This window comes from Amblyomma maculatum, chromosome 1, assembly GCF_055883805.1.
Source record: "Amblyomma maculatum isolate TAMU_Amacu chromosome 1, ASM5588380v1, whole genome shotgun sequence".
Taxonomy (NCBI): Eukaryota; Metazoa; Arthropoda; class Arachnida; order Ixodida; family Ixodidae; genus Amblyomma; species Amblyomma maculatum.
The window spans coordinates 377126595-377198683 of NC_139344.1; the positions used below are offsets into that span (position 1 = coordinate 377126595).

The window sequence follows — 72089 nt, forward strand, 5'->3', positions numbered from 1 at the left end:
AAGAGGCTAGACATCTTTTTGGTTATGTTATTCAAATGGTGGTGTCACAGCAGAATCTCCAACCGTTATCTTTCTTTTTGACCAACACGATAGGGGATGCCGAGAAGCTACTGGAAGGCTCGATTATGTCGTTCGCCAACATCTCTTCAACCTCCGCTCAAACAACGTGTACGTCGCTCGGCAAGCGAAACATGATAGGGCCACCTGTGAATAGAACTGGTGTCATCGATGTCAAAGCGGTGGGTGACAACTGTAGTTTGACCCAGTGGACGGGTACTGAAGTCAAAAAGGTCACTATAGGTGTGAAAAAGATTGCATAACTACACGGCGAATTCAGGTTGGGGATTAGCTGCAATCATGCTGTTAACGGCATCAGGGCGCGATGTGGGGGACTAGAGAGGGGCTGCAGTGAGGCCAATTAGATTATCTATAGTCAGAGCTGAAATGGCACAATCGGTCAGCGGGTACCGCGCAGCTTGTGAAATTCATTCGGGGAGAACTTGAGTTGACAAGCTGAAGTTAAGGACAGGGACAGGGGTGCGGTTCTAGGAGGTATACACAATTAGGTGATGAAAGGTGAGGTGTCATTGCAGGATGACATCAGTAACGATACACGCGAGGTAGTCGCCGTCTGCGACGTGTGGGAATGGCGACATAGGGATGTAAACGGTAGCTTCAGGTGGAAGGTGGCAGAACTATGCTGAGGGAAGGCGGAGTGACCAGGCGAGGTCTTCAGAGCAGAGCGGAACTTCCAAGAAAAGGCCTTTATAGCAGTCAATAAGGGCAGCGCGGGCCGTTAAAAAGGGAATCCCAAGGAAATCGCCATGGGGGCATTCGTGTAGAACTGTGAATACTTGGGCATGACGGCCAGCAATGGTAACTCACTCCTTACACATGCCAAACACGGCAGCGCGTCACCATTGACGATGCGAACTGTGGATGAGGCGGCTGGCGCAAGGACTTCATTGAGGCAACGGAGTAATGAGGAGATTGAAAACGGACAGTTAGGCGCCGGCGTCAATAGCAGCACGAACTGGAACTCAATCCACAATGACATCTATGCGGTTATTTTGTAGTGAAGGGATCAGCAGAGTTTTTTTGGTACGTGTCACAAATGCAGCTTCACCTCCGGGAGCTGCATTGGCTGATTTGTCGGTAAATGGGCGAGAAATGACGGTGAAAAAATGCTGCGAGGAAACGGGAATGGTGAGCGTGGGCTTGCGGGGATGGCGAAAAGCTGGCAACACGAAGAGTTGCACCGATGTCAACACGGGTCTGGTCTGGGCGTGAGGAATAGCGAGGGGCACAGTCTCTACGGCGGTGAAAGTAGGTGAACTGACGAGATGGCGTGTACCAATGGCTGCGACAGTGACGGGAGATGTGGCCAGTGTGTGAACAAGTAAAGTAGAAGGGGCGATCCTGAAGGGTATGCCATTCATTTGGATTGCGGTACCGATATCGGGACGAAAAACGGGTGTTGGAGAAGGCAGCAGCAATCACTGGAGGGGCATGTCCAGAAACCACAGTGTCGGAGACGCGGCCGAAAGATAGGCCTAAATTCGCAACCTCTTGGCGAACAACAGCCTGAGTGAGTGATATAGTAGACAAGGTGTTGTCCGGCGTATGCGATAGGGAAGCAGCGGGAGTCATTGCCTCAAGTTCTTGACAGATGATGCGGGTCCAAATACTGTCATTGGCAGGTGGTCGAGGAGTCGGAAGATCGACACACGAAGAGCTAGCAGCCTTGTTCGGCAGCAAGTCAAAAAGGTGAGATATGCGTCCCTCTTTCGCTTGTTAGAAGCGTCGCCGCACCTGCAGCACAGAGTCCTCGGTACAACAATCCTTGCACGATAGGAGGTTGAAGGCATCGTCGACAATGCCGTTTAGTATGTGGCCTACTTTATCCGCCTCAGATAGGGCATGATGGACTTTGCGGCGATGCGACAGGACGTCCTGGATGTGAGATACGACTCTTTAGACATTTGGGCGTGAGAGGCGAGCTCTTTCTTTACTTCAATCAATAGGCTTTCGAACAGGTCGTGGAGCTTCTGCTTGCAGACATCCCATGATTTCAGGTCCTCTTCATGAGTTTCAAACCCCACCCGCGCGGCCCAGTCAAGTAAAAGATGACATTCGCGAGCATAAGTGGGGCATTCCACCTGTTGTGCTTGGTGATGCGTTCTTATAGGGGCAGCCAGTCGTCTACATCAACACCATCGGTCCCGCAGAAGGTTACGGGGTCCCGGGGGTGGACCATGACGAGAGCAGATGCGGCGGCCGTAGAGGGAGTGGCGTCTGTAGACATTGTGGTGGTACGGACGTGGCGGCTACTGCTGAGATCCAGCTTATCACATGGGATCGAATGAATTCACCTGCACAAATAGATGTTAAGCGGAAGATTCACAAGCGATAGCCGTTCGTACAACTGGCGTTGATGGTTATGAGGATGACCTCAATCAAAATGGTACATACTCACGGCGGGGCATTCGCCGGGGTACATTGCAGATAACGAATATGTATGGTCAAAGAGCGGAGTATTTAGATAAATATGGGTGTTTACCAAAATTTGCAAAACAAATAATAAGAAAAAGAAAAAGCAATGAAGTCTCACCTAGCAAAGGAATCTGCCTGATGAAATATATAATCATGAACAGAATCGCACACGGGTTCAAGACATATTCCATGACGCTTGTACAGAAGGAAAACTGGAATAGAAGAAAGCCTAATCTAAAAATTGCAGTCCATAAGTCAGCATCATCATCATCATCAACCTGATTATACCCACTGCAGGGCGAAGGCCTCTCGTATATTTCTCCAATTAACCCGGTTCTGTGCTAGCTGCACCCACTTGACCCCTGCGAACTTCTTAACCTCATCTGCCCACCTAACTTTCTGCCGCCCCCTGCTGCGCTTTCTTTCCCTTGGAATCACGTTTGTCACCCTAAGCGACCATCGGTCATCCTCTCTTTGCACTACATGACCTGCCCATGCCCATTTCTTCTTCTTGATTTCCACTATTATGTCAGTAACGAGTAATTTCTCTGACCCGCTCTGCACGCTTCCTATGCCTTAATGTTACCCCTACCATTTTTCGCTCCATAGCCCTCTGAGTTTTCCTAAACTTAAGTAGAATCCTCTTGGTTAGCCTCCACGTTTCAGCCCCATGGGTGAGTACAGGTAAGAGGCAACTGTTGTATACTTTCCTCTTGAGCGATACCGGTAAGCTGCTAGTCATAATCTGCAAATGCTTGCCAAATGCACTCCATCCCAATCTTATTATTATTTCCTTTTCATGGTCCGGATCTGCGGTTACTATCTGTCCTAAGTAGACATATTCGCCTACTAGTTCCAGTGCTTCGCTACCTAACGTAAACTGCTGTTCCTTCCCGAGGCTGTTGAACATTACCTTAGTCTTCTGCAAATTGATTTTCAAGCTTACTTTTCTACTTTTCCTGTCTAGGTCACCAATCATTCTTTGAAGTTCATGTCCTCAGTTACTTAGCAAGGCAATGTCATCAGCAAATCGCAGAATACTGAGGTATTCTCCATCTACCCATATTCCTAACTGCTCCCATTCCAAGTATATGAATACTTTCGCTAATAAAGCTGTGAATAGTATACTGGGGAGATCGTGTCTTCTTGCCTAACACCTTTCTTCGCTAAGTAAGTTGTCTCAAATTTCCTTGAACTGTACATGCGTCCACGCCAAAACCATTTCAGGTGTTGGTAATCTGCTGCAGAAAGAAGAGGCTCGTGACTCAAGTAAGGGAGAAGTTCGAAGTTTTGAAATCGTGCTAAAGTTAGGTATACGGTATTAGATATGTACGAAACAAGCGGTCCATGAAGGGCGGACTTTGCTAAGAATTCTGGTCTCTCGTTAGATGTAATGCCGCAATGGCCAGGTATCTAGTGAGAACGGACTTCTGTAATACGACAAGAAATAAAATATAAAGGTAATGGCAAAGCCGAGTATTCCTCGAATTTCCAAGCGCTGCCAACACTGGTAGACTGTCAGAAAGAAAGATATCCCTAGAGATATTACAAGCAATCTTTTTAAGGCAAACTTAGTGGCTAGAAACTCAGCAACCAAAAGGCGTAATGAATAACTCCAGTCAAGAGCCCGGGACTGTATGCCAATAGCTGCTTTTTCATTCTGACGGGGGGGCATCTGTAAAGATAGCAATATGGCTAGTAGTATTGTCTCTATGCGGTATTTAATACATTGGCAAAAACATCTTAGCATTTCTTGGGAGGGTGTCATCAACTGAGATTATAATATTTGGCCGCCGATGTTTAACTTGTACTAATGAATTTATTGATACGGGAAGTTTTAGCAGCATGGAATTAGTAAACACAACCTGAAGGAGGTTATACCTAGGCCAAGTATAAAAAATTATGATGGGTTCAAATTAAATATGGGGTTAGCGAATTCAGAGAGAGGCTCCAAAGGCCTTAAAAACGTTTGCACAGTGAACTGCTGAAACCGCGAAAATAGATTAGGTATCCGAGCTTCTAAGTACAGCACACCATTTGCTCACCATTTGCCACTGAGCTCGTCGCTCTAGAACAAACAGGGGTTCAAACTTTCACCTTGGGTACCCAGAAAATAGAACGAACCCGAATTCAAGTATTGGCAGTACGTAGGTCTTATAAAGCAAGAGCAGAGTGTCCCGACGCACACCATATTATTGTTGCTGATTCACAGCAACCAAGAATACGTTCACCTTTAAGCATAAGGCTTCTAATTTGGGGGCTTCCAGTCAATCCGTGGGTTGTAATTATACGCAAATATTTAGTAGAACCAATATTCGGGATTAGGATATAATTATGTAACAAAAATGTTAACAAGGGTTGTTTGTGGGAATGCGAGGGCGGCACATTTTTGACATTTAAACCTAACCTTAGGCTGTCCAGCCATACTTCCAGAGCATTTAGATAATCTTGCAATAAATGATGTAGGTTGTGAATATTTTTTGCAGAAGCGAAAAAAAGCAATATCCTCTGCATACACATTAACTTTGACGGCCAGGTGAATAAGAATATCACGCTTTAATATATTAAACAATTACGGCGAGACGACTAAGCATTGTGGTACACCTGGCCGGGGGTAAGTGTTGGAATTTCCCGTACCCTTTCTGGAAAAGAATGATCTATTCTTTAAACATTCCCTTATCCACGCAAAGATATACAAAGGAGGTTGTAGACCAGCTAGTTTATGAAGCAGAATGCTGTATTCTACGCTGTCGTGCACCTTGGTGATTTGCAAAGTATTTAGAAATGAAACCTCTTGCTGACTCATGGCAACCCTAACATGACTCTCCATGTCTACGTGTGCGCTCCAAATCCAGAATCCCCGTCGGAAGTCAATCAGAGCCTCGCAAAAGCAATGAAAATATAGAGCCTCATCCGGCAGATGGCAGTAGACTAACCGTTCTATTAGCTTAGCTAAATTTGAAGTGATCACAATCGGCCGAATGTTGTCCAGATCAAAACCCTTCCCCTGGCCTTACTGTAGTGACACATTTTCGCTATTTTCCAAGCTTGTGGAATCCAGGCTTTTTCCAGTCTAATTCACAACATGTAATAGGTCCGAGCCAAAGTCTTTCAATAGTATTTTCAGCATGGCAACTGATACTCTGTCAACACCAGGGCAGCCGACTGCAGGCAATTAACAATTAACTACAAACGCTAATTCAGACACAAATACCTTAGTGACGTTTGTACCAAACTTGAATCGAGTTGAATAAAAGGTAGTGCGAGCTTTAAAACGCGCCGCAAGGCCTTGGGCAGTAGATTCGGATTAATTTAAATCTTCTCGCGTGAAAAAAACCTTGGACCGGGTGGTATGAAAGGAGGGCAAAACTTTTGTACGTTCCACGTATCTAGAAGATTTCCGGTTGACTGGGTTAGACAAATAGGTGTTCAGATTCGACGGTTTCACGGACTGGAGCGGCAACGCAAAGCGGAGCATCGGAATCGAGCCGTGCTGTTCCCTCAAGCCAAGTCGATTCACACGGCAGTGGCGACGACGTGAATTCGCATCAGCCTAACCCGCTCTTCTACCTTACTGCAGGTTAGTGCTTGCTGGCTGCTTATTGCTGTTGACTTGCATTTCTTCACGTCGTCTCCACTGCCAAGTTGAAATCTTGTCTTGTTCGAAGATGTCGAAGGAGCTAAGTTGAAGGATGATATGCGAGCAGGGTCTCTAAAGCTGAAAGAGGAGCTCCGGCAAGAAATGAAGACAATGAAGGAGTCAGTTGAGCGGAGTTTAAAGGGACACTAAAGAGAGAAAGAAAGTGGGTTTGCATCGATAGAATGCCAGTTCCTGATTACAAAAAGACCACTCTTACTGAAAACAGAGCTGATGTAATGTAGTAAAGAGGAAGAACTGGAATACAGGTATCGCCGCCACAGCCGAAACGGCCGAGGCTCGCAACTACAAACCACGTGACGCGCTAGGGATCCCGGAGGCTGACAAATGCGAATTACGTTGCATGTTTGAATGCGGTAGTACGTTTTTTTCTCAAACATGATAACACGCTTTTATCATACGTAAACGACGGCGAAAAGACAACGTAAACGTTGCAAGGCAAATACAAAAGTATACTTGGAGGCGCCACAGGCGCCCACTTCAGTTTTGGTTATGTTTCGGCTCAGGCATTTCGTGCGCACTCGGATAGTTTGTTTGAACCTGCAGAGCCTGAATTACGAGCTTGGAGCAGCAGATGCGCCTTGATGGTTCCCATTTGAGCATTCGGAGGCACGAGCGAGCGAAATCCGCTACCGCCGACACGCTCCTTCGTTCACACTTCTGCGCCAACATATCGCCGCCGTTGCCGCTTCGACTGCGACCTGACCGCATGACTGCAGCTACGTACGCCACGAAAAGCATACATATGCTAAGTACCGAAGGAAAAACGCATTATCATTCAATTGTTCACTAAATCATGGCACATCTGACCAACATATACTGCGTCAACAAGACCTTCAACGTGCTATTTGCAGGCGTCGTAAACAAAAGGGGCATACTTGCCGCTCATACCAAGGAGAGCGTCGATATATTGCGCTCGTCACCCGGCAAAAAAAAGGGCCTCGGGTAAAAAGTAAAAACTAAAAATAACGAGGCACCAGAAATACATTACAAAAGGTTAAAAAAAATCGATTTGTAAAAAAAAAAAAAAAAAAAAAAAAACCGCCAGAAGCAGTAAGACTCGAACTCGCTACTACTTGCTCCGTAACGTTCGGCGCTAACCGCTCGGCTACGCCGCTTTTTTTTTTTCTTTATTTCCGAAGTATACATGAACAACAAATTGTCACACTTAATAAAACACTTCAGCTACCCTTGAGCTGACGCGTGTGAGGTTAAAATTTCTTCAATTTTACCAGGTCATCCAGAACTTCTGCCCACTGTGGTGGGTCGGGGAGCGCGCAGATACATTCCCGTAGATAAACAGCACTTTTAACAAAATTATCACGTACACTGCGAATGTTATTATCTTCATGCCTTACTTGCATCCGTGTTTTCCACAAGCTGTGGAGGCCCAGAAGCATTATTAAATCATAGAGTACGTCTTCGTTCTCCACCGGTAAAAACCGGATGCCATAAGGGTTTAGTGGTAGCTCTTTTTTAATTGTTCTTTGTAGCACGTCCCAATGAAATACTGCATCCCAGCAGTCTAAGAATATGTGTTCAATTGTCTCTGGCTTTTTGCAAAGCTGGCAGTTTGTCGTCCAAGGGACATAGATTCCTTTTTCGTGAAGCCAGGTTTTTACGGGTAGAGTGTTCGAGTGCAACTTAAAAAAGAACGTTTTGGCAGCCGGTCGAGCTGGCATCCTCTTCACTCGTTTTAAAATATCCTGCCCTGGGCCTCCACGGTAGGGCTCTCGGTGCCGGCAGCATTATTTCCACTAGGTCCTTATACAGCTTTTTCTTGCCAACACTGTACAAATATTCACGGGAAAAACGCACTTCTAACAACTTGTAAGAGAGAACTCGCCACAAGAACCTTGGAAATATTTCTAGTTTTTATGTCATGGCCCCATTTACAATAAAGTGTTTCTGCTGCCGGTCTAAAAATTACAACTTCTTGATCATAGGCGCATGCTGCCTGCTCTCACGTCTTGCAACTAATGTTCTGGATGCCTATGCGCACTATATTGTGCACTGGATCCATTTTAACATGTGGAATTTCACAGCGCTGGCAAATGTAGTGGCGCCGGCACTTCGGTCATGTTCTGCTACCGTGGACGTAATTTTCGCTGAACACGGAGCTGTAGCACAAACCTTGAAGAAAAAAAGTGCGACGAAGCTTCAAAACTGACAAGCGCAGCAGCGAGGACACTATTTTGCTGGTAACTAAATCTTATTTGTATGTAAACATGTCAGGAAGCGTTGCGATGACCGAGGGCTCGGTTTGTTTATACACAGTGCAAGAAGGAGCGCAAAAGCTTGAGAGACATGTAAAGTATTGTGCATTACAAGCGCTCTATGATTTTTTTTCTTCCTTTATGGGCCCATCGCTCGGTAAATTACTCTCTTCATCGTTTTATTTATTTCGGCTGAGGCCGTCATTGCGAGTACGCTGTTGCCAAGTTGGCCCTTGAGGGATGCGACGCCGCGGGCCGCGCCGGCTCGCTAGCTATCACGGAGTCTCCGCTTACGTCATAGTGTGCGTCACTCAACTCCAACTACGTAGTTGGAGGCCACAGTTTGAATTCGACCGGCGGGAACAAGAAAAAACCTCAACTTCTTATCGCAATATCTCAGTAATTATTCGATTTTTTGCTGCCGGATATGCGGCGACAGTGTCACCAAATGTAGTTTATTAGATTTTCATACCATCTTTGGCTGTCTTTAGTGTCCCTTTAAGGAATAAAATTTGGGAAATACGTTCTGAGCAGGTTGAAACAAACAAAGCTCTCGAATACGCGAACGCGACAATTGAAGAGCTCGAAAAAAAAAAGTCGACAATGAAGTAGAAAAGAACTAAGTTAGAGGAAGAGAATGAAAAACTTCGTTCCAGGTGTGGGAGACTAGAAAGGAACACTGAAGAACTGGATAAACGCCTTATTCATCGGCGTCTCTCATAGCCTTAGTTGCTTTGGTACGTTAAACCCCACAAACCAACCAACCAATCATCTAGATATGTACTCAGGAAAGACGAACATCTAAATCCAGGGTGTAGAGCAGAAAGAAGATGAAAGTGTTCTCGATATAGTTTCCGAACTTGGAAAGGCTCAATGACCCTATTATCGAAGCTGACATAGAGAGCTGCCATCGCTTGCGCGCCCGAGCAGGAAAAACGCCTAACATTCTTGTTCACTTTGTCTCAAGAGAAGCGAGATGTGACGCTCAGAAAAGCCAAGAAAATGCGCCTCACTAACACTGATCAAGGATTTGAAAGCACAGACTCTGTATATGTTAACACATTTGCCCTGCTGTGAAACGTCCGCTTGGCCTGGCTAGCAAAAGGAAACGAGAGCATCAGTGGAAGTCCGTCTGGCCGATGAATGGGAAAATTTTCGCTAAAAGGTATTTTCGCTATTTTATGCTGTGCTGATAAAATACAAAAACGACCTTGAAATGATCTGCTAGGCCACTTAGCGCCTAGCAGATCCGTTTGATCGGTATGTTTGGTGATTGGAGGCGAAATGAGATGTTTCATGTCGATGAGAAAGTTTTAATATTGCTAATCTTGCAAAAAGCAGAGAGGTAGGCTGTAGTGAGATAACCAGCATATAATTTCATTATCTAGGATTTCTCGGCGCGCTTCCATCGTACTGCACCAGACCGTTCTCGCATCGGCCTCCATTAAAAGGGGGACGGCAGGAATTCGACACGGACTCCAACTAAGAAACGGGATTCTGTAGCCACTTAGCGGATGCGAAGGTTGCACTGAGGGGAGCTATGCGGCTCTTAACTAAGTGTTATGAGTAAGTCGTACGTAAACTGACTCAATGAGCACTGCGATTTGTGAAGGAACGTTTATTCGCAAATCGATAACATTACAAGAGACACGCGAAATATGAGCCATAATTATCCACGACAATAACTGCATCAGTTTTCTTGTTATAAATAATTTGAAGCGCAGTTGAGTATTAATAGTTCAAGCGCCTGCCCGGAGCTACAGTGCGCGTGTGGTCATCTTTAGCTAAACCATGGAACCGGAAGCGATTTCAGGCGCTTCCATTGTCTATCCAGATAACCCGACTTATTTGCAGTTTTGAACGAAAATGTTCAGAACTCAAGGGAGTTATCGATGCATAAATGTTTCAAAAAAGTATTTGAAGAAGAACTCTTAGCGAAGCAAAAAGAAGATTTGGCCAAATTGGTCATTTTTCATGCTCAGCACGATGTTGTGCTGCAAATTGCATTGAAAAGGCCCGATCCATTCTTGCCAAAATGCATTCCAATGAGATGGCAGGATAACGAATTAAACGTTGAGTAATCGTCTACGTGGTACTCCATATATATGTGGTAAACAGCGCCCACACCATCCAGCCCCCTGTGTATGTTTCAAAAGTACAAACTAGTTGTTTTTCATATTTTTTATCACGTGACGAGTGCTGCCATTTTCTGAAGGCCTTTCCATTCCCAACTTCGGTGTTGGACGGTTTCTTACCAAGTCACCAATGACGTTGCCGCCATTGACTAAAATATATTGTCTTGCTAGTTCATTTGGCGGCAAGTTATGGCTCGTAGGGAGCTCAATGCATGAAAGTGCTAGCATAGAAATATTAGCCGCTTGACGCGGCAACCAAACCGACGAAAAACGCGATCTAAACCGAGTGAGTAAAATATAAATGAAAAAAAAAAAAAAACTGAATGGCGCGCAAGTATGTTTCAAAGCCACAAGGTATACAGCTTTAAAACTATATGAGAGGCTCCAAAGGACAATGCTTTATGTCAGGAGTGAAAAACATATGATGAGATGGATGTATGGACGTGGTGTCTCTAAACGTCGTCTTCTTTCCACAACCAGGTATCAGACAAAGGCCTAGAACTCGTGCTCGGTGACGTAGATGAAGATTTTTGCGAGCGCACTGCCGCTGTACAGGCCGCGGTGGAAGATGGTGGTCTTCAGCTCCAGCTGGATGTCCTGTGGCCCCTGCAGCGGTCGCACGATGGACACCATGGCCTCGTTGTGACCCACACGGCGCAGGAAGAAGTGCTCTCTGGTCGCCACCTCAATCCCGTGGGCTCTACAGAGACGCAAAAAAGGTTGAATGTTAGCCACTTTACATCAGAAGGGGTGGCTATGCTCCGCGACAACATATCTTAACAATGCAGTATGCTACAGAGCCGAAACAATCATCTCGTTCTATACGCAGCAGGATACAGTGGGTAATTATTTATCAATCATTAACTCAGTTAATAAATAATAATAATTGTTATTTAATTTTATTTTGGTTAATCTATGTCGAAGCACATTGCACCGGTAAAATATGTTATAATAAGGCCTTTCAAACAATCCTGCGCAAATATTTAACGTTAGATGTGGTTGAAGACAAGAATATTTGTTTTAGGACAGGAATATTTGTTTTAGAATACAAATAAGTTTTCGACTACGACGGGTTATTCGAAACTTTCATTGGTGACGCTTCATGCATCTGCGTCGGCAAGGAGTTAATTGCAGTTAATATTTTATCTCAAAACATAGTGTACTGGCAAAGCGAGTATGCAAGGCATTTCAAACATAACTGCATCTTTGCAACTCTGGAAAGGTACGCCGGGAAGATTATTGTTTTAGATTACAACCAATATTTCGGCTACGACCGGTTACACGAAACTTCCATGGGTGACGCACCATCTACATTGATGGAGCCAATTACAGCGAGCAACATTCAAAGTAGAATAACACTCCGCCTTTCATATAATGAAGTTGCTTACGACTGTTGGTAAAGAGTGTGTGTGTGAGATTGGAGGCACAGATTAAAATATTAGCAATTAAATTTGGCTTGCTTTGCGGGGTTTAACGTGCCAAAGCGGCTCAGGCTATGAGAGACGCCGTAGAGGAGGGCTCTGATATCCCACTGGCGTGCACTGCCATTACGCAGCACATGGTCACCTTGATTTTCGCTTCTATCACAAACAGCTGCCGCGGTCAGGATTCCATCCCGCATGTTTAAGTACAGCAGTCGAGTGCCTTAACCCTTGCACCACCGCGCATGCTAATAAATGTAAGTATTGAACTTACAAAATGTGAATACGATAATTACGATCCGTATGGGCAGCCGTTACCGCTGTCGCGGATACTCTTAAAGGCGGAATTTAAATGCCTCGTATTCTTGTAACGAGAGCTACACTGCGGTACGTTTTCAAGCCGTCGGCGTGACACCGTGTTCCCGTAGCACCATCACAGCGTGGAACACAAGCAAGAAGAAGAAGAAGAAGAAGAAGAAGAAGGAGGAGGAGACAGATAACTGAGGAGTTGGTAGAGGTCAATGACAACAGCGACTTGCTGGTACAGACGGTTCGTTCGAACTTTGATGGCGGTGTGCCCTGGAGTTCTTAATAGAAAGGATGGCATACCATTAGAAGTCTTTTATACATCCGAATGAGAATGGTCAACTACAGGCAAGAGGAGCTCATACGTGAAGTGATTCGCCTAAGGCATAAATAAAGCTGGAACCATAGAGTAAACTACTATGTGCAAAAGCCATGTCTTTACTTTCAAGCCGAACCTAAGCGTAGCCATGCATGATTGCTTTCGCTTAACTCCAGGATTAGCCACAAGCTAAGCCACAGCTAATTTTTTAAAACTAGGATGCTATATCAAGTTGTGCATGCACTGGCGTCGTAAGCGCGGCAGCCGTTATCAAAGCCACAAAAGTTGGTAACAGCCACTGCTACCATTAAACAGGCATTAAAAAAATTTATATAAAGAACTGCGTAGGGCCGGAACAATGCACAATTTGTGTTCCATTAAGACACAGTTGGTAAAAACAGAAACGATAGCTTTATGCCGTCTGGTAAGGTAGAGAATTTAAACACAGCGGTATTGCGTTGTAAGACCCCTTTCCCGAGCATTATCACCCAGAAGACCCGAACACCAAGAAGAGGGGAAATCTTGTACCCATTGTAAAACCGATGTGCATCTGACGCCATTGGGTATCGAAACCGGTACATCTCAGCGAATACTCTGGGAGTGCAACGATATTTGGTAGCGCGTACTTCGCTTGTATAAATCAAGTCACCTTGACGAAGCACGGGCCTCGACCAGGTCCAGTTCAAAGTCGACGTGGGAGAAGCTGAAACGCGGCCCCCGCATGGTGAAAAAGTCCTGCTGTCCGGATGCTGGTATTTTCATGTTGTGCGGCAATGTGAAGTAGTTGAAGGAGAGCGAGACTGGTTCCATGCGGCACAGCTGGTCGTCCGGAGGGCACTCACGCTTTTCTCGTTTGCACCGCCTGCAGGGTGGGGCGGGACAGTTATGGGTATCATTATCATTGACGTGGATCTCATCCTCAGTCACGCGCTGAGTGAAGCGGAGGTGCCGTACGTGTTCGTCGTACTCTACAGGATAAAAGCAAAACGCGTGAATTACACCAACTCCAAGGTTCTCCGGCTTAATTGATAAACAAAGATAGTAAGTTACCTTGAAGGGCCCCTATATCCTCATTTGGTTTGTTTGATATATACTGTTTAACGTCTCAAACTTGCCCGGGCTTCGAAGGACGTCTTAATAGACGGATCCGGAAATTTCGACCACATGAAATTCTTTAACATGCACTGCCACAGCATAGTACACAGCCTCCTCGTTTTTCGCCCCTTCATTGAAAAGCAGCCGCCGTGGCCAGGATGCGAAGCCGTGTCTTTATGCTCAGCAGTCGAGCGTCATAACCACTGAAACGCAGCGGCGAGTTTATATATTCATTTGATTCTGGTGAGTTACCACACTGGGCGAATTCGCCCATAACAAAGGATAGGATGTCCGCTAGGATATGATGACCATTGCTGGAGAAGTGCCATGTGTAACTGGAAAACATCACGTCAGCCCTTGGTCCAGCAGTGGACGTGACCTGGATAAAGAACGACTAGCATATCGACGACGCACTAGTGGTGATGTACCAAAAGACTGAAAACCTCCTGCCCAATCGCCAGCTTCCTCAAATCCTGTATAAGTCACCTTTAGTATGTATCTTTGGGAAGCAGTCTCTATAACAATAGCATCATAATCGGACACTCACAAACATAGCGTAATATGGCGTTTATATCAATACCTGCCGCTTCTCTAACACGTCGTGATATCTTTCTACTGCAGCTGTATATAGTTATGTGCGCGGATGGTGGCCAGCACCTGCACTAACCAATGCTGGCATTTAGATGGTGGCAGAAGGTGTGCTGTCATGGGCAAAGCCAGAGAGAGGCAAATGTTTAATGTGGTTGAGGACGAGGACGAATACGTCGGCTGGAGTAAAACGTCTCGGACATAATAATCAAATTATACTAAACTAGGTACAGAATGAAGACTGGAGGTGACGCTAGCAGTGCAGAGTACCGCTTTACGCATGATGCTGGTGGCCACTAAGCGCTCGTTATAGTCATGGTGAGAGGTGCGAGGCTCGTGAATGTTCAAAATCCAGAAAAACCACCAAAAGTCCTACGTTTTGTGGTCGGGATCCCTGAAGTAACCGGACGGGCACTCAAGTACGTTGCACCGATAACCACCCCGCGTGTTCAGGCATACTTCGTTTTCGCCCCGGCAGACGTCACCACGCTCGCACTCGTCAATATCTGCGCAGAAGTGGAGACACGCCATCTCTCCATCACGACTGCACGGTAAAAAGTTAGTCATATGTATGCAGTGCGCACAGCAGAGACCTATATGAAGCGAATTCAGGCCGTACCTTGACAAGTCCTCTTGTCGTTGCCAAGCAGGTAGCCCTCTGGACAGGAACATGAGTAGGAGCCTGGCTCGTTGACGCAAGTGCCGATGCAAAGGCTACCGCGACCTGCCCACATCTCGCATTCGTCGACGTCTGAAGAGGTCACGCAGGAAAATCACCGTATTAACAATCGACATCTAATGGGGAATGAACCCTAGTGCATTATCAAAACTGCCGAAATGAACCAACATTTTTAGTTTCATTTAGTTTCACTTTGCTTTATTTTGCTTTATTTTTGCCGCATTGTGAAAATGTGACAGACGAGAACCATTTCACTATACCCCCTTTGTCGATGCACACAGAAGTCAACGTTTGAAATTTGCCGCGGTCATATAAGCTCTGGTTACTGCTTCAGAATTTGTAAACTGGTACATACAAAGAAAATTTTCATGTAGCTGTCGTGTAGGGTCAAATATAAACAACGGGCATTGCGAAGGACTATGCCTGGGGTCCCGCTGTCACACTTTTCATAAAGGATGTTTTTTTTAATATGACTGGAAGCGAATGAGATGGGTTCCTGCAATATTTTCTTGACGGTAGTGATGCGGTAATTATCCAGGAGTCTTACCCGAGCATGTCCTTTCGTCCGCATCAAGACGGAATCCCTTTCGGCAGATGCACTGATACGAGCCCCACGTGTTAATGCACGAGTGATCGCAAGCGTGCAACCTCTCTTCGCACTCGTTGACGTCTTGAAAGAAAATATGAGAGGAAGACATATGGTCAAAAAGGCTTCGCGATGAAGTGCTAGGTTTTACAGTGCGACAAGGTATTAAAGCAACAAGGAACTGACGTAAAGCATCGTTGTTTATTTTATATACTTTTAAACGGCACAACCGCCACAAGCAACCAAGTCACAAGCTCATGAACAGATGGTAGCGAAAAAGGGACAAGGATCTAGATGAGACGAGAAGGATGGCGCTCTCGGCTAAGTTCCTCCCCCTTTTGCGCTGCCATCTCTCCGTGTCATGTACCAACACGTACAAGTTGCCATATGAATCAAGTCACAAGCACTTGAATCCACATTCCTTCTCGGATTCCAGCTGTGTATTCTTAAAAAGCTGTGCTAGTTCAGGCCAGTTCAAACCTTGGTTCTTCAGCCTCCCTCCAGACGCGGCAGGTGGCGCTACTTGCGTCACAATTTTGTCGCTCTGCACTGAAGGCTACGCATAAAATGGAAGGCAACGGGCCTTTGTCCTTGTGCGATGGGTAGTGGACTGTTCATTGTTCCGTTTAGGGGTGCAGATGTGTTAAATTGGGAACCTGGAGAGACAGCGCAGGGTCGCTAGTGCTGAGGAAGAAAGGGCCAAAGGCCCATTTTCTTCTTTCTTGTGTCGCGCTGGCTGCACACCCAAGGAAAGTTGTCTGCGAGTATAGGACTCGCAAAAAACGGCTGTATTACCTGGACTCGCCAAAGGACAAAAAACGATGCATGGGTGTATTGATAGAATTTGTAATGCAAGGGCATTCCTGGCATTACTTGACTTACTGTGCGAGAACCCCGCGCTACCAGAAGCCCGTGGCAAGTACGCATAGTACAAACACGGCAATCCAGTTACGTCATATCGCATGACCTAGCCGCTGGCATCCCCACTCCGTCACAAATTTCACTGCCGGATAGTGAGTATCCTTCGGCAACGTCAGCCAGCCTTCAGCTGTCGGACAGTGAGGTCGCAGCACTATAAAGTCTCAATAGTCCCAAGATGAATCGGTGAAATCTACATCATAACTGAGCAACAATACTACTCTTGCATTTAGGAATCACAAGAATTGCTTAGGCGCTCCGTAATTCCTTACCAATGCAGGTACGTGCATCATAGCCCCTCTTGAACCCAGGATTGCAGTCACATGTGTACGATCCGGGCGTGTTGATGCAGTTCGAGTTGATGGCGCACACCCGACCGGAGAAGCGTGTGCACTCGTCGATATCTGCGCACAAAACGGCGAATACAACGGCCCAGACTCTTGTACTGCTCGCACGAAAAATATTTCTCCTCTGGATTTTCAGTGCGAGTGACTTACCTTCGCAGTCCCTAAAGGAGTTCATGCGGTACCCGATGGGGCACTCGCACGCGTAACTTCCGGGTTGGTTACTGCACGTCTGGTTCTCTCGGCAGTCGTGGGAGTTCGTAGCGCATTCGTCAATGTCTGCAATAGCGATAAAGAGGAGTAGGCGAAATGCATTATGCATTTTAGTTAAGGCACATTACATCAGACGGGCGGCATAACATCTCACATAAAGAGTAAAAAGAAATTACACACTTAGCGCGCGTTTCTTGCGAAGACATAAATAGTTGATTTTGCGCAGAAAACGTAGCCCAACAACTTTGGACTTTCGCGCACGTGTATAGAATTATACCTTCCGGTTTACCCACTCGCTATGAAGTCTGATCACTAATTTCGTTACTGCAACGTTTCTCACGATGAGTGTTTGACGAACAAGCAACTGCCTTCTTGCATCTACCGGAATCCAAAAGGTGGTTGTGATGAAGTATAGGGTCTTTGAGCATACCTCCCGTCAAGTGACAGTCATGTATAGTCATTTATTATTTAGACTTCCACCGTCTACATTGGAACTGAGCAGGAGGTAATAAGATTTCTGTGATATACTCTGTGCCTATTTATTGCTTCAGATCATAGGGCTATGTACCTCATATTGCATGCTAGTAAACAATGCAATGTTAAACTGGATGACTGCGATGAAATTTCAAGCGGAGGAGTGAACTTTGTTTACGCGTTACACCTTCGTCTAGTACCAGGATGTTCTTTACTAGCGACATTGACATGTCGTTTACACTATGGTTTGTGAATAAAACTCCATTCGGATACAACGCACGCGCTAGCGCGTACGTTAACTACAGAAGTCAACCGGAATTGCAAAAAAGGCACTCCAGTTGTACAAGAGCTGGCTCATCACACCAGTCACTAAATTCCACATATGTCGATGTGTTAAAGTTTGGCGGTGTGACTGGAGGGAAAGTCTCAGGTTAGCTCACTGTCGCCACACTTACGAGAAATCAATCCATCAGTAAATCTACCAATCAGCATTTATTTCTGAGCAAATCACACAAAAAAGTTTTACTGGCTGATCCACACAATGCTTGTTAGTAGACCGGCTAGTAGACACCTTAGAAGTTTAAACTGCGAGAAGAGTTCCCCCACAATGAAACCTATTGAGGTGGGTGCAGTGTAAATGTTAAAGGGCGATGAGTTTATAACGGTAGAGAGGGATCGGCAGTCATTTTCGGTACAGTCATCAGCTTAATAAAAAAAAAAAATATCCGTTATAAGTTTCAAGGGTATTTATACATTTAGCGAAACAAGGAGTTCCTCAGGAAAACCTTAGAAATTGTCTACAAGATCTGCGAAATGTTTCCCACCACTTTATTTATAGGAAATAGATTTAGTGAGAATTCAAAAGAAAAATCGCGCAGATCTAAGAGAGCAAAGACAGATTAAAATATGACAAGCAATATAATTAGCTTCTTTGAAGTCAACGACGGCAAAGAGCTCCTGCTTCAGCTTCTAGTCAACCTCTCTGTGTGCCAACTTCCACAATGTAGCCATAGGCAACAGCATGGAGGAAGTTTTTCCTTCCACCATGGGCAACAGCCAAGTTTCGAAGCAGATTTTCGTTTTCGTAACTATATATTAGCAGCTACTTTTGCTACAGCTCTTTAGTTGCATGATAAAGGCCACATCGTGCTACATACCAAGGCACTGGTTTCCCTGGGGGTTTGGTTCGTAGCCCGGGCTGCAGGAGAGAAGGCTTTCGCAGTGGTACGAGCCAACGGTGTTGATGCACCGATGGTAGCGGCCGCACAGGGTGCGGTTATGCGCGCATTCGTTGATGTCTGTGCAAGAGCAGGGGTAGAGAATGGCGAAATAAACTACGTAAACAAATGTATATGCAAGCCAACTTTACACACAATATAAAGCACTTCTCTTGAAAAGGAGCCTTTCTGCAGCATTTTTAAACAACACCTATGAGATCCCATAAAACTCTAGGGCAATGTTTTCGCAACCCTTTAAAATGGGCATTCAAGTGCAGTTGCAAAATATAGCTACTCGTTACGCCCTACATTGCCACACGCCTAAAGCCATGCTATGCGACTCGATTTTAATGGTCAATTTATGCCCCCCCCCCCCCCCCTTCCCCGCGCTCCATAAAGAAAACAAGGAAAAAGAGCCTGATGCCGTAACTGCGGGATCGGCTTAATTAGAGTTGTCTCTTGTGGTGCATCGGACTAAGAAGTTTTGAATGGTTTCTCGGTTCTGTCATGTCACACCTTTGAATATTTTCCGATACAGTAGAGAAATCGCTCTTTTTCGCTTACTTACTACATCTATAGATATCGAAGCAAGTGAGTAAAATATGTTTGCAAGTTGCAACAGGCACTAATCAAGACCACTACAATTTCAGTTTTCATAGGATACTGCACCACTGCCTGCAGAGCTGCGAAGCTCGCTTGCATGCCATACATAAGAGTATATAAACATATTGACGATTGTTCCCATCATGATTAAGCAATATATCGGTGAGCCAGAATCACGTTTTGAGTACTTTGTTTCTCGGTGGCAGGGTATACCAACCTCGTTTGCCATCGTTTTATAACCTGATATATATCTTCATGCGCGTATGGTACGGTCATATGTGTGCGTTTTGCCCAACCTGCGCAGTGCCCGAAGCTGTCGCTTGTGTGTCCGGGTGGACAGTCGGTAGCCAGGCAGCTGCCATCGTCCAGCCTACGGCTCCCCTGTGGACAGGTGCGCCGCACGCATCGGAAGGAGCCTTCAGTGTTGAGGCATTCGAAATCGCCGAAGCAGTTGTGAATGCCTTGAGCGCATTCGTCGTCGTCTGCAGAGAGACAGGCGCCGAGCACAATTAAAGGACATCTGTGCAAACGTGAACACTTGCTGGTCTCCCGGGAATAAAAAATTAAGGTTTGGGAACTGCACTTTCATGCAAAAGCACAGAGTGTCATAAACGTTTTGTGGTATTTCTATGACAGTGGAGGACATTTGTATGATATTTGCATGACATGGCATGATAAGGCCTGTATGAAGTTATTGCATCATATGCACATTTTTCAGTAGCACCGAAAAGGAACAAGGGTCGAAAGGCAGAATAAGTCGACATGTTGAAGAAAAGGCAGAAAAAAACCGTGACGAGCAAATACCCAGAGACAAAAACCAGCAACAGTAAGTTAAAACAAACGTTGGCGACAGTTTCTTTGCCCGCTTCAGTTCTTCGGCGCATTTAGCAGTGCAGGTTGCAGCGATCCCGGCGGTCTTACTGCAATGATCTGCAACATATCTGCCTAGCGCTGTCAAGGGGTCGTCGATTGGTGACCACATCTGACTTCTTTGCTCAAACCACGATTCAGAGCATAACAGTATTTTTACTCCGTTGACATGTCTTAGAGCAAGGAAAGCAATAAGCACGAGGCTTTCCTCATCGCAAATAACAGAACGGGAGTTTCTGAAGGCACTCTTCAACTTTTATTGTCCAAAGTCAACACTTAGTAATTTAGAAAATTTGCCTTGATTACAACTTAATTAATCTCAAAACAAAAAATTACTTGCTGTACACAAGACGGCTGGCAGCGGTACGTATCTGGTTTTTCTATCCTATCTCCTTTATTTAGCTCATGACTCAGCTTAGATGGCACACCCTTTAATCTATATACCGGGTGTCCCAGCAACATACAGTGAAATATTTAAATATATGGTGCGCCCTAGTCCAATGAAGCCAGCTAATAGCTGTTCAAAGTCGTCTGTTCTGATCTGCAGTATTTTTCACCCATCAAATTTAATTAACAACTAATGACAAATTAGCTATATTTAAATCACTAGCTTGAGGAAAAAAGGTGTAAATATTTGTAACCTGCAAAAACGGCCAGCTACAGTATGTTCATCAAGCTACTATTTACGCAGCCCTATGTATTAGCCTTCAAAGAAAGCGGTCACGTGAGAGCCTGCTGTTTAGATCATTCTCCAAGTGCATACACACAGCTTCATCAGAAAGAGCACTGAGACAAAAACGCATTTTGTGATCTAAGGCGGGTCTCGAGAGTTAAGGTGGCACGCCCGTCACCAAAAAGCATTTTTTATAACTCCTGGTTTCGTTTGAAGCTGGTGAAACATAATTCTACCTGAACGCTATAGATTGATGTGAAGAAAGCAGCTCGCCGTGTTTTGGAGAGATCTACAACTTTTCATTGATGTTTTTTTTTTCTCTGGCCAATAATAAGTCAGGTAGTTAGTACTTACTAATTCAAGAAATGGGCATCGGAAGGGCATGGAAGCGAAGAGAGGATAATCGATGGTCGAAAAGGGTAACAAATTAGATGCCAAAGAAAGGAAAGCGCCACAGGGGGTTGCAGAAAGTCAAGTGGAGGGATGAGGTAAAGGTCACAGGGCACAAGTGGATGCAACTAGCAGAGCACCGATTAATTGAAGGAATATGGAAGAAGTCCTTGGTCGGCAGCAGATATAGCCCGGTTGATGATAATAATAACGATGAAGAATTTATCGACCGACTGACTGAATGATAGAATGACCGACTGAATGATAGAATGACCGACTGAATGATAGAATGACCGACTGAATGATAGAATGACCGACTGAATGATAGAATGACCGACTGAATGATAGAATGACCGACTGAATGATAGAATGACCGACTGAATGATAGAATGACCGACTGAATGATAGAATGACCGACTGAATGATACAATGACCGACTGAATGATACAATGACCGACTGAATGATACAATGACCGACTGAATGATACAATGACCGACTGAATGATACAATGACCGACTGAATGATACAATGACCGACTGAATGATACAATGACCGACTGAATGATACAATGACCGACTGAATGATACAATGACCGACTGAATGATACAATGACCGACTGAATGATACAATGACCGACTGAATGATACAATGACCGACTGAATGATACAATGACCGACTGAATGATACAATGACCGACTGAATGATACAATGACCGACTGAATGATACAATGACCGACTGAATGATACAATGACCGACTGAATGATACAATGACCGACTGAATGATACAATGACCGACTGAATGATACAATGACCGACTGAATGATACAATGACCGACTGAATGATACAATGACCGACTGAATGATACAATGACCGACTGAATGATACAATGACCGACTGAATGATACAATGACCGACTGAATGATACAATGACCGACTGAATGATACAATGACCGACTGAATGATACAATGACCGACTGAATGATAGAATGACCGACTGAATGATAGAATGACCGACTGAATGATAGAATGACCGACTGAATGATAGAATGACCGACTGAATGATAGAATGACCGACTGAATGATAGAATGACCGACTGAATGATAGAATGACCGACTGAATGATAGAATGACCGACTGAATGATAGAATGACCGACTGAATGATAGAATGACCGACTGAATGATAGAATGACCGACTGAATGATAGAATGACCGACTGAATGATAGAATGACCGACTGAATGATAGAATGACCGACTGAATGATAGAATGACCGACTGAATGATAGAATGACCGACTGAATGATAGAATGACCGACTGAATGATAGAATGACCGACTGAATGATAGAATGACCGACTGAATGATAGAATGACCGACTGAATGATAGAATGACCGACCGACAGAATGACCGACCGACAGAATGACCGACCGACAGAATGACCGACCGACAGAATGACCGACCGACAGAATGACCGACCGACAGAATGACCGACCGACAGAATGACCGACCGACAGAATGACCGACCGACAGAATGACCGACAGACAGAATGACCGACAGACAGAATGACCGACCGACAGAATGACCGACCGACAGAATGACCGACCGACAGAATGACCGACCGACAGAATGACCGACCGACAGAATGACCGACCGACAGAATGACCGACCGACAGAATGACCGACCGACAGAATGACCGACCGACAGAATGACCGACCGACAGAATGACCGACCGACAGAATGACCGACCGACAGAATGACCGACCGACCGACCGACCGACCGACCGACCGATTTATCGATTGATTTTCGCAAACAAAAAAACGCTACAAACTAAGCCGAACAACTTTGAACAGAAGTTGGCTAGCTTCCATGGGCTAGGGCTCGAAGCATTTTTTATAATATTCGTTATATTTAGCTGCAACATAACCCAGCCTTCATTTTTTTATTTCTGCAGGATGAGAATAAAACAATAGAAGAAGTGCGCTCATACCTTCACACCCTCCAGTGGCAGCGTTAACAGTGTAGCCGGTGCCACAACCAGAGATGCGGACGCAGGTGAATGACCCCGGCGTGTTGTCGCAGCGGAACCCGATCTGACAGTTGTGTCCGCCGTACTGGCACTCGTTCACATCTGCGCCAGAAGTACGACACAAAAAAAAATGGCAGTTACTTTTTTCCCGCGCCGTCCGTAATCGTGTACTGATTAACTTCGATCCCCGGTATTTCCGAATGCTATGAAGAAGATGCTCTGCAACAAAAATGGTCGATTAATGACCGGTCTGAGATTTAATGAGGTCTTGCCTTTGCAGATTCCCGAGGCTTGATCACGCTTGAATCCATGGTTGCAGGTACAATTGTATCCGCCTTGGAAGTTTCTGCACACTTCGTTGCTGGAGCATGGATGTTCTTCCCGGCACTCGTCGATGTCTGCGTGCACGAGTCAATTACTGAACGCTACACCACTATGCACGGAAAACCTGTGAGTTTCGCTGCCTGAAATGGTCTATGTAAGCGCAGCGTCATCTGAAACGAATGTTAGGAAAAGCTCTTCAGGTAAGCGGTGGGACGGTCACGTAAAGGGCATATAAAAAAGCGATTTCCGAGAGCGTGGGGTGTAAATCTCGGGGAGACCATTGTTCAAGCTTGCTTCATTGTAGTATAATCATACAGGCATTATTTTTGGATGGTAATGAGCGCCTATGATAGAAGCATCAGCGATGAAAACTCGAATTGAAATTGAGAAGCAGGTCAATGCGAAATGCCCACGCGTCAGGACACGTCTGCAGACAGCGAAAGAATGCAGTTTCGTTTTTTTTTCGAGACTTTTCTTTTGAACACTTCTCTGGGAAATAAACTGTAAATGTGTGAGTCAGTAGCAGGAACTATTACCGGCATTATGCAAGGGGAATAAAAGATAGAGACATAGGCAAAACAAACGAAGCCGGTTGTGCTGGTACATTGAGGCTGGCGGCTGTTTGGAAGAGAGATGTAATTAAAGTTGATTAAATAGATCATTGTAATGTAGTGAATTGAACCCAGCCCATGATAATGGATGGCAGAAATAGTTACATTCACATGTATTCGACAACAAAAAGTACCTGCAGAGAAGCCCCATAAACTCACTGTGTTACAAAAAGTACAATTCCAACGCAGAACAGGCGCCGCAATCGAAGTGAGGCTCACCTCTACAGGCTCCCGTAAATGGGTCGGGCCTGTATCCGGAGCCGCAGGTGTTTCCAGCGGCGTCTCCCCCCTTGACCGTGGGTCCAGTGGGGCTAGAGTGCTTGTCGTCTGGGCGCTGCTCGCACAGGTAGCTTCCCCTCGTGTTGATGCACTGCAGGTGGCCGGTGCAGCTGTGCAAGTACTCCTCGCATTCGTCAATGTCTGCAAGTTTCAAGGGTAAGGATTCTTGCTTCGCTACGACCATGATGTACCTCTCCACTCCACCGCGCAATAGTGTCTATATACATAATTCAGTGCCTGGCAGGGTAATGCCCTGAACTAGAACAAGGCATAATGACAAAAAGTTGCATTAATTACTCGGCCCTTCTGAATGTCATTTGATCACAGATTCATTCTCACGCCCTTGTGAGAAGAAATCCGCTTAAAGTACTAAAACTCGCCTTCGCAGCGCCCTGTCTCAGTGTCCCTACGGTATCCGGGAGAGCAGGCCCCATTCGAGGCAGGCACGCAGCTGAAGCTGCCTACTCCGTTGACGCACGTCTCGTCTGGTGCACAGCGACTTGACCCTTCGGCGCATTCGTCGATGTCTGCAAGAGGTAATGCGGTCAAGGTCTCCAATTACTGCCAATGAAAATGCAAAATGATAAGCAGTGAACTGTTGCTTATGACTTAGATTGAAATGTAATCGAATACAATGAGTGTGCAAAAATTATTTATAGGTTTCAAACCTTCAGATCAAAAGTTAGAATGGTTGCTCTGGCTACACGTACTTGGGTACTGAAAATGACATGCGGGTGAAGTCAGCGGAAGGCAATGTTGCCTCTCCTACAAGATGGCACAGTACCTCTGTCTTGGTCGGGGATTTTCGCTACGAGGGAAAGCCTACGAACAACTGATAGCCACCCCGCCTCAATTTGGGTAAGACAAGACACTTCTGCCGGCTATCATGCTTTCTATGCGTCTGAGAAATGGAAATCAAATATTTGTTTCATGAGTTATTGGACGTGAACAGGTAAACAAAAATACTTCCTTGACGCTGTGATGGTCTGCCACTCAAGCAAGCACCAGGGCGTTTTATATGCCTCCTGTCATATTTTCAAGGTACTCCCTGCTATATGGCCACCAATTCAAAGGAAAAAGAATAACGCCTGTGTCTATTGTTTGCAGCGAGTTTAAGACCGGCATAACATTTTGAGGACGATTACCATATTATCTGATGCGAAATTTCGGCACTGCTCTAACGTTTACAAAGCGAAAGAGTGCGAGGGGAGAGTGTGGTATCGGGGAGCTAGAGAGAGACCAATTAAGGCGTTTGTTCACGCCGGCCTCAGAGTGGCCTGCACCCTGCCCAGCGGGCCGTCTCGGGTACCCGATGCGCTTGGAGCTCTTCTTTCTCTTCTGAGAAATACTGGTTGGCTAGTGACCCTCTCACTCGGTTACACCACCGACGGCGACGCGAGTCAACCGCCGAAAGGACGCATATGTGCGCTCTAAAACCGCTATAGCTCGTCAAGCGGCACTTTGGTCCCAAGCAACTTGTTTGCAGGCACCTGCTTTTGCAGGCACCTGCTACGTTAGACATGTTGCCAAGACTCAGAGGAACGAAAGGCGACATTCCTGGAACCTGATGTTCGCATCCTATTCCCACATGCAGTACAACAGTATCCTCACTTTTCCCATAAAACAGTGCATAATGAAACACAAGAAAGAAGGAAAGAGGCGAATGCAAAGGTTATCTATCTAACGTCGTCAACCACCATTATACAGTAACAGTTTCGTCGTCATGAAAGGCGACTTGCTTCTTTATTCGACGCTTTTCGTGCTTTCTAACGTGCTCCTGACAAGGTTAACCGATAAAAGTACAAGAGCCCAGCGTGCAAAAAAACCATTTCGTTTTGAGCATTTCGCTCCCAGAGCTGTGTTCCCTGTGGAGAGGATTACGTCAGGCATGTGTTGGCTTTGAACAGCGCACTTGACAAATAAACCGCAACTGTGCAGCATCTGGAATTCTCTCGTCGGTCACCGCAGCCGTCCACAAGATGACACCTGCTTGCGTGTACAACAGCCGCAGCTGGCACGGTAGGGAGGGCAGCATCCCCAAGCGATGCGACAAAGGGAAAGTCAGGGGTGAATTTGACGTATCGTCAGGACCTGGTCATGCAGGCAATCCCCGCTGTGCAGAGTAGCAGTTCCATGCGATGCTAGAGGGAGCAAAACCCAGATGGCAGTTACGTCTTCTTGGCATGAAACGGCACGCCCGCGTGCTAGAACCCACAAAAAGCAGCTCGTCCAGCACAGGCCCTTCCAGCTAGCGGAACCTCCCATAGCACCAAAAGCTCAGAAGCATCACCAAGCCCGAGTTGCTGCAGCCGCCGTCACCTCCGAGCGCTCGGGAACCACCCGGATGAACCCGCATGACAAGTACTGAGCCTGGGGTCTGGCCACGCCGGGCCGTCGAAACGAAGTGGCACCTGTGCATCCTTTGACGTGAGGGTCGAAACGGTAGCCAGGGGTGCAGGAGCGATAGCGCGACTTCTTGATGCAGCTGTAGCTGCCAGCCGTGTTCACGCACCGCGCATCCCTCTGGGGACACACGTACTGGCCTTCAGAGCACTCGTCGATGTCTGCAATGCAAAAGCGAACACCTCTCATGCAATGGGCGGTCTTCGCTTCACAGTGCTTATGCCGCACTATTTTGGGATTCTTTCTCATTTATTTGATGAAACATTGGGCATTTACGTATGAAGAAATGAGTTCAGCAAGTGATCATTAAGAACGCATGTTAGAGCGGGTCTCTGTCAAGGCAACTGCCTGTGCCAGTTTCAAGGCGCGTGCGCCTAAATGTGTTAGTCACAGCCAGTGTTAGTCACAGTGTTACTCACAGCCAACACAAATATTAGGTGTACGCAAATACAAATGAGCCCGTACTCTATTTTCACCGGACGAAAATTCAACATCCTGCGTCCAGTGGCAAATGAAATCGCTATAAAAGCTTAACCCGCACGCTTTCGAAGATCGCTCCGCATGACGTCAACGACGGGCCGCGTGCAGCAAACGCACCAGTGGACGACGACATCCAATGCGAGCGTGAAGAGCTGCAACGTCACGGTAACGTAACAAAATTCTTTCCGTGCCGCGAAAATGATGCCGATTCGGCCACGCCGGCCTGCGCTTTGAGCCAAGACTGCCTGTGCCAGCCGGCACCAGCGAAAACATGCTTTGGTATTATTTCTTCGCGCGCACAATAAGCCCTTGACCACAGGACGTTCAGTAACGAGTAAATTGTGAACATTTTCGGTCAATGCTAAATTGTTGCTGCGAGTGATAACGGCGATACAAGCGAGCTTTATATAGACACTTAGCTGCAGCTGGACGGTACAATCTCCTGGCGTCTGCTAACTCCACTGCCTGAGGCATCGCGCCAATGCAGCTTATCCTTATTTTATTATTACATGGCCTCCGGAGCATAGCGGTAACGATATTCGAACCCTTATTACAACGTTGGTCAGTCTCGAAGCGCCATCCACTGTCGCTTTGATACGAAACCGGCTTGTCCTAGCGACGACTCGGGCCGCCAGAAAGCAGCATGCCGATGAATCCTGATCAGGTGAAATCTTGAGAGTACAGGCGGTCAAAGTTTTGGGAAGCTTTTGCCCATTTGTAAGTGGGCCCTCAACTGGCCATATTCTTATGGCCAGTTAGGTTAGGCCAGTTTTTTTTTTAGTTAGGTTAGGCCAAGTTTGGTCCAATTCTTAAGAATTAAAAATTTGGGAGTCCAGGGAGTGTAGCATTAAAACTAAGTCACCGTCGTGTTGGCCATACCTGAATTAGTTTGAATACCAAATTTGGTCAAACTACCGTGTCATTCGTGCGAATATAATTTGATCACATTTCAAAGTGTGTCCGCTGCTCAAATTCTTTAATCAATTACTTAACCAATAATTAAACGTTCCACTATTTATTGATTTCACTAATGTTATTACGTGTATGTTACTTATCAACTATTGCTTAATCAACTTTTACACTTGCCTTATTGCTTTGCGATGATAAACACAATAACCAACCAACCAATCTACCAACCATTACATTATTTTTATTACAATACTACGGAGAGCTCGTGTGGGCACTTAGCGGCACGGTCTGTCCACTCCACACATGAGCCAGGAAATGCTTTTTCATTAAAATTCTACTGGAAGTATTACAGAACTGCAGAAAAATGTGTTACGACACAACTACGGAAAATTGTATCGTACTTTTGAGAGTATTCTGCAGGTTCCTTCGACTGGGTATGGTGGAGTGTGGTGGATTAAGAGGATTTTGATGGATTGCAATGGAATAAGAGCAGGTTACATTAGATTAAAATAAAATAACTGCATGCCTATAGCATGCAGTACAATGCAAGCTTTGCAAACAAAATAACTTAAATGTTATGACGAGACGCGCGACTTTCGGCTGTATACTCCTGGTAGGCTTTCCACTGGGACATCCAAAATTACTAAAGACTGTGTACCCTGCTGCGGAAGTAGCTCCAAATGCCACTCGTTGTAACCGCCATCGGGAAGTTCTTGTGGAAGATAAGTGCAGTGGCGATTGAAATGTGTGCTGGGAGTTGTGTTGTGTTTTATGGCACATAGGAAACTAAGGCCATCATGCGCCAAAAGCAAGGTTTAAAATCTGGACTTTGTATGTGCTGGGAGTGTTCGATATGACACCGTGTGAACAATAGATGCAAAAAGTTTAATGAAACGTCATATTAGGCTTCCGCCTTCACATTTTTAAAAAGATCTATGCCTTCCCCGTAATTATTTTTGGTTCCAGCATGGAAATATTTGTATAGAATCAGGTTTTCTTTTTGTTGGAACGCTTCATGAGAAAACACTGCGACCCGATTTGCATCTTAACATTAAGGTGATGGTGAATAACAGTAAGGTGATTTTGTCAAGACATTATCGGTGATTGTGAACCTTCGAAGCAGCTCGCGGGTGTTGTGGAGGAAACATGGAGAAATTATTTGCACTAAATGCTAGAACATGTAGTTTTTTCCTTGTAGTGGCCACTAGGAAAGAAAATGATCACACCTAAATTGTTAACCTCGCCTTAAAAGTAGACTTAGCGAATAGTGTTTGCCGTGAATGAAATTTGTTCCCATAAACTTACCGATGCAGGAGCGTGTGTTTCGGTCCATGCGGTAACCTGAAGGGCAGGGAATATTCTCCCGACAGGTGAAGCCGCCATTGGTATTCTCACACCTTTGCGTGGACCGCCTGCAGTTATGTGTGCCTTCGCGGCACTCATCCACGTCTGCGACAGAGCAATGTAAATAGCACATAAGCAGCTTATGCGTATACAACGAAAAATGTTCCGCAAAAAAATAAATAAAACAATGACTTAATGGGGTCATTTGCTAAGTGGCGGACAATTTGTGTTGAAATGGCAAAACTGTTCTTGCTTACCAAAAAACATGGCTGCGAATTTATGACACTTTGAAAGTTTCACTATTGTTTACGCCGTTGTAAACATTACAGCAGACTGTATGAAATTTTCCTTCATTGTACCTGGTAAAAGCTGCCCTTTTGTTTTTCTGGGCATTCTTCTATCTTACTTCCATCAAAGACATTATAGTACGTCTGTCCATGGACGTGCTTTGACAAAGTAATAGGTGCAAAAAATATATAACAACACAAAAAGATACAGAAGAGAAGCTAGAAGCAAAAGGACAGTCATTGAGGGCATTAATGTTTAGAAATGCTCTACGGTGTTACAAGTCTACCGGCAGCCTCGCGGAGAACAACTACCGCAATTTAGTGCGTTTCTTTTTTTCTTACAGAACTTGACGGCGCTTTCTTCAGACAGACCTAACAAAGGCGGTTCCTTCGTCCGGCACAACACCTTTGATAGAACACTACATTCATAGTCAGCGTTTGCCAACGCTTTGACAAGGGCATTTGACTTTGCCACAGTAGCGATGGGCGTCGGCGTCTTTAGTAAAGGTGGTCACGTTTGCTGTAATGAAGGCAAGTGCCGCTGCCACATCGTTGTCGTTGCGATCGGATATCGGCTGCTGCGACATCTTTTCGGTGCTGGCAAAAAGCAAGACGCCCGTTTGTAGCACGATATCGGAGCACGGTAATGAAACCCTGGTATTCAAAATGTCCGCAGCCCTCCGCTATGGCATGCCTAATAGCCTGAGTCGCTTTGACACGTTAAACGCTGCAAACCAAGCCAAACCGGCAATTTCAAACGGGCACGGGGCACCTGTTTCCACTAGACGTTTGAATGTGCTCTATTTTACCTACCTTCATTCAACTTACTTTTACTTTATCGTTTACTCAAACGTCCGTGTTACTGTCATGCTTAGTGGTAAAAAAAAAACTAACGTAGTGGTGAGGATATTTCTTTAGCATAGCTACTCTCACAGCGCGGCTACGGTCACTGCTCAAGATATGACAGGTGCGTTTTGTAGCTATCATTGCATCATTTTATGTCATTTGTATATTTAGAAGCTTCGTTGGAGGTGAAACCCGTCGCTGGCTGTGCTGCGGTGCCTCAGAAAACCGTGGTCGGTTGGTGAGGAGCTTGACACCACATGGGTATTGAACGCTACATACAATGTACATCGAATGCTTCCTCCGCTCCGCTACCATTACGCCATCGCCACAGCATTATATTATTCATATGCTAAATGCCACTCTCTTGAGCTGCACTTTTAATGTCGCCTTCTTCACCAACTACCATTCTTAGGAAGGTCGAATCTTATAAAAAGCAAAGAAAAAAAATCTTCGCATGGAAGTTCCCCTTTCCAAACCGGTGGGAGTTTGTTGTCTATTAACGTCGGTGTACATTAACTTTGTTAGAACATCGAATACTACCGAATTATCAATGATAACGGCAATTACTCCATCGTCGATATTGCAGATGGCGCTGCCTAATAATCGCGAAACTTCCAAGAGTCCGAACTTGACCTAATGTTCACTAATCGCCTGGATTCTCGCGCGCATACCCACCTTGACATATCCGCATGTGTGGGCTGTATCGGAACCCGCGCGGGCACCGAGTGTCCCGGTCGGCTGCACGAGTGACGGGTGTCTTGCACTCGTAGCCAGGGTTCTTGTTCACACACAGCGCTGCCGAGCCACACGTGTGGCTACCGTACAGGCACTCGTCGATGTCTGCACGCGAACCAAGGGAACACTGTCAGCTGTACGGCAAATGACGCGCACATTCTGGCAGGGTGAGAGTCGGAACAGGCTCTTAAAAATAGCAGGTAAATTTAGGCTACGAAGAACATCAATCATCATCATCCTAATGACATGCTCTTTAAAAATAAACACTGCGAGGAGTTGAGAGCTTCTGACTACACTGAATTTTTTTTTTTTTTTTGCTGCGATTGCGTTAGAGCAGGCTCAGTAGAAATGCTAAGGCTCAATTGAAGTAACAGATGGTTTTATGTGGACGCCTTTCGTAAAGAGAACTGGGTGACATAAAGCACGACTAAAGGTTTATATTCTTGTTGAAGAAGCAGACACCGCATTTTATAGAAACAATGCGTCACTCAATTTTGTCAGTTTGCTACAACTTTCAATTCAATGTCCTCAAGTAACGTTCTGGTAAGCCATTAAATCTGGAGGTTAAACACGCGATATACTACGGTTACAAGGCTTTATTGTTTGGGAATGTTTCTATTACTGTGGTCGTTAGCAAGGCCACGCTTAATCACAAAGGAATATATAAGGCTGCTGTCAGAAAAATAGTAATATTTAATCCTGCCAGGTACAGGATTCTGGAACACCTTTTTAAATTAGAGGCGACTGCAGGATATAATATACTGCTATGCTCACCTTGACAATTATAAGACTTTCATACATTTGATATACTGGAAACTAGCATTTAAGACTGCCATGTTAAAGCGAAGGGCTGCGTTTCTTGAAAATAATTTCGAGGAAGTTGTGAAACATTGCAGATACCTCTGTGCAAGGTACTTTTATGAATAATTTTAATTGCAGTTATCTAACTGTGCTTCTTAGATGTATCCCCACCACGGTCTAGAAATCTTGTCCCATACGCTTGAATCTTGCGATGAGCAGGAGCAGGTCCGACAGTCCTTAACTTTTCTGCGTGCCGACACGGACCAGCAATCAAAAGACGCTACCAGGACTATCTTCTTAGGTACCTTCCCGCACATATATGACAGATAACCTATCATTGCTAGTACTCGTCATCCGTAAGAGCTTATCGCGGTACTGCCACGCGTCTCCTGCCATCCATCGTGCCACATTGCCTCGTGTCTTAGTTTGCTGAGGTATCGGTACGTTGCTGCCGTTCGGTATCAGTACGAGGTAGCCGTACGCCATCTTGCACAAAAACAAGGAAGTCTGGTTGCCGTGAGCTTTTTCCGGCTATCGGTACGTGCATGCAACATGTAGCAAGTGTCAACGTCGGCAAGAAGCGTCAGCACGGCACAGGCCGTCCGCTTACCGAGGCACTTGTCAAAGAGGGTGTTGTAGCGAAGGCCTTGTCCACAGATGGGGTCGCACACGTAGCCGCCCACTGTGTTCTTGCACTCTTCCTTGAGGCTGGCCTCGCAAGCGCCCAAGCCCTTGGCGCATTCGTCTACGTCTACGCGCACACATACACACAGGCATGCAAATGTTCTTATGTCTGTTTACTTTGATGATGAGGTAAAAAGCAGGAGTTCTATCAGAGAAAGCATATATTTTGTACAGACCTGCTTGCAGCGGTGCCGATCAGTTCATAAAACGATGCCTTAGATTGGTGGGACACGCAGAACAGCTTACAGCCACTCCGTGTTATAGCAGGCAAAAACAATGTTCATTGTTGGCATTGGAGAAGGCACTGTCGTTTCGTGTTTTTGCAACCGTTCATCGGAAACCTAATCGTAGACTATTATAGTGTCTGCAAGGCACAAATTAGCCCGTAAGAAAATCTGTTTGGGTGTTTGCGTGCTGTACCAACTTGAAATCTTTTCTACTACATTGAATTTGGTTCTTTATATAGTGCACACTCTTGTGAAGACATATAGTAAAGAATTTCATGCAGAGTACGCATTTACGCTTGCAGTTAACACAGTCACAGAGCATCATTGCGCCTTTATTCTGAAGAAGAGACCATGTACTCTGATTACTCTTCATAACGACGCTACGCGCATTATGTAGAAATCATCTCAACTTGTCTTACCAAAAAGAATTAACTTACTGTGGCATCAGCTTTTAAAGTGAACTGAAGCCATGACGAAAAAGTCATAGCTATTGGGTTTGTGTTCAGCATGTGTGTATAATTTACATCTCGCCACACGAGAAATGTAATTGTAATGTAATTGCAAACGAAGCGACCACTTTCCTTCTATGAAAAAATAAGAGTTTCGGCACATATTAGTTGCACAGATGTTCACAGGGATATCTTGAACTACCCAGTCACAGTGCACAATTGCGAGTGTAAGGCGATCTACTTGTTTTTAAAAGGCACCATACTTATAGGCTAATAACACTGAGGTCATGCAGCTGTTGAGCATAACGGTTAACACGCTTCATATCATGAAACCAGTATACAGATATACCACACAAGCAAACACACACATGTACTGTCTTGAAAAATCATTATTGAAGGAAGCCCGTTGGATTTCAACAAAAAAAGCTGTGAACATATCCTTCGCATGCAAGTGCAGTCTTAATCAGACCCCTCAGTCATGTTAAGAATGATATTAGAAGCCGGAAGAAAATCGAGTGGAATAGGCTAGATTTTACGCCTAGCAGGCAGAAGAAGACTGCGTGAGACGCAGAAGAGACAAAGCAATGGATTACTGAGAGACACGCATATCTTACGGCGGCGTGCATATATGACTGCAGAAAGTATTTACAGGTAGAAAGAGAGGAAGAATATAGGTACCCAGCGTGAAATAGAACTGAACAAGTGGTGAGGGGGAGCATAAGTTCGCAAGGCGAGCGAACGTTTTGGCAGGAGGTACGAGATGAAGAAAAGTCCCCTTGTGGAAACGTTGGCTCGGCTGGAAAACTGAGGCTCCCCCTCAAGCATTGTTCAATTCGTTTTCATGTAGAAAAGAAGATAATTTAAGTGAACTGCTTAAAATGTTCTTTGTTGCTCACTCCCCTGTGTATTCTCCTCTTGATACACCTGGAATCTGCCTAAAAGTGTAATGAGACCCCGTTGACTCGCATGCCTGGACTCACCGACACACACGTCGTTTTTCCACTCGTAGCCATCGGGGCATTGCTTGCTCTGCTTGGAGATGCACTGGAAGCCACCGTGCGTGTTCAGACATGTCTGCGTCTCCGGAAAGCAGTCGTCCAGACCTTCTGAGCATTCGTCTACGTCTGCCATAAAAGAGACCCTAGTTGTACTATTGTCAGTACAAGCATGACTTCGGCGAGGTATAGAGTCCACAAGCACGAGATTTCTCCTTCAATCAACCAAGATTTGCACATGTTCGCGCACTGGCTTACCGTAAAGAGTTTGGCAAAAATTTTACTCGTGCATGAACGGCGCAGAGAATATTAGACGAGAATCTGAGCAAAGTATTCCAGTTAGCTCATGTCAATATCAAACGGCGCACAAAACTATGATTTGCGCAACGAGCCACAACTAAGCTAGAATGTGAAAACAGGCAAACGAATTTGACGATAGACTGCTGCTGCTGTCATTTTCAAGAGCTATGGGTCCATAAGCTTTGAGTCTGTACCAGCACTGCGGCTCTAATAACATCATTTGCACTTCATATATCTCCCTTACATATGAAACACGTATTTTTATCTACTTGGTACTAAGCCACATAAAATGCTTAATTAAGAACGAAGACTCGTCGATGGACGTTGTTGCGATCTACCGGCAGCTACGCGATGAAAACCAGGCAGATTCGCAGAGCGAAAAGACGACGCTTTATTTCCGGCTCGGAAATATATAGAGAAGGAAAGAACGGAGGGGAAGAAGGAAAGAGGGACTATCTACGCATGCGCTGGTTATCTGCAGCATTGTTATCAGCAGCAGACGTGAATATCGGAAATAATTGTGGGATTAATCAAATAAATGGCAAATTCCTATTCCTGAATAGCGACAGTGAGCACATCGTTGTTTCAAGCAATTGTAAATGAACAGTCACAAACAATGGTTATTCTTACGCTATCGCGTAACAAACGTCCGCCACAATTCATCCCTGACATTCATAGCTGACCCTAGATTTGCGACGTAAATAATGCGCAGCACGTAGTACATATGCACTAGTGTCAGCTGAAGATTACGGCACGCACCTTTCTGAAAAAAAAAAAAAAATTACTGCTCCACCTCTCGCTCTGGTCACATGATACTATTACCAACGGAAAAAAAAATGGGCAGTGGTTTAGCTCGGCTATGCCAGGATATACATAGCGAGAGGTACCGCTGCGGACAAAAGTAAACACAGCAAGCCTTTTCCTTCTATTATTTTTCACGCGTTGCACATAAATGAAACTGGCAGTCGTGGTATGCGGGAACCGGTTGTAGACGCCAGGGCCCCTTCCCTCGGACGAATATTCTTTTCTTGTCTCCTGAGCAGAAGGCGTGATTTTAACTTGAAGGAAAAGCGCGCTCCGTTTACTTATGTCCGCACCTGTACGTTTCCCTGGTTGAGCTTGTTGTGGTCATGTTAAGCCAATGCTTCTCCCACACACTACAGATGTGTCCAAACGGATTGTTCACAAAGTCTACTTCCGGGTCGCAGATGCACTTTCGCAGACTCCGAATGTCAAACGTGATGCAGTCGCCTATTTCACCGCCGCCTTGATACCCATGCTGACCATACGACGCGCGGTTCGGGTGATAGAGCGGCGTGCAGCGAGGTGGCTACAAAGCGCGCGGCGCACCTGTCGGGTCTCTGTTTACCATGGTACCGGCACATGCGCAAAACTTCTCGTCTGCGTGACGTCACGCGCGGCTGCAGCGACGGCGCGCAGCGCACCCCGGACCTGCTGTTCATCTCCTGTTGTCATAGTAACGGCGCATGCGCAAAACTGGCCCACCGCGAAATGCGCAACTTTGTAGCCCTGTGTAGCTCTCGCTACAAAAATCATAGCGGCATTTTGAGACAGTTCCAGCGACTGCGTGATGGGGTTGCCGGACACAACATTGATTCCGCACACTTGCACCCCGTAAACTTTTCCTGCCGATACTACAGCGTACAAAGTCGAGCTATAGCTTTGCTTACCTATGCAGTCTTTGATAGCGGCATAGTACTTGAAACCGGCTTCACATTGAGGCACTTCTCCCCCGTCACTCGGCAAGGCAACGTTGCCTGTCGCCTTGGGTATGCACTTGTAGCCCCCAGGCGTGTTCATGCACTGCTCCCGGGCTTCGTCACAATCGGCGGTACCCTCAGAGCACTCGTCCACATCTGCGAAAACATAGGATACCAGGCCATGCGTGAACAGCGGGCAACGCTTTCCAGCGCAGGCCTCACTAGCAATCGGCATGATGGACCTTTGTTTTTATTTCACCGCAGGCGCATGCTAAAAAAACGCATTCGACAGCTGCAAAGGGATGATCTGGTCTGGACGAGGTCAACCATGTGGAATTTACGGCTATGTTCAAATGAACGTTTCCGTTTCTTGATCGTCAGTGGGGATTATAGATGGCTCCTTTGCATAACGAAAAGGAATGGAATAGGCTGTAGATGCAAGAACAGTGCAAGGGGTTAAGAATAAGCCATAAAGCAATAAGGTTAAGAAATTAACAAAACCTGGATGCCAACCGCGCCTGGTCCTTGACAGAGAAGCAATTGGAAATAGAGGTCGTTATTCTTCACTTAGCATACCCAAGCAGATATTTATGCATGCACTGTGGTACCCGGCGCTAACCTCGAGGAATATACGGTCTCGAAGTTTTAGGCTCACTTTAAAATGATGTGGTGTCGTTACATTATTCAGGGACGTTTGCAACTATGTTATACGTTTTTCAGTCCACAAGGAGCATCTAAAATGACTGGAGTTTTACATTTTTTACATTACCACTTACACAATGCGAGGTACAGCGAGAGAGAACTTACCCGCGCAGCTAGCTTGGTCGGCTTCTAAGCGAAACCCTACATGGCACTCGCAAACTGCCGCAGAGTCCACCACGCGGCAGATGTGTTGGCAAGGGTTGTCCTCTTCACAGTGACCTGCAGTAGTGACGTGTGTGCGAAGAAGCCCAGTGAACTTCGCGCCTTACGATACACTAGAGCAGCTCACTGCACAAAAGCCGCATGAAAGGAGCAAGCAAAATCTCACAGCAGTTAGACACTCCTAACTCTAGCGCACCTTTAAGAACAAAGTGCACAGTATGAATTGTTGTCTATACATCGAGCAAATGTGCTTAAAGAATACGATTTTTTGTAAAGTTATGACGTGCTTAAAGACCCTCCCAAATGCATTCATATCATATTAACTTTCACGTCCTTTGTGAAATATTAACGTAATTTTCAAAAAGAGAAGGTCGAAGAGATTATATTTGATATAAAGATTGAACGATTCTTCGGCGCTGAGTTCTAAGACCTCCATAAATTGGGACAAAAATAGCTCGCGGCAGCCCGGAAACCAACGTAGTATAAAAGAAAATGGCGGAATGGTAGTCGAAGTACTTCTCAACGGCAGCAGCACAGCTTTAAATAATAAATGTGAATTTGATACTTAAGTCTGTATTTCATAAGGATTCATTATCTATTTCATTTGATGCAATATATCTCAGATGGCAGCATAGGGCTAAAATAGATAGCGGCCAGTCAGGGAAATGGCTAACCAATGGTTGCGTTATGCATGGGCCGATGCCGAGTTTAGGTCGCTACTGAGGCAGTGCTCTGGTCCCTTCCCATTATCGCTTGAAACCAGCGGTTCTCTCAATCAACCACGGTGATTAGGGCTAGCCGACCGAATAAATTCGAAATGAAAAGTGGATAACTGATTCTTATGAATTACGGCCATTTGTTTCCATTTCAGCTCCTCACACTAGTTTTCTTTGCTCCGATGCCCTTTAGTGTTATTTTTGAGCAACTCCAGTAGTGTTTCGTATCGTTTTCATTGTAGATAAGTGAAAAAAGTCCTATGAAATAACTGAAAAAAAGGGGGAAGGAGAGGGGCGAGGTAGGCAATGAAGAATGTAAATGCACAGAAACTGTCCCATTAAGGCAGGGCCCTAGAGACTGAAACCAATAAGCGTAAAATATTAGATATAGACAAAGCACAAACTAATGAAATAAAACAACATGCAGTGGCTCAAGCGTTCCTGTCTTCTTTGCTGGTGGCATACCAGTCAACATTATTCCCATCTTCTTTTTATGGCCTTCGCTTTATTTAACCAACTCTTTCAAAATGCATCAAAAGGAAAACGATAGACTCGATGTTCGGCCTCAAGATAAGAAGGATGCTCTCCGCTTTATTTACGCTGTTCCGTTCTTTCAAATGTAATAAAAGCACAACGCTAGACTGGATGTTCGGACTTTAAACAGTATTGCGGGCGTAAAATGGGATACTCCGAATGGTCCTAAATGACTGCTATATTCCTAGTTAAAAGACAATCGGCTGCACACAAGGGGAACGAGACACAAGACACGAGTTCGTGCAAGTTATTCATACTATCGGCTGACTTGACGGGCACGCAGGTTCGTCCGTCGTTGTGCAACTCGTGACCATCGGGACAGGCCGGCAAGCCGGGTGGCGTGTCGCCCGTCCCGCCAGGCACTAGACGTGGCGAAAAACAGCGCAAGTGGCGACATTACAGAGCTGTCAGAACAATACCAAGATTATGTTCGTAGTAAACTTTGCAACATAATACATCATACTCGACATGTCACAATTCAAAATATTTAATATTTCTGATTTTTTCGTTGTGAAATATCAGGAATGAGCGCCAATACAAAGAGCAAATTACGTCTCACTGAGATGCGCGGAAAGCCTACGGCTTTGGCTCCACAATGTGAATAATCCTCGCAGACTCCATTTCAAAACATCCTTCTGTAGTTTGCTTTTCTTCTCTGTAGTTTGTTGTTTCGTCTGGCTCAGGCTAAAATGGCCCAATTCTGTTCCTAAAACCTGAACCTGGTCATAAGAATATGCATTATAAGGTAGTTCTGGATTCTGTGGCTAATCCAAAAAACATTCTCGTGTGCGTGAAGTGCTGCTCGATATACAGACTATATTCTATTCTGAACATACTGTCATTACGAATGCAGACGCAGGATACTCAACTTTCCAGACAGCATTGCGAGATTTATGTTTCCCACTTTTCTTTCTCAGGTGCGTGTTTCGTGCGCGCATAATAGAAAGTAACGTGAGCTCTCAACGGCTCTTCACCATCAACGAACTAATAATTAAGCGAGGCGCCGGCACCTCATAATGTTTTCTAGATCAAAGTACGAATTATGTAAACGATTGAAAGTGCTCGAGATTGCGTACCTTCATTTTCGTGGTTCGAGGACACCGGATCGTCGGGCAGGTCGTCCCTGCCAGAGCAGCACTGGTAGAAGGCGTCGTCCCAGGGCAGACCCAGGGAAAACGTCTGCGGCTTGCACGGTGCGCCTTCCTTGGCTGCGGCCAGGCCAAGGCGGCAGCCATCGCAGCAGTCCTGTGCAGATGCGTGTTATGCAGATGCGCGCTTAGAATCCTCAAATTTCTAGCATCAATATCAAGTCATGTTTTATTACTAATCGCTCCTCTGCCGCCTTCACGAACGAACTCTTGCAACTACGAGCTGTGAACGCTTAGCTGTTCTCTTGACTCGAAGCGCTTGGCTTAAGATGTGCATTTTGGAATCTACTCTGCCAGTAATCTCAATCGACATTAACTACACACCCCGCCGGGGTGGCGCAGTGGTTAAAGTGCTCGACCACTGTTCCCAGGGACGCAGGATCGAATCCCGGCCTCGGCGGGCACTTTTCAGTGGAGGCGAAAAGCGAGGTGCCCGTGTGCTGTGCGATGTCAGTGCACGTTAAAGAACCCCACGTGGTCGAAATTTCATGAGTCCCCCACTACGGCGTCTCTCATAGCCTGAGTCGCTTTGAGACGTTAAACCCCACGAACCATCACATTAACTAAAGGAACAAAAAGACTTCCGACATATGATAGCTATGGGTCGAACACGAATTTGGTCCGCTAAAACGCAAACTTAATCTACCACATTACGTGAAGGACCACCGAAGTATATATCGCGGCCCCGATTTACACAAGCCGTATTTCAGCGTGACTGCGTACCTATGGGCAGCGTGTCTGGCTCGAGATGAAGCATCCCGGCCATATGATGGTAGGTGTTTATTGTCTCCAGCAAAACTGACTGACGTGTTTGATAACAAAACATGGCTTAAAGGAACTGCCTCGCCCAATGAGAAGCAGATGCGAAGACTGCACTGATAATGTGACATCAAGCTCTAAGCTTCGAAGCCATGTCAACGTGATATTTAAATGTATTAGTAAAGTGCGCTTGGTTTTTAAGGGACATTCCCAGTGCTCTTTTAATAAAAAGGTTCAACTCTCTCTCTCTCTCTCTCTCTCTCTCTCTCTCTCTCTACCCTTCTTTCTTACTCCCTATTTGTCTATTTTCCTTTTGCTCCTCCACTAATTTTATCCCTATTTACCTACTTACCAGACGCATTTACTGGCCTTTGGACATCATCAGTAGTTTTGGCATAGAAGTCAAAAAAGAGCACTTGCGCGGCTGTCCCCGCATCTACAGATGTGCGGAGCGCCTAACATCTGATGTAGTTGCCGGCCACCCCTCCTTTCCTCGCCAATAAGCCGGAGCATGGGGGAAAACGCACTGTCAGCAATTATCCGTACCCGGTAGGTGTCGCCGGCGCACTCAGTCTTGGCCTCGTGGCAAGGCTTGCCTCCCCGCGCGGCCGCCTTGCCCGAGTCGCACAGCCTGTCTCGCAACGCCGACCGGCAGCAGATCTCCTGGGCGATGCGGCACGATTGAGTGGTGGGCAGGTGGGGCAACGGGAGGCCATCGCAGCCAGATTGCGCCTGGCCCCAGTTGCTGCCTTCCTCGCAGCAGGTGTTCAAGCCTTCCTCGATGTCGTTGCTGCCTGCTGCGACAGATGCGCATATTTAACACTTAAACGTCCTCCGGAGCCATATTCTCGGGCAACGTCTGACCCCTTCATTGGCTAGGTACTAGGGAAAAACGAGCTACAGAAAGGGAAATGATAGGGGTATTATTAAGAGAGAATTTTGAGAGTGCACAAGAATTGAGAATTTCCAAGATGAAATAATTCAGAAAAAACTGATAGGGCCCGGAAATGTGGCACGAGGGGTGGGGGGGAGGGGAAGATGCTTCAGACATACAGGCTTGATTTCAATGAAGGTAAAGACAGCAGGGAGACAACGAGTCAAGTGGGAAAACAAAATTGAAATGCTTGAAGGGATAAAATAGCTGCAGTTGAACCAGAACAGAGTTAATCGGAAATAATGAAAGGTTTTTGCCCTGCAGTCGATGCAGCTTGGTTGACGATGATGATGTTTTTGGCAATGTTAAGTCTGCCTCATGTCAATGGGATATAAAGGCCACAATACAAATGTTCTCGCGCGAGTGCAAAGCGGACCGTGATTTAAATTAAAACAAAACATTCGTCAGCCGCTGATTGCATATTCTACTTCATCTCAGTTGGATCTACCCTTTGAGCTTTCAGACCGCTAACAGCGCAAACGCTCGGAACATGGACGTAGAAGAGGACAGAACACTACATATCCCATGTAGTATGTATTCTCTTGCTTATCCTCTGTCTTTTCGCGCTCTTCGCTTTCGTAACGCTGTCGAACAAATTCTGCCAACCTGCAATCACCACGCTAGAAGTGCATGAGTGGAACAAGAACAAGGCACCGCTCTTCTTTTGATCGTTACTCACGTAAACACATGGCGGAAACTTTTGACACGTTTGCTTACTGATAAAAAACAATTCCTTACCTACAAGAAGCCCACAAGCGTTTCTTACAATGCGTAGCAAAACTAAATTGCGATATCATTGCTCACGACGACACTATCCACGTGGATGAATCGCCTGAAGTAGTTGTATAATAGTTTTATCTGACACATAATGTTAACAGCTCAAAAAGAGCACCGACAAGTATGCAGTATATGAAAAGATCACTAGCATTCACTGACTAAAAAGTAGAGTGTAGAAATATATGTCAACATAAAACAGGGGCAAATTTTAATTCCGAATAACCGTCCTCACCTCTTGAAGCTCACTAAATTAATAGTTCCATAAGACCACATCTCAGTGCGACCTACAGGAGGAAAGTGCACACATGCCGTCACCCTCTACGCACATTGTTTGCAAAAAAGTGAACGTTATATAAGTTTTTTCAACTGCTAGCATACAGTGCAGTTCTTAACTAGGCAGCGACTAAAGTATATTTCCTAGATACCATTTCATATACGATGTAAAGGCTGTATTTTAAGACTCCGTTTAGACTTGAAATTGGTTCTTGCTCGAATGACAAAAGAAACTAGCACTCGAGAGAAATCCTTTCTGAGATTGTCATTATTACCACATCCTGCTTCATCCTACTTCACGATTCATCCCATGCTATCAATTTCCCATCAACAGTACACAATTCATAAAAATGCTCTATGCATTATTCAGCGTTGCTGACTGTTAGCTTCCTTCATATCTGTGCCATAACGAGCCCCTCATTTTACGGCGAAAGCCTTTATTGCCTCATCGTTGTCGTCAACATAAGTGTCACGCTTTTGCGGTGGCTTTGATTGGTCGAGACGGGATGACGTCATTGAAGTCTCGACCAATCACAGAGCACCACCACATTATGCGCGAATGCGTGCCCAATATGATCATATGCCAATCAATTACGCCACTAATTACGGGCAAAATAATTTAATTGCTAATTAATGATTTAATACCAATCAAATAATTTACAACTATTTGTTAACTTATTATTGAATACTAATTACTAATTAATTACTGATTACTAATTAACTAATACTTACCGATCACCAAATTCGTTACTAATTACAAATTACTGGACTAGGATTGCAGCATCAATAAATAAATAAATAAAATGACAGTTGCGTAATTAATTAAGTGATTGCTGATTAATACCGCGCACCCGGTAACATCAACCACACAACAGTAAACGTACAACAACTGCGAAGATACAAAGAGCGCGATCTCGTCGCTGCCATCACTGAATAAATGCACTCGCAGAATGTGAAAGAGTAGTCGCTCGCTTTACTCGTAGTAGCATTCATCGCTACATGCGCAACAGTCGCGTAGCAGAATGCAGCACTCAGGCTTTCGCCTTTCATCCCTTTAGTCGCTAAAGTGTACTCTAATTTTTCTTTACACTTTTCCGTTCATCTCTTTACTGTGCTTTATATTGATACGGGGCGGTCATATATGTAACAATATCATAGAGCGCGAAGGTTGTTCGCCTCAAGTAGAAGTTTCGCGTCAATTAACGACACAGCGGAGATATTACAGCCCTCTATCCCTTAATTATTCAGCTGTAGCTCCCAGCTGAAGGTGAATTTCTGCTGACGGAGAAACTGAAATCAATAATTTATGGCGCACAAAGCAATGTCTCAGGTATGCAACTGATATATTACGCCTACTACTGCGTATAAAGTACTGTGCCTTATTACATCTCATTCATAAGAGTGGAATAAAGCCTAAATTAAGCTTGGCCTGAAGCATTAATAGAACAGAAGAAATGTCGTACAGTCTCTGCGAACTTCCACAAAACATGATATGGATTACATAGCTCGACTCATGCCATGACAGCCAACTGTGAATCATGTAATTACTATTTAATTTTACAACACAGAATCAACACAGAGAAGCGCAACTGCGGTTCTTGGTGGCTGTGCTAGAAGGAAACAAAGTTATTTCAGCTGTCATGTGCTACTTCTATACATTTCTAAGAGACATGTGCATCGTGGCGTGAACAATATAGAGAGAACTGGGAACATTGCACGTTAGAGAAGGAGTAACACTAGTTGTTTTCCAAGTTTCCTTGAAGTGGCGAATTTTTGCTACAAACGTTCTGTGGGTATAGCCTGGGCCGCTTCAGTTTTAGCTATATATGTGGCGCTATCTGAAAGCGCCCACGTCAAATTGCGGAGGTTTAACCGTGGCGTCCGCGATCAGTTGCGGTGCAATGGCGTGCTTGATAGTGGGAACCACCTCAAATGAGAGAGCTGAAACCATGCTTAAACCGGGTTCGAACCCGGCCTGGTGACTTAGCTGTTAAGACGCTCGCTCGGCTACTGATCCCGAGTACTCGGGTTGGAATACTCTGGTTGGAATACTCGAGTTGGAGCTTATCATTTGCTATCATTGTTTACATTGTGAAAGCACTACAAGGGGTCATGGTAAGTCACTGTTCATTTGGCCAAGAGCCTCACAGACCCGTCGGGGAGGTTTGCGTGTTCGTCTTCATATACAGGAACAGGTTATATGTACCTGGGCGAAGCCACGTGGTTTTGACTTCACGAAACAGCAGATTAGCAGTAATAGAACCAAAACTGATATTCAAATATAATAGACTTCAACCAGTTCGGCTTAAACATACATCTTCCTAGGTCACACGTAAATATGTTAACACTAATGCACCGAAGTTCTGTTCTTTCTCAGAGTTCCTGATGTCGCCACATTAAACTGCTCTGATTTTTTTTCTCCGTATCATCCTTTGATTGAGAGTAAGAAAGGTAGATCGAATTCGTAGCTCTAAAAATCATAAGTATTCTGGCCGCAGCTCGAAGGCCAGGTATAATTTTTCATCCGACTGCAAGACTTTGCTCCTAGCGCTTTTGAACCTGCGTCATTTCTAGGGTGCTTTCAGTGCACTTTCTAGGTGACACGAAATTTTTTCATTGTATCTATTGTACATTGTCTGCGCTCATAATTCGCGACAAAAAAGCAACCCACAACTACCTTTTCACCTGAAACATAGTTCCTTTCTCCGTACTGTCGCACACAATGCAACAGCAATGCTTCCGCCACTTATGGGTGTCTGCGCCAAATTGGCTCTGATTACTTTTACCGCACTTGAGTTCTCGGAATGCCTTCGCGATAAGACGGATGTTTGACTTCACGTATATTGCGGCCTTCTTTCCCGGTTTTCAGACCGCTTTCATCTGGCTAGGCCCTTCAATGAAAACATCCTTCGACTGAACAAGGCCCAAGTACGTAGTCCCCTCTTCAGAGAACATATTTCCTCTCCACCACTTTCTTACACTATGACATCATTTCGCACTCTGCACCCCATTCCGCACTCATCCGATTGCGTGCGAGTGAGTAAAAAAAAGACAAGGTACACTTAAGCTCCGCCCTTGAGGGCACAGACACGATAGCGTAGTCTACTATCCCACATATCAAGCCCCGCTTTAACTAAGCCTGCGTGCCCTAAGAGTAACGTGCCTAACGTAGAACAAAACGGCCCTGGCTTATTCTATCGCCCTCTCACATAAAAAGAGGAAACCGAGTTGGTTGGCAACTCATGTCAAACTTTACTTCAGGCTACCCTATATACAATCAGTGCGCAGCCATGTCAGCTTTCAGCTGCCGGCCATTACCGGCCAGCACCATGCTTGCAATTTTTTGCTGTTTCTGGAGTTTCTGCTGAAAAGGCTCTTTGACGCTATCGTGTTATAGGAGAGATAAGGAGTTGATATCAGTAGTTCGCGCAAACGTTCCTTTGGAAAAACGAGCACCAGTCGAAGCAGGTGCACGTTTTTATGACCTAATTGAAGTTATCGCCAGCAGAAAAAGCACGCGAAGTTAGAAATTTCAAAATTGAGGACCATTCCCCACACACATAAATTCCCGCAAGCACCCTTCCTATACTTCTTTTCTGCCGGCCACACCACACATATACATTGCCGAGAGCATCCTTCCTATAAATTTTTCGGTCGACCTTTCCTACTTCCTCTCATCTGTAGGGCCGTGCGTTTGTATTTTCATACTGTTGCTCGAGGCGTCCGGCACTACACGTTTTGCTCCGCAACAGTTAGCGCTTATCTAACAAGTGAACGCCCATGCTCTGACCGCTACACTTATCATCGGACGTTAGTTGCTGTCAAGACAACGTCAGATAAGACCAAGAACGTACACGAGGCGTGGAAACATGACAAACGTGGCAAACGTCAACTTCAGCAGCTGCCGGCTCATTTTGTACATTTTGTAGCCTGTGCGCGCTGAAGTATGCCATCGTTCCTTCACAACCATTACCAGGCCCGGACAGCTGAACAAATAATGTCTCCCTTACACCGCTTACTCTGCAGACTTATTTTTGTTAAGCAATTTGGAAACGACCGTTCACAGTACTGACACAAAGTTGCTGGGCAACTAGAACAAGCGCGCAAGAAGCCGCGTCTAAAATGTCTGTTCCGTGGTGCCATGTTCGTGTTCTATGTCTCCTGTTCTCCCTATTCGTGCAGTCATAGTCCATCGACGAAGGCCAACAAGCCCGCAAGAACGTCGTTCTGTTACTGTCCAAAACAAATCACTCCACATAGTCAATTTAGGCTATCTAGCCAGCAGATGGTCCTTACACCGAAACCAATGAGCTGTGTATCAAAGCTGGTTGTACTCGACTTGCTGTGAAGCCTATTTTCACGTCCCAGGCAGAAACCAAATTCTTGACCTGCAAGGAGCCTAAGTTCAAGATGTATGGTAGCAAACATTCCTTAAGATGCACGACGTAAGAAGAGACGTGTAAAGAATAGATTCCTGTAGCCAATAGCTGTCAGAAAGCTCTGATGAGTCTCCGTTACAACCACTTGAATATAGAGCCTTAACCTAAAAGCTAGCCTTTCCAGCCTTGAATCCCGTCGTAAAATATTCAAACGTTCGCTTTTCACAGGTTTTATCATTGCCCTATGAGTTATTTCGTTATCAACCCTGCTCACTGCGTTTCATTTCGCACCAGTCACCCGAACACCGTCCACACACCTCGAGCACCCACGTCTCCGCATCTTAAATTATTTTTTCCCAGACTGGTAAAGATTGAAACGGCCTGCCAGCTGAAGCTTTTGCCCATCTTGACCATGAAGTTCTCAAGTAATTCATCTGTTAGCCCACCCTTCATATAACGCCTCTGGTGGGCTTTTGAGGTACCAATAAATAAATAAATTGAACTCAACTTCTTGACGAAGCTCACCGTAAGCTGATTTGGTATAGAATTCCTGTAATTACAGCTCAAGGAAAAAAGAAACTGTACAGGAGACAAGACCTCGTGTAAGATTTCCAGAATGCTGTAACCATGATCTGATAGTCAACATAATAAGCCATATTTCTTCAATATTGCGTTTCGTAAAGAACGACCGCAGAAAAAGTCAGCACAGAGGCAAGACGAAAATAACTGTGCAGTTGTCGCCCCGCCCCATCTTGCCGACCTGCCTCGGTCATGTCGTTTCTTGCAGATTCGCTCCTTATGATTTCCCACCAACTGGCCTATAACCACACCCTATTAAATATTGGGCTCATTTTTAGGGCTTCTCTCCTGTTCAGCAGTCCCCTGCTCTCTCCTGGGCCTCAGCTTCCCCGCTCTCCTTTTAATTTTCGTAGTTCAGCTCTGTTCGCCAGAAGTCGTGGTAGACTACCAAAAGAAAGATGTAAAGAACTACTCGAGAGACAACTTCCACAGAACATGTCAGTCGAAACTACTTAAGACAAGAGAAGGTAAAGAAGGCCATTTAGAAACCGGAATTCTCTAAAGAGCGGAGGGGGGGGGGGGGGGGGGGGCTGAAGGCAGAATAAAAAAAAGGTTTGGCATGCTTCACCGTGACCTCATTTCGATGGAGCGCTACGACAAAAGAATGTCAAGCATCGTGCATTTTGCACAGAGTAAAGAAACTAACATACTCTGAACTACAGACGTCCTATAGGCGCGGCTTTCACGTTATCTCTCTGCCGCATCCCTGCATTTTTCTCGCGAAACTGAAGTTTCATCTTTGTACAGACTCACCAGCGACGATGAGGAGGAGAAGGCAAGCGCCTGCAAGAGGCGTATACCAGTACATGGTCTTCAATTTGCACGTCGCAGGTCCACCGTGTTCCGTCAGCGCAGCGACTGGAACTTAGAAGCCCCTGTCTTCGACAGCTTGGACTATCGTTTCCGAGATGTGTGCCGCTCTGTCAACGTTTCGACGAGAGGCTGCCGATAAAGAGCCTTCGTCTCGGCAGATAGTGATCCGTCTTTTTGCACGTCGCCGCCTCCGCCGTAGCGTCTCGAAGCAGGGGCCGACAAAGTTCCGCTCTGGACCCACTTGAAAAAAAGACTGCGAGCTTTGGATCCCCCGTCGACGCTCATCCTATCGCCCCGAACTGAGAAGGGAATGCCCTGCGTTGGCGATGTGTCGTGCTGAGACGCAGACGTTGTGCAATCCGCGGCCAGGTCACCTGGATTTATCGCAATGTCAGGTGCGTGACAAGTGAACGACAACGCGAAGACTAGACGCGAGCCGTATACCTTCGAACCTGTACAGCGACGTCATGCTAACAAAACACGCTGCGTGCTTTCTGATCTGCCCTTGATGGAAGTGTGGGCTCGGAGACTTCTTTGTGATGACGACCTTGTGACCTTGGGATTAGCTAACTTAGAATAACAAGAACGCGCTCGTCTGTAACCTGAGTGCGGAAACGATCATTTCGGGACAGAGTCGATATCCAGGGTGTTCCCATAAAAATTGCGTCATCCTGGCGCTTCATTGTTGCTTAGCGAGGAAATTTTGAGTTATCGCCTTTTGTTCCCCTCTAACAAAGTATATTCGACATGCTGTGGCCGAAATAAAGCGTGACGTGAAATATCAGCGCCGTGCTGAAAGTGGTGCTCAAAACGCTCCACATTGACAGTGCAGTAGCCTGTTTTCCCACTGGAAGCTTCGACACTTAGGCCACAAACCACAGGCCAAGCATATAACTACTGGTCAGTCGGTGGCAGCATTATTGCTGGGTGTTGTTCTTTATATGTCTTCAAGTAAACGATATTAAGCATCTTTTTCTTCACATCAGCTAATGGCTGTCCCCATGGCTGCAAATATTTATATTGCAAAAGAAGTTTTATCCCAAGGATTGCGACTGCTCTGAAGAAGAGTGCTAAAGCCTAAAAGCACGTTCTTGGCATCCCGCTGCCGGCAGAGGATGATATATAGAAAACGAAAATAACAATAACGACAAAGTTTCTAATAAATCTGTACAGCTTTCCTTTGTAGCCGCATGGCTGCGCTTAGGTAGATACCAATGAGTAATAGCTACATTATTAAACATTCTACTCTACCTTGATGTTTGGCCTAAACTTTAGACTACAAGCCATTGTAGTCTGACACAAATATCTTGTTTCATTGACAAAACCTGAAAGTCGGCAAGATCGGGTATGGTTCGGTGCATAAGTAATAAAACAGCCTCATAACTTTGAAACCAATAGTAATGTATGACAAGATAACAAACAAACATATGATGATAAACAATATATGATGATCTTAACGCCGTCAAATACTGTCCCCAAGTGGTAGTTTATAAAAAAAAGAAATTTGTGCATCTTTTTATAGAAACACATACACAGCTGCTGCCCGTGAGTGAGACAAGAACAAAGAAATTTAGATGTGCCGAATGCAATAACAAACATCATCAGGGTAGATAAACTACCCCGCGCGGTGGCGCAGTGGTTACGGCACTCGACTGCTGTTCCCAAGGAAGCGGGATCGAATCCCGGCCTCGGCGGCCGCTTTTCGGTGGAGGCGAAAAGCAAGGCGCCCGTGTGCTATGCGACGTCAGTGCACGTTAAAAAACCCCAGGTGCGCTAAATTTCTCGAGTCCTCCACTACGGCGTCTCTCATAGCCTGAGTTGCTTTCGGACGTTAAACCCCACGAACCAAACCAAACCTATCAGGGTAGATGAACTGTCCGCTCACCACCGTTATACAAACGTTGGCGAATTTTCAGATCAAATTTTACTGAGAAGGGCGTATTGCGGCGAGGTTGAACAGCTTCTTTTCAAGGTTTCTCAAATTCATGCGTAGAAATTAGAACAGCAATATTTTTAAGCAGGAACTTCTTTATATAGGTCGATATACCATGTAACACCGCCTTTTCATTCCGTGTTTTTCTTTTTAACATTTTTTCTATCCGTTAGTTTTAGGAAAAGAAAGGCGCAGCATCTGCCTCACTTTTGCGTGGACATTTAAATTTCATTAGGTTAAGATCACACCATCTATTTATTACGTGATGTCTTTAGTATGTCGAAGTACTCAACAACGCGCAACATCTGCAAGGTGGTCATGTTCGGCCTGGCTTTGCGTTGACAAGCCGCTCGTCATTCCTGTCTTATATTTCGATATGAAAGCACTTCAAACAATGTTGGCTGGTCATCGTGAATTTTATGACGATCGCTATGATTCCATTCTAGTTACAGAAAAAAAAATATGTTGGTTGCTGCGTAGACCTGTAACGGTTCATTTATTTTGCGAAGTGCTACATATTTTGTGCCGCTTTATTTTACGAGTCTTTCTATAGTTCCTCAGTGCAAATGCGGATGCGATGAGCGTCCTGTAAGGGATTTAATGAATTTAACGTGGTGCTCCAAGCAAATGACACGTCCATGTAATGGCATATAAGCGGTGCTTGTTAAGAGCTGCATCTCTAAATATTTTTTTCCTTCTAACTAAACACACAAGATTTACGAAGCGTAGAAATTACGAAGGTCGCAAGCACTCGGTTTATCGCACTTCATCCATATCGGACTGTACACTATACGTGCCATCGACACGATCCAATCCATCTTCACGGCTAAACCAATGGGAGATGATCCTAATATAAGCGTCGATATTAAGAACACAACGCGATTACGTTGTCGAACCCCGCTGGAATCACGAATTCAGTAGACCTACTTTTATTCAGTTGGACATACGAGCCTTTGTAACATATGACCGTGTCTGTAAAGCAACACGAAATTCGTGGGTTCGGCTTCCACTCCCATTCAAAGTTGATTGAGTTTTCATTTCAACTTAATTATCTTTCTTTTGTTACGGAACTTCCTCGAGGAATTCAGCTTCATTCTAAACATCTTACACGGCTCCTGAAGTTTCCTTCCGGAATTTGCGTTCACCAGCCAACGACAACGACGATGGCAATTTTCTACGAGACGGGGCCCTTAGCCACATCGCATTAAAAGCTCGTGTTTCGGCCAATGAATTGATATACCAATAAGTGAGCGGAGCTGGCCCGATTAAACGGCGGTTGGCGCAGATTGTTTTATATATTAAGTTGAGGCGCGTTGCCAAGAACACGTATAAAAAAAGAGAAGAAACAAAAGGCAAGGTAAAAAAAAAAGAAATAAAACGGACTATTATTCTGAAGTAATTGATAAGTCGGTGCAGCATATTCCCACCGTAAAAAGGACCTCTACATTGCAGCTGGTCATTTAGCGCTTGTTTGTAGGAGGTACCTGGCGCGCGTACGCATTAGTTTCTTCTTGATGGCTGTAACGTCATCATTATCATCAATGTTTCAGCTTCTACAAAAAGGGGTACCGAATTTACCTTCTTAGGCCGCCAAATAAGAAGATCAGCGGGAGGTGAAAAAAAAAAGACAAAAATCGCTGCCGCGAACGTCGGCAATTCTTGCAGCTACGCATGAGCAGCTGCATCTAGTACCCCGAAAGCCCTTTTGTAAACATCCGCTAGGTGGCTCTGTGTGGCACCCATATAGGCCATACACGGGGCGTATACATAGCCCGTGCTCATGGCGAGTCACGTAGTCAGGCGCATGCTTTCAAGGTCACAAGTGCAAAAGATATGACCTTGAACGTTGCATGCGAGAAGTGGAGCTTGCGCTACAAAATAGAATATCGGAAAGCTAGGAGGACAGGTCCACCTTATAACTGAATTTAACGATGGGCATGTGGCACATACTATTTTACTTGAACGGGTACACGAGAACTAAAGGTGGTATTCCTGGCGGATAAAGAAATTGCCGGTACATCAATGATTTTTTTTGCGCCGGCATAAGGGTTGCATTGATTCTAATTGAGCCTAAAAAAAGGTACAAATTGAAGGTATCACATGTATGTTCTGCTTCATTTATTTACGGTGAGGTAGTCTAAAAGCGCTAGGAAAACGTGCAGTCGGTATTGACTAAAGTAAATACGCAGTATACTGTATCAGTAAGACACTTATATGCACATGTGGCCGATAAGGTGGTACAGGACAAGGTAGCTGGCGACATAAATGGGCAGAGAACGAAATAATTTTCTGATTATGAAAATCTTCCGTAAACGGCAGAACCAGAATTCGACTTACAAGAGCGCGAATGGTGAGACCAAAAAATTAAATGAAAATCTTATTGTGCGCACAGCATGGTACAGTGCAGGGTGTGTAGGCGCTTGGCAAGGTAGTGTAGACAGGATGACTAGTTCTCGAATTAAGAATGCCGGAAACTGGTAAGAAGCCCACAGACGTGTTTCCAGTGAAATGGAAAGTAGCGGAATTAGGATCTTGTTGGAGAACAAATATTCTTTTATCTAGGACGAGGACCATAGTGTTTAAGATGTCAACCGTCATGTTACAAATATTTTACAGAGCGCGCGGTAAAAATTATGGCAAGGCTCCGAAGCAATCATTTTGATATTGCATAACTGCATTACTTGAATGCACTGTCTGGAAACAACCCACCAGATTACCACACCGTGTGTCGCTGACCCTAGTGAAGCCACTGGTTGTACTAATACACTATGCGATTTTAAACAGAACGGAGGTATTATTTTCACAGCTTCATTATCACAAACGAATACTAATATGCTTTTCCCTGCGTTCATAAGCTTCCACGGAAATTTCGTGAACCATTCTAACTGGTTTTGGTTTCTTCGGACAACCGCTTCCAAAAATTAACAGCTCCTCTGCGTCAAGACATCTCTACAGAGTGACCCGCTGTTAAGATCATTGGCATCTACTGCACATATTGGCGTATCAACGCCTGCTCAAAAGGCAGCAACAGACGTCAGGGCTCATAAATAAAGCAAAATTTGCGGCTTCAAAAACAGCGCTTCCATTCTTTTATCTTAGCAGTTTCCGGCTTCTTCGAACAATGGCTTTCCCGAAATTCGCTGGTCGTTTGTGGTAACGCATCACCCCTGCTTGCCAAGCTTACTGGAGAATACTGCGCTACTTGATAGACAGAGAGAAGTGAAAGACGACACACGAATGAGGCGCCTCATTCGTGTGTCGTCTTTCACTTGTCTCTGTCTATCAAGTAGCGCAGTATTCCCCAGTATGATCACCCAACTGGCCCCCGTGTTTGCATTGTTGCCAAGCTTCTGTTACATTCTTCGCATTCTTCGCGGATCCGAACGGATGAACGCCACAATACAAGCCAATGACAAAGCCAGTAGCTCATCAGCAGCGGCGGAGGTGGCTCCAACGAAGGACACTGCACTCAATTATGTTCCATGCTCAAAAATTGGACAAAGTTGTACGATTAATGATCTTCGGTTTGTAGTCGTGTTTCAGCCGTTGCTGCCATTTATACCATCGCAATTAACATCGTAATTTTTTTGTGTGTAACCATGCCAAACGCAGCTGACCTGACTAAATGCCCCGAAAATGATTTTTGGGGCAAAGTAAACCTAAGAAAAGACTTGCGTCGAGTGTTACGACTTTAAGCTGCAGGCTTGGCCTTCAGCGGTTGTCAGGCCTTTGAAAGATGGGGTCATGCTACGCGATATTTTTACCTTTCTAAATCAAACCATGGAGGAACTGAAACGAAATAAATTAGAACTGCAAGACTCTGAGAGATCCCTGACTACACGAAACAAGGAACTTGTGGCAAGACTAGCGGAGTTACAGTGGCCCCTCGGGAAAACTATTACCGGTGTGAAAGTTGTTCAAGATGTGCATTGTTTGGAGATCGTGCGATGTGTTGGCGATAAGACAGAATGACTGCGTCCTAAAAACGCATCAATATCGTGACTGCATGCCGTCAGCACGTCTTCTAAACAACAAAGTTCCTCGAAGTAATCCCCCTGAAATATAATCTTTCAAATGGGCAGCCCACAAGAAGAGGAGACTGAATTCGTGAGGCTTATAAGTTATAGCTGGGTTCAGTGAATAATGGCTACTTCGCATGTAACCCAAAACCTTTGTACGGAATGACCACCTCGCTCTAGATTATAAAAGGTTGTTCTTCAAAATCTGTAGTTTTGAAAGGTAGCGGAAACTTTATCAGGCCAGGTGGCAGTAATATAGAGGTTTGAGAAGCGTTGAACGGCCATTTGTTCTCATTCTGAAATGCTCCGTCGCAGTGGTGCAATCTCGGCTTCTATACCCAAGGATGCGGGTTCGAATCCCGGCCGCGGCGACCGCTTTTCGAGGGAGGCAAAAAGCATGGTACCCCTGTACTGTGCGATGTCAGTGCACATCCTGTGGTCGAAATTTCTTTAGCCCACCACTACGGCGACTCTCATAGCCTGAATTGATTTGGAACGTTAAACCCCCAAAAACCACCACATACCCCCATAACTTTATTGCGAGATGAAGCTGATCTGGGCATATTTTGCACCAGAGCTTTGTATTCATGTGACACCGAAAATCCATCGTTTTCATCAGCGTCGACGGGGGCGGCATGAGCGAAAACTCCCGAAACAAACCGTTTAGTAAAAAACTTTAGCGCAAAAATAGAACACAATGAACAGAGAAGAACACGTAACACGTTTGACGAGCGGTATTTTTCTATTTTTGCGCTAAATTTTTAATTTAATGGTTCACCAACTAGCCCGGCAATATGCTCTCCTCAACACCGTTTAGATGTGACGTCACGTCTCGTTCCATGCGAGCGGTGGGACGGCGGCGGCTCGGCGTCGGACGAAGCAGTACCTTCATTCAGCCACATTGGACGCGGCAATCTATCCGTTGAGATGAAGCCAGAAACAGCTGACGCGCTGGGAAAGCGTCTGCCCATTAAGGGTCGCACACAGGCGTTCTGCTGTCGCATTCACGTGTATGTCGTGTGGGCTCTGACGATATGATTAGAAATGCGGTGAGCTGTCCGTGTCTGCGTGGGCAACTGTGCCTGCGGACGGTTCCTATTCACGCTGTCGCCTAACACCTCAGAGGTGTAGCTTAAGTGTCCTATAATGTTTGCTGCTTATCGCTATAACCGCACAATATTCCAATGGCGTAATTCAAAGAACACGGACATTTTATTGTCTTTCGTTTAATCCATTTAATTGCGTACTTTATTTTAGCGCTTGTAGCTTCCATAAACCTTGTGGCTTGTTTGCAATTATTAGTTTCGTCAACCAATATTCATTGCAGTCATCTACGTGGGGAACATGGCTGAATATAAATTAGAAGAAAAAAAACGTTGTGGTTTGGCCTCGCGTAAACCTAGTCTGAAGCGATAGCTGAAACATAGTTACACATGGTAAATCACCATGATGATGATAGATTTTAATGGCGCAAGGGCGTCTCAGGCCAAAGAGCGCCAAGAACAAAGAGAACGGTGTGCTCAAGTTTATGTAATGTGGTAGTTGTGATTTTTCATGAAGGAATAAAAAAACGGTTGTGTAAAGGGCCTAAAAAATTAATTGGCTCTGTAAAATCAATAAAAACAGTTGTGAATAGCGCCTAAAATTCATTCGCGATGTATAATCATAATCATCATCAGCCTGGCTATACCCACTGCAGGGCGAAGGCCTCTCACATACTTCTTAATCTCACAACTTCTTAATCTCATCCGCCCACCTAACTTTCTGCCGCCCCCTGCTACGCTTTCCTTCCCTTGGAATCCAGTTTGTTACCCTAAGCGACCATCGGTTATCCTCTCTTCGCACTACATCTCCTGCCCATGTCCATTTCTTCTTATTTTCTAAAAATTCGGTAACTTGAGTTATTTCTCTGACCCACTCTGCACGCTTTCTATCTCTTAATGTTACCCCTACCATTTTTCGTTCCATAGCCCTCTGAGTTGTTCTCAACTTAAGTACAACCCTCTTGGTTAGCCTCCACGTTTCAGCCCCATAGGTGAGTACAGGTAAGATGCAACTGTTGTATACTTTCCTTTTGAGCGATACCGGCAAGCTGCTAGTCATAATCTGTGAGTGCTTGCCAAATGCACTCCATCCCAATCTTGTTCTCCTTATTTCCTTTTCATGGTCCGGATCTGTGGTTACTACCTTTCCTAAGTAGACATATTCGCCTACTTCTAGTGCCTCGCTACCTAACGTAAACTGATGTTCCTCCCTGAACATTATCTTAGTCTTCTGCATATTGATTTTTAGGCCTACCTTTCTTTTCCTGTCTAGGTCATCAATCATTATTTGCAGTTCATCCCCCGAGTTACTTAGCAAGGCAATGTCATCAGCAAATCGCAGATTACTGAGGTATTCTCCATCTACCTTTATCCCTAACTGCTCCCATTCCATGTATAATGTATACTGAGCTGTGAAAAAAATTTAAAAAAAGTGCATGTAGATGCTTTAAAAGATTTCATCCGTCCTCTCGAGAAGGAACGGGCTGAGACCCACATCGATAAGAAATTTCATGTAAAAAGAATAATTTCGATATGACTTTGAGCACATGTTTTAAAGGAAACATTGGGTTGTCATCAATAAAAATGGATGGGTGGGCAGGTATTCGGTAGGTTTGCAATGAGGGAAAATGACATCTCTTTTCTGGTTCCAATTCCGTACACATAAATAAAACATTAATGACAGTAAGCCAATCACCACAAATCAAATAATGCGGTGCATGAGAGTTTGTTAAAAGATAAGTATTTGTTGTGTATGTGTGACCAATTAGCCAGCATGCACAGAGCTACTTCTTTAAATCTGACTCGTTTTTCTGTGGTGTACCTGCCTATCCTTGGCTGTATTGTGTGCAGTTTATTTTCTGTTACTGCGTCCCATTCCTCTTGCCACTGTTGCCGAATCATGTTTTTTTATGTGTGGCTTGAGGTCACGATAAGTATCTTGTCAATGTCTGTCATTTCGAAGGGCAGCTGACGCAGCAAGCCTATCAGCAACCTCGTTGCCTGATATACAACGGTGTCCTGGTACCCTACAAAGCGTGATTTTAAGTTCCAATTTACGGGCAGACATGAGGTTGTAAAAGAGAGAATTTAAGACTGGGGGTTCTTATGGCATTTCGAAGAAGATACACAGGTTAAATTGCTAAGGGAGTCTGTATAGATTGCCGATGTATGTACTTTGTTTTCAATAATGTGTCTCATAGCTGGCAGGCTTCCATGGCATTCAACGGTAAATATAGTTGTATGTCTGTCCAGCGTTTTTGAAAGCAAAAATTGTGGTCCATGTGCTGCACATGACACTTGAGCAGACTTTGAAGCATCAGCGTGAAATTCATCACGAGCGTACTTGGCCTGAAGTGACATGAAGTGCTGCTGTATGGCAATAGGGGATGCGTGCTTCCCCACTTCAAGAAACGACAGGTCACAATTAACATCATGTATTTCCAAAGGAACAACTAAGTCTTTTATTGAAGTTTTATAAATACTGGTAACCGGAACGTCTGGACGTTCAATATGCGTGGCAACTCTGATTGGATATGGTGGTGTTACAGATGGTTCTCTTGAGAAAAGTGCTGTGCTTGTTTTGTCAAGCAGGAGCAGGCGAAATGGATGATCCAGTTGGCAGAGTACTTTCATAGCATACGTTACACAAGTAAATTATCTTCTTAGTTGCAGTGACCATCGGTTCGCCTCGACATAAAGACTAGCAATTGGGCTAGTTCGAAAAGCGCCCGTGGCGAGACGAAGGCCGAGGTGGTGCACGGGATCGAGCAATTTTAGTGCAGAGGATGATGCTGACCCATAGACCATCGAGCCATAGTCAATGCGTGATAGAACTACACTATTCAGAAGGCTCAGAAGGCAGTCGCGGTCTGTGCCCCATGACCGGTGAAAGAGAATTTCTAGCAGATTTATTGCTTTGAGACACTTCATCGCAACTGTTTCATGTGGGCAATGAAGGAAAGTTTTTCGTCAACAACTACGCCAAGAAATTTATGTTCCTTTTCAAAGGCAAGTTTCTGACCATTCAGTGTAATGTTGGGGTCAGGCCTGATGCCACACTGCTTGGAGAAAAGTACACACTCTTTTCAGAGTTAAATTTAAACCCATTATCATCAGCCCACCTGGACTATTTGTTAGCACCTAGCTGAACCTGTTGTTCACAGAGGGCCAAGTTGCAAGATTTGAAGCTTATATGGATGTCATAAGCATATACAGAACAAAAAATGGTTTTTGGTAGCACGCTTTTTAAAGAGTTCATTTTGACTATGAAAAGTGTGCAAATTATAACACCACCATGAGGGACACCATTTTCCTGTACGTACTGCTTTGAATATGCATTACCAACACGAACTTTGAAGATCCGTCAGACAAGTAGCTTCGTATTGTATTCAACATGTTCCCTGTGATGCCATGAGAGAAGAGGTCGCGGATGATACCAAAGCGCCAAGTGGTATCATATGCTTTTTCAAGATAAAAAAGACAGATAAACAATATTGTTTATGTACAAAATCATCCCTTCCATAATACTCAAATGCAATGAGCTACTCAGCTGTTTACCGCCCAGCTCTAAAACCAGCTTGGTTTTGATAAAGAAAACCCGCCCAGCTCTAAATCCAGCTTGGTTTTGATGAAGAAAACCATTGTATGATATTGTATTGTATTATATTGTATTGTGTTTAGTGGCACATAAGCGGCTCAGGCTATTATGCGGCAGGCACAAGGCTGTATCTTGAGTTTAGTGGAGTCTATGTATTCATTCTACAGTTTTTTTCAAAACATTTGCTTCTGTAAGGCCGCAGTGAAAAGCGACTCGCAAGTGGAGTCGAGCTGGCGGTCGAACCCCCCACGCGCCGAGGCCAAGGAGCGAGCGCTGCTTTTTTTTTTTTTTCTCCTTTTTTCCCCTTTTCTTGGGCGCGGGCGCGCGGGCGCGCGGGCGGCTTGGTTTGTTTCGCCCCTTCGCCCCGAGGCGTCGCCAAGAAGCGAACGGCAGACGCATCCTTATCAGCCGGGAACAACAGCAGCACGCTTCTGCGAACCACTTTACGGCCAGCTCGTCCAGCGATGTCCCGCCGTGGCGCCAAGCATGGGTGCAGGGAGACGCCGTTAATGAAGCTTTTTGCACTGCCACAAGCGCTCACTAAATGTCCTGCAGAAGGCGACAATAGGCGCGACCCTTGGCCCTCCCAAGTAGGCAATCAGCCCAGCGGCCTCCCGCTGTGTCGCGAGACATTGGGTCCGAGCAACGGCGACTGTACACTGCTCTGGGACAGCGCCCCCCCCCCCTTTCCTCGAACGGGACGGCTAGGTGACCTAGTCTCCAGATCCCCCGCGGCGTTTCTTTCACAAAGGCGCCAGCTGCAACGGCGCGTCGCGAACACGCTGAGGAGGGGAGGCAAAGACAGGCGCCGTGTGAGAGAGTTTGGTGACCGGCGAGTGGAAAGAGTGCGTTTTGAATGTTGTATATTTATTTGACGTAATTAAGGACCTGGGTCCGAGATTATTCCCAACCCACTGGGGTTGTGACATGTTTTTAAATAATTTGATTGGCTGCTTCATTTTCGGGCAGATCACCTAAGGTGACCGCCCTTGGGTGTTTGTTGATGTCTGGTATCAAAAAGCGGTCCTCGGACCATGTTCGACAGTAAAGATTGAGGCTCCGTGCTTAGCACGTATTTACACCCCCTAGGCTTTAACTGAAACGCTCGGTAGGAAAGTAAAGGCCTGTAAAGTGACTTCTCTGTGTGAGAGTCTTCATTTTCTTTTAAGTTACAGTTGTCTGTGTGACTTGTTACTGTAACTTTGCCTATGTATACTATTTTGCTTCTGTAAATATATATCTCCTCCTGACCATCATCAGATCATCGTCTTCTGCTTCTTCACTGCCGAATGATCACGTTTGGAGAAGCTTCAGCCCCTCCGAAGATTGGCAACGAACGAGCTAAACATCACTGCTTCCTTTAGAAAGCTAAAAACGCATGACAGATCAACAAGACCATTTTCACCTAAAATCAGTGCTGGATGGAACGAAATGTGCTCACTGTAAAATCTAGTAAAATGCTTTTTCCTTCGTGTTTAAAGCCCTGTGCACGAAAATAAAACATGATTTATGGTGAGTTCCTCTCCGCATTATTGACACAATGGTTTGTTTTCTTTGCTCAACAAACAAATATGCATCAAGTGTGTATGGCCAATGCGGAGTCAGCATAAAATCACTTCTATGAAACGTTCTTAATGATGAATTGATTCCCATTCTCCCAAAATCGGCTCCACCGACTGCAGTTTGTTATTTATCTCGCGACACCATGACGACTGCCATTTCCCCTTTAGTTTACAGCGCACTAGCGCCATGCAGTCTCTGTATGGAATATTTATGTTCTTGATCCGTTTGTCATAGGCTTGAGCAGCGCAAACGTCTGCTCTCATTGCCTCCAATGCCGACATAACTAGGGACCCAACAAAATGTGTGTTATGTTGTGTTTTATGGCACATAGGAAACTAAGGCCATCATGCGCCAAAAGCAAGGTTTAGAATCTGGACTTTGTTAAGGGCTTTAAGAAGTTATTATAGGTTATATAACTTATATAGATACTTTGATTCTTTTAGCAACGCAAATATGCAGGAAATGTCAATGAGTGACGAGCAGCATATTCATTGTCACTGTATAGAGCCCTCAAAGATAAAAAGGAGTCGAAAATAACAACTCTTCAACGCAGGTAGCAACATGGTCGGAGTAAACCTGCTCATATATAGTTATAGGGGACTTCATCGCTATAAACCCTAGCTGCGGCTATTCCGGCTCAGGTCCGAAAGTGTCGAATTGTTTGTTCCGAACTCAACCAACCCAGCCAGCCCAACAAGAATCGGCAATAGTGTAACCTGGGACACGACGCCAGACCTCACCTTTGAGCGGCTGCGCTGAATCGAAATGGGAAAACGCTATAAAAATCCTGGCAAGCGATCACTTTAGCTCAACTCAATAGTCGTGGAAGGCACGGTCAGAACAGGCTTCAACAAGCAAAAATCCCGGTTTGGGAAGCCTTCTGAGAACGTAGAGAACAAAGAAGCAACGGGACCTTTTGAAAACTTCTGGGAATGGAGCCAAGAGCCGGCGGAAGCGAAAAGAACTATCAGCTGCACGATTCAGCATCAGGCATCTGATATAACCACCTACCGCATATGTGGGAAGCACGGCGAAGCCTGATAAGATCAAGACAGAAATGTAACAACGCTGAAACTGAAAATAGCCCTATATACGATAAATGCTGTCGAATATGCGGATCAAACAGCAACTCAAAACTGGAAACAGCTGGCTAATTTAGTCGAAGGAACTTTAAGAGCATCCCGAGCATGGAACATACCGAGCCACAACCAAGACTAAGGTGCAAAGTAGAGGCCATAGCATTCACAAGGAAATGTTGAAGCGAGAGAAAAGCAAACGAATGAAACTGAAGAACGAAAAGCCCAGCAGTGCTCAGATGTCATTCACACGCTGGTACGACTCCAAAGGACAAACATGCTCCCGAAGAGACTTTCATTGCAATGACCATCCCTATTGAGAGATCTCTGAAGATGGCATGAGAGGTCACAAGTGATTTATATCTTCCTTTTTTTTTTTCAGGTCAATAAAGCACACGAAGAAACAAAGAACAAATGGGTCCACAAAGGGCGCACCCGCAACTTGGCAATGCGTGCCCAAAGCTGTTTCCCACTGCTACCCAGTGAACAAAACAACCAAGGCAGTGCAGGCTTCTAGAGCACTGTGTATTACATGTCTACAAATTGCTCTCAATAAACTTTTAAAAGCATAAGGCTATATACAACAAACACTGAATAGAGTGTCTGGCATTGTTTTGGTGCTCTAAATACAGCAGACTCTCATTAGGATGAATTCGGTCAAAACAAGTTCGAAGATATGATGAAGCCAGACTCGTTTAAAGACGGTTTTGTGACTATTCGAGACAAATATGAAAGCTCTTTAAAAAGTGTTCCTGTCGACCGCTTGCAACAGATTTGGGTTATACAGCCCCGTGCGCAAACCTCCCTGTTGACATCAGTGGGGCTGCTGGCTATGCCTGTTAATTTAACACTCCCAAGTTATGCAGACGAGGCGTGGTTCCATATGTTCCGTACTATAGAGCTGGCTTAAATAATTTTTCTGTTGCAGAGAGGATTGACCACTTGCCTAATGCTCCTGTCCGTTTTATAACTTTTATGGATAGGTACTGGTTAGCGCACGGTACTTATAAGGCTCCTGGTGGGGGGGGGGGGGGGGGGGGAGACATGGCACTTTGCAAAATAGATTTGTATTTCTTGTTCTAATTGTACAAAACTTTGTGCTTGTTAGAAATCATACTACGGCTGTTCTTGGCATTGCCTCTTGTACAATGCCTGCAAAGTAGTGGTGTCCTAATATCCGAAATCTCTAATAAGAATCAAATATGTTTCTTATTCGTTTGATATAAAACGACTGATTTTTGAAATATCCGATTATTCGAAAATTACCCAACACATCGAATGTTTTCGATTTCACTGCAGCCTCTCCCGCACTGTGCGCTTCACCGCAATACCTGAACGCATTGGTTTTGCAGTGAAGCATCCTCAAAACGCGACGGGGCTAGCCGCTAGCCCTAACTTCAAACGGAAGGGAAACGCTGCTTGACCGTTTTAGGATCCTTCCTCGAGAGGCTACTCCACTGCTCGATACAAGTCGTCACCGTGTATACGTTTCAAGCTCGAAAGTAGGCCATGTTTTAATGTTACCGGCCTGGGAAGCTGAAGAAATGGCACTTCCTACGTTTTGTTTTCCAGGTATACGCTCTCCGAATTCATTTATGCAACGTCCGGGTCGTCCGGAAATTCCAATAAAACAATGAATACAGGCATTCGAACTTCGACTGTCAGGCGACCGCCGAGAGCAAGAAAGCTCTATTACTTTACACGCATACGCTTCTGGCAATGCAGCCCGAATAATTTACTTCGTCCGAGTTGCATCTCAAACTGAGACTACATCTACTCCGTCAGACGTCTACAAGGCAACTGCTGCTTCAATGGAACAAAACAGTCAGTACACCGACAAAATTATTGATGGAGCGAAGCCGCTTTCATAAAAGAAAACAGCAGCCAGGCGAGTCAATTTCGGAATATATCGCTGTTTTACGTGACGTCATCACGTGCTTTACGTGACATGCGACTAAGCGTCTCCGGAAGAAATGTCGTGAGATCGTTTCGTGACGGTATCTTTGATAATTCGAGAAAGGTTTTTTTTTTTTTTTTTTTTTTTTGCAAAGCTCCAATGTAACCTTTGCGACCTTGCTTCCTAATATGAACAGGCTATCCATGACACAACAATTTCTAACACCTGTTCAACCCATAAGGCAAGAGCTATGTCAACTCATCCAGTCTCACCCCAAGTGGCAATGCCAAGGCAATTTTGCCCTCCGTTCCCTCAAAAAGAACTCATTTGCCAACGACAGCTTGTATCCCAAATACCAAGGTTCCCAGACTATACGCCAAAACTGCACAACTCGCGACAAGCCTCTCCGAGGTATCGTCCGCGCCAAAATGTAGTGCCGTCTCAAAGGCGGCTACAACAACCCGCAAGATCACCTGCTGCAGGAGTTGTTTCTAATACAAGTCCGGCACGGAAAAAAAAAAACTTAATTGCAAGACATTTAAAATTTCAAGAACAGAGTTCAAGACAGACATATACTGCTACATTGCCGGTCAACCAGGCCCAGCTCCGCAGCATTAACTTGCCCTGCACGAAGCAAGACATGACGTGCTATTTCCATGGGAAAGTAGGACATTTTACGTCTACACGAATGACAAGTGGTTCGAGAAATAAAGGGACAATAACATATCAGTACAAAAAAATTCACGCCAATGAAGAAACAGACATCTTTCATGAGATGCATCCCGTAGCGTTCACTCGTATTCGGGAACCAGAGGACAATTTGTGGACGCGCCCTGCGCTTGCTTCTCTTGCAAATGACAGCCAATGGGGCAAACAGAGCCGCGCGGAGACTAGTAAGACCGAATCCTGCTTTTTCTATTGGGCACCCGCAGCAGACAGAGCCACAAGCTGGAATATCCAGATGATTACGTCATCGAACAGCGCAATTCCATGGACATCACGCAGGAACAAAGTCCTTCTACCTTCCTTTTGAGAGATTCCACAGAGATTGAAACACTCTTGCCACAGTGCACTTATGTTATTGATTCTACATCAAGTACGCGCGTCATTTTTTTTTCAGTGAGCAGTACAAAGTGCTTCCAACAGCCAGTGGTGATTGCAGTGTCTAAAGGATCGGATTCCCAGCAGACCACTGGCCAGAACTATTCAAGGTCATTCACCTTTCGCACTATACTCCACTAACTCTACCGTCGTGCCGTCCTCCATGGCGGCCGCCTGTGTACCCATTTATACTCTGTGAGTGAGAATGTGTTACAACATCTTGATAATTCTGCTGTCACGAATAGGTATGATTGTGTAAATGTGCAAATTTCAATTCTTTCGAGTGTGCACAAAGGAAGAGAATGTGCCATGTTTAAACTTGTGTATTTCATGTGGAAACATCATCCTTCTATTGTGTTCTGTGTCTATCTTCTGGATTGAAATGTATTTCTAAATTATTAAATATGTCTTTATTCCTTGTACTTGTGTAAAGAAAAGTCATATCAATGTACCTTTCAATCCTCTTCTGTTTCTTCCAACGAAGGGAGAAAATGTTATATCGTATGTACTGTTACCTCTGTCTCGCTTTCGCTGTTGTACAGTTCCGGTTTGTTTTATGCATTGCTCGTCCTTTGTACTTTGTGTGGGATATCTGATCGCCTGAACCGGGCGCATATATATACACGGCGCTCACCCACTAAACACCATCTAGCGACATGGACTCTTTACAACTGACTATCGCCCTCCCCCCCCCCCCCCCCCTCCCCCTTCTTCAAGGCTGCCACTGCTGACAGAATGGGACTGATTAGACTGAGCGGGACGCTGATTAAACAGGATTTTTGGTTAAACCACAATGTTTACATTGCTCCACATAGTTGTCAACAGAACATCCACATTGGGCTCTGGGTTGCATAACTGCAGATATCAAACACCCAGGCTAGCGACCCCCTTCCTGCATCGACGTGCTGCCTGCCGGCACACGCTGTCAGCATATCAGCCACCACGTGAGCGCGAAGCGCATGGGCGCCGAGCAGCACCTCGAGCCAGACGTCGGAGAGGAGGGCGCATCAAGCAAGCGCACCCTCAATCCCCTCAATAAACTTTTTATTCAGGGGCATTAGCTCACCCTCATGTCTCTCCCTAGGCTAGTGTCACGAAATCGGCGCACATTTCTATTAAGAGCGGTGTGAAAGAAACGCACGCGCGGCGTCGCTCGAGAGTTCGAGACCGAAGCCTTGAGCGCATCGGCGTCACCCCCACCTCATCACACGGCGGCGACGGTACTCAATCGGCCGAGAATGTGCTAGTCCTCCCGAGAAGGTTCTACAGCGCCTAACCAATGACGACGAGCGGCTCGGCGGGAGGAAGAGAGGCCGGTTAAAGTGGTTAAAGGGCGAAAGCGGACGCGGCGCGCCCTATTTATTGAGGTCGCGTCGCTTGTGCCAGGCAGCCAGGCAGCCAGTAAAAGCGTGTGACAGCGATTGTCGCGGTGCTACTGCTCGGCTTGCAGGGTCAGCCAGCTGTTTGGAAAGCCTGCGAGATCTGCGAGGGAGCGGTGCTCGTCTGCAGGAAAGCCAAGTCGTGACTGTTCATACTGCGACAGTGATCGGTGAATAATTTGGTGTTTGACTTTCCCGTGTGCTGTTCAGTGTTGTAGAGCCTCTGTGTTATTGAAAGTCTCTTCAGTTGCATGCTTTGCATTGTTTTTCTGTGAACCGCTTGTCTGTGTATTTTAAGTGCTAGTGTGAATTCCTCTGTATCGTCTCTTGCTGTACATCAAGCCTGTTTTGTTTGTTAATTCTGACTCCGACCCTTACTCTGGCTTGAACCGTCGAAAGCTGGGCACCAAACGTGCGCCCCTTCTGCCACTACACGTTGCTGAATTCCGGTTTAACTTGCCACGCAAGTCGAGGGCATGTCCTTTGAGACCGAAACAGCTGCCCCCCCCCCCCCCCCCCACTCTTATGGTGTCAGAATGTACGCACCAATAGTGGCGCATTGTTAATAACATTATTTGTTAACGGGTAAAAGCGAGATCGAAGCATCGGAGCAAGCGCAGCTCGCGTCTCGCGCTATACTTTTTGACGAGATTTTTGAGGGGATGTTCAGACAGTTCGATATCAGCAATACTTCAATATATCCTATCCGGTACCGACTGACTGCGTATCATTTGCTATTCTCGCATTTCGCAATACGTAGCAACGTAACCGTCCTCTGAATTATTTCCGATATTCACGAATTGCGGCAAATGGTTAGCTGATTTACCGGGCACCATCACACTATAGAGCATGACACCCCAGAAAAAAAGCCACCATTTATTTCACATGCACTCCCTCCCGCGTTGCATTTGCGGATGTCCTGCGATCAACACAGGAAAATATTTAAGGCCTTGGCAACTTTCTCTCTGCTGTCCACAATAACGATGTAAAAATATATTCAATATAAAAGTATATATGAGTTGCGTGCGCTTTCCCCCAGTTCATTATTCAGACAGCGAGTTATCACAATAAAAGTGCGGAAAACATAACACCGTTTCCTCTTTAAAAAATCGCGCATTATTCGGGTTGTCCATATTAACCGGGATTATAACAATGGGACATAGTTCTTTGAATGAGCCGATGACCAATTTCAGTAGATACTTAAGGTCGCTCACAAGCGGGAACCAGTGGCTCTTTAACTGTCGACAGTGCCACCTGCGCACTCGTGTCATTTAATTTTTGTTGCATAACTGACAAGTTATGGATGCTATTTAGAAGATTGCACAGATTATAGCCTTAAATTCAGGAATGTTGACCTTGCTAGGTCTGCTTTATTTGTCAACATGCAAAGTTGTTATGTAGTAAATGTACTAGAGTGAAGTTACTGAGACCCCGCTATAGGACCTTTTAAGTGCACACAGCTTGCTCTTTATCAAGGATGCACTGCGTCCAGAGGCGCTGCATGCGAGCTCTCATTACTTTGACAGGAATAAGCTGCGTGAACGTCTGATAGGTATTACCGCCGCCTCTACGGATGGCGCCTTCGACGCCCGAGGTAAATTGGCACTTTCTTTGTCATTTTCCTCCCTTCGTCTCTCTTGAGACCACTGTATAAAAATGTCACTCGTTCATCTCTTTTCTCCTCATCGTTATCTTATATAATCAATGTGATCTTAAGCTTTCACTACCTGTATTCCGCCATGCCCTAGCCTGATAGATCTCTTTTGAGGTATAGCTGACGATGGAAAAACGCGCAGCCAAAATTTCTATATACTGGAGCTCAGCACCATTGCGAAAACAGAAATAGCAAAGAAGAGGAGTTGACAAACAACGACAACAGTGTACTGAAGAGGAAAGCAGCCTTGCGCACCACAAAAGAGCTGAACTGACGTTCGTCTTTCTTGGCCAAGAACCACTCTTGATAGCGTGCAAGGCTGACTAATCATTACGCAGAATACAGATGATCACAGACGACTGCATTGATGAAGACTCTCCAATGTAGAATTAAAAAGACACAAGGAATATATCCTTCAAGATACCTGATTAACTGAGTTACTTTAATAGCATTGATGGACTGATTTTTAAGGAATTGCGAACTCCTAGGTAAGTTGACCAAACGTGCAGAAAAAAAAGCCGAAACGCGAAACGTGTAATGGCTGAAAGGGGCCCCTTGTTTGTGTGTTTAGTTGGGAGTTTAATGGCGCAAGGGTAACTAGGACCAAATAGCTACAAAACGATGTTTAACTCGTGTGTGATGTGCTGGATGTGATGGAAGATTGATTCGCTGTGTGTCAATATCGAAAATAAAAATCCAGTGTAAATAGCTGGAAGCAATGGAACAATAAACTTCAAATGAAAGCTAATAGATGGAATTTGGCACGAACAAAAGGGCGAGGAGTTTCCTCCTATACCGTGCTTGGTTACGACGCGCTCTTGTCAGTGCCAGGTTATCCTTTTCAACTAGTTACCCCGAATGAAAGTACTAAAACTTTACTCATCAAAATTCCGGTTGCCTGTAAATAACTCACGCCGTCATCAAATGATGTCACCTCTAATAAAACCTGGTGATGAAATTGTAAGCGATCGTCATAAAATTTTCTGAAATGAGTGCGACGATGATATACATAAAATAGCCATGTTTAACGAATATGGGCCCCTGAAAATGGGACTCTACAGTGCTCGCAGTGAGATAGCTGTGTACCTGAAAGCAAGTAAATGTGTATTAGATGTGTGTGCCCAATTCTCGTGACCGTATATGGCTTCATAAAATCGTTTTTCTGATGGAAATACTAGCATTATCTTGTTCGCGGTTCCGTTCGAGCTTTCATATGGAAGTCACGTTTTCTTTATTTTTTCTATAGCCTTGATGGGGAAAAGGGGCCCCTATAATCCGAAATTATAGTGACGAGTGGTTTAACGGGAGGAAATAACTTGCGCATAATAAAAATGCTAAACTACAGTAATGTTTAGTGTCAGAAATATGGGATCACTTGTGAATGCAGAGTATGCACATATTATGCAAGATGGTGCATATATGAATTTGCTATAGTGTAAACGAACCGGCGCATGTAGCTGTACGTAAGCGCACTAGCTACACACACGTCGACATGATCCCTCAGCAAGTGCCAATAATGTCGTTAAAGCGAAACATTAACTATCTGTCAAAGAGTAACAATTTGTTTTCCATGTAATCGTTCGGGTATCTGTTTTATTGTAACGATGAAGATACAGGAACTCATAGTGAAGTGTAGTTGTAGGTGTGGACGAAATGTACCTTGAAGATTCTAAATAAGTTGAAAGCTCTCCAAAAAAAGTTCTCGTTGCATGCTGGAATGATAACCAACTGTCGAGCAAGATTCTTTGGCATAAGCCAAAATTTAAAAACAAAAAGGCTGCCCACGAATTTTGAAAACTATTGCAAATTGAAATTTATTTAGCAAAACCAAAGATATTGCGTGTAGCCCAGGTGAAAAGCTACAAAAGTAACGTGAGGTGTCCTTGCCTCCTTGCCTCCTTGAACATAGAGAAGCATAACAGCATGCGACGAATGCGACATAACGTCGGAGAGCAAATAAAGAAACAGAACGCAGTGGCGAAAAAGAATGCGAAATACATAATCTCTCAAGCAGGGTACGTAATTCCGTTTGTGAAACTGTGAAAATGTAATTGTGTCCTTAAATGTCTCATTTCAAACTGTCGGTGACGAGTATTTAACATCTGTTATGCGCAGTGTGTTCGGCATGTGACGAAGTTTTAGTGTTCCGATTATTTGACGTGGTTAATACCATCGCTAAATGGTGGCAAAACGTTTAGTAATGAACAGATGAGGACAAACGTAGCAGGAAGCACACAGTTATAGTTGAATGAAGGCTGAGCTGTCCAAAGGTTTTGTTTGGTCACGCTGTACACTTGCAGCACTGTCGGAAGCAAATGCAGCGTTTGCCACGTTGACTTCGACCAAGCTACATCATCGACCACGCTGCAGCCACACTTGGTGACGAGTTAGCCGACAGGGTTACAACAGCCGTGTCAAGTCTTCTCGTTTCGATAAGTCTATCGAAAACGCAGAAAACTTGACGCTGCGATGCAGCGCAGTCGAAACTTCCGACAGTTGCAGTGTGGCTGGCAAAGTATATGCAGCGTGCACGAAAGAAATTTTGCACGACCCTTAACTGACATCATTCCAGATGTCATCGCCAGCCGAATGCACTACTGCAAGTGCAAGCATGCCTGCAAAGAGAGAGAGAGAAAAAGGGTATAGGCAAACTGCAGCAGACATACAAGCGTACCGCATTATTGCATACTCACCGTAGCGGCAAAGTAAGCACGCCGGACTCCCGAGAAGCTCGGGAGACAAGCCTGGCGCAGCGAAATTGGAAGAGAAAACGCGTCTACCCACCTTGGCTGCGGCGGAAACACGCTGTGCCGCAGACCGCAGGCAGCGTCCGTTCTTCGGAGTTGCTGGACGGAGTGGCGAGAATTTCCGAGCGCCGTGTCCGGCAGCAAACCATATGTCGATCAAAGTCATGTGTGCGCCCGGACGTCCGGTGACTCGACATAGTGGCTTGGTAGCAACTGCGTTCGGAACGAGTTTTTTTCTCAGTGACGCAAACGGCAGCGGGCTCGCATATATTAACCTCCTTGAGGCACCGAGCAAAGCTGGGTATAGGCCCTGTAGTGTTTTGCGCCAATCAATCGTACATGACCCGACACAACCTCCGGCGACGTTCGACTTCCAAAGATGCCCCGGGCAGCTCTGCCTAAAACCCGAAGCCCGGGAGTTTGTAAACACAGAGGAGTGGCCAGCCGGAAGAAGATAAAAAGGCAGAGCTGGGTGCAAGCCGCGAGGGGAGTCTGTGTGAAAGCGGATGCCAGAGAACAAACAGCTCGGTTTTAACAGTGCCGTCGTTCTGCATTAATCCTGAAGACGACACAAATTGAGACCAAGATGGGATACCCAAAGTGAACCAATAACGACGCAGTAGAGCGACGGCACCACACTTTAAGAAGATAGACGACTCGGCGTTGTGACAAAGCCGTGATGGAACTAAGAAACTCCTGCTTCTCAGGACCGACCAATATAAGCTTGAAGGTCCATTACTGCTTTCTATCTGCACGCAGACTCCGCGTCACTGACCCAACGTTGGAAGCGATGTCATTCGTGATTTGAGACTCGCACCACTGCTGTCAACCGAAGGTGACAAGAGAAGGACAGCGATCTGGCTGCTTCTTGCCGGAAAGATTTTCTGCGTCTTTCTGTCGCTCTAAAACACGCGTCTTTCCTACGAAACCGCCGTTCAAAAACTAAACGATCATTTTTCACCAGAGAAGAACAGTCTTCGAGCGTGTCGTGTTCCACTAATCGAAGCAGGAGGAAAACGAGACAATCGATCAGTTTCGCGTACGTGTATGACAGCTGGCAGCCTCTTACTGTTTCGTTGAGCAGGATATGGAAAGTCTATCAGAAATATGAGGAGGCACTGCATGATCGAGGTTAAGGAGAATCACCCTTCGAGAGCAGGAGACTCACACTGAACCACTTTGCTTAGCGAGGGACGCAGCCTAGAGAATACCGAAAGAAAACTACAGGTACAGAGAAACATACGAAAGTTGTGACAAGGAAGGCAGCCGCAAATAAGAAGCAGCTGACACAACCGACAACAGAAAAATACAACAAACCCTGATCGTGACATGGGGGAAAGCGGTCACATGCTGGAGTAAAATAGAAATGTCCAGCATGGGGATCAGCCTACCAACACAGGAAGAAAAATCATTGTGCTAAATTCAGTATATCGAAGAGGTTATGAGCGAAGACCAATAACTGGAGCAGACTACAGACCTTCTGAAAACGAGATCCACTGCATAAATGGCCAGGAGTGCAAGTTCCCTGCAACAGTACTACATAGAATTCGATGGAGTCAAGGTGGAATTCTGCCTGGACTCCGGAGCCGGAAATAGTGTGATTGGCGGAAAGGCTTGAAGGGACCTCCTGAAAGCATATTTGCAAGGTACGAGCATGCACCTCGTGTCATACGACACCG

General features: G+C 45.3%; 1 protein-coding gene across 5 annotated transcripts; it reads right to left on the minus strand.

Annotated features, from left to right (window-relative positions):
• Positions 1 to 9965: 9965 nt before the first annotated feature.
• On the minus strand, positions 9966 to 53572 carry LOC146208311 (uncharacterized). Of its 5 annotated transcripts, XM_084592666.1 has the most exons (24): positions 48341 to 53572; positions 41192 to 41442; positions 39815 to 39983; positions 38996 to 39100; positions 37432 to 37545; positions 36595 to 36780; positions 34589 to 34732; positions 32859 to 32999; positions 31388 to 31552; positions 29541 to 29684; positions 26855 to 27007; positions 24824 to 24970; positions 24384 to 24584; positions 23502 to 23627; positions 23191 to 23331; positions 19562 to 19747; positions 18603 to 18743; positions 16912 to 17037; positions 16687 to 16818; positions 15458 to 15580; positions 14851 to 14982; positions 14608 to 14737; positions 13198 to 13410; positions 9966 to 11202 (listed from the first exon to the last, which is right to left on the minus strand). In XM_084592666.1, exons 1-24 carry the CDS (start codon positions 48393 to 48395, stop codon positions 10998 to 11000), a joined length of 3630 nt encoding a protein of 1209 aa, XP_084448792.1. In that variant the 5' UTR covers positions 48396 to 53572; the 3' UTR covers positions 9966 to 10997. The 5 variants fall into 5 exon arrangements, with proteins under 5 accessions (XP_084448792.1, XP_084448770.1, XP_084448762.1 ...); XM_084592644.1 differs by lacking the exon at positions 32859 to 32999 and having other exon boundaries at positions 41192 to 41439; positions 48341 to 53571; XM_084592636.1 differs by lacking the exon at positions 32859 to 32999 and having other exon boundaries at positions 48341 to 53571.
• Between the last annotated feature and the right edge of the window lie 18517 nt (positions 53573 to 72089).

Bases quoted from the DNA above. Each gene is read 5' to 3' on its own strand.
- LOC146208311 (XM_084592666.1), bottom strand. From the start codon at position 48,395: ATGTACTGGTATACGCCTCTTGCAGGCGCTTGCCTTCTCCTCCTCATC. The intron at 39,101-39,814 runs GTACGCAATCTC...CGCCACGTCTAG, and splicing joins CTCGAACCACGAAAATGAAG to TGCCTGGCGGGACGGGCGAC. The intron at 37,546-38,995 runs GTATGAATAACT...TCACTACTGCAG, and splicing joins GCCCGTCAAGTCAGCCGATA to GTCACTGTGAAGAGGACAAC.